Source organism: Magnolia sinica, chromosome 8, assembly GCF_029962835.1.
Source record: "Magnolia sinica isolate HGM2019 chromosome 8, MsV1, whole genome shotgun sequence".
NCBI classification, from domain to species: Eukaryota; Viridiplantae; Streptophyta; class Magnoliopsida; order Magnoliales; family Magnoliaceae; genus Magnolia; species Magnolia sinica.
This window is the reverse complement of record NC_080580.1, coordinates 31,887,050-31,959,138: the sequence shown is the minus strand read 5'-3', so window position 1 is coordinate 31,959,138 and position 72,089 is coordinate 31,887,050. Positions and strand designations below refer to the sequence as shown.

General features: G+C 39.2%; 2 protein-coding genes, 2 long non-coding RNA genes and 1 other non-coding gene across 7 annotated transcripts in view; 1 reads left to right on the top strand and 4 right to left on the bottom strand.

Moving 5' to 3' along the window:
* Positions 1–2,223, bottom strand: part of LOC131253189 (uncharacterized) — a 16,581-nt gene extending 14,358 nt beyond the window's left edge. For 2 of the 3 annotated variants that reach the window (XM_058254069.1, XM_058254068.1), the window contains exons 1-2: positions 2,049–2,223; positions 1,857–1,904 (exon numbers count right to left, since the gene is read on the bottom strand). The gene's annotated coding sequence lies outside the window, so the exon portion shown is untranslated. The remainder of the gene's footprint in view (positions 1–1,856; positions 1,905–2,048) is intronic. The other variant, XM_058254070.1, reaches the window with a different exon arrangement.
* A 28,858-nt stretch (positions 2,224–31,081) lies between these two features.
* LOC131254552 (small nucleolar RNA R71) lies at positions 31,082–31,188 on the top strand. The gene has a single exon (XR_009175670.1). It is a non-coding gene; the product is annotated as a small nucleolar RNA R71 (small nucleolar RNA).
* Positions 31,189–33,242: 2,054 nt separating this feature from the next.
* LOC131253944 (uncharacterized) lies at positions 33,243–46,107 on the bottom strand. Its single transcript, XR_009175374.1, has 4 exons — positions 46,042–46,107; positions 45,312–45,405; positions 45,116–45,204; positions 33,243–33,556 (listed from the first exon to the last, which is right to left on the bottom strand). It is a non-coding gene; the product is annotated as an uncharacterized LOC131253944 (long non-coding RNA).
* A 2,125-nt stretch (positions 46,108–48,232) lies between these two features.
* On the bottom strand, positions 48,233–48,612 carry LOC131253188 (uncharacterized). Its single transcript, XR_009175002.1, has 2 exons — positions 48,454–48,612; positions 48,233–48,346 (listed from the first exon to the last, which is right to left on the bottom strand). It is a non-coding gene; the product is annotated as an uncharacterized LOC131253188 (long non-coding RNA).
* A 358-nt stretch (positions 48,613–48,970) lies between these two features.
* On the bottom strand, positions 48,971–50,589 carry LOC131253187 (BTB/POZ domain-containing protein At1g30440-like). Its single transcript, XM_058254067.1, has 2 exons — positions 50,272–50,589; positions 48,971–50,167 (listed from the first exon to the last, which is right to left on the bottom strand). The coding sequence occupies exons 1-2, from the start codon at positions 50,436–50,438 to the stop codon at positions 49,945–49,947; spliced, it is 390 nt and encodes a 129-aa protein (XP_058110050.1). The 5' UTR covers positions 50,439–50,589; the 3' UTR covers positions 48,971–49,944.
* Between the last annotated feature and the right edge of the window lie 21,500 nt (positions 50,590–72,089).

The following is a 72,089-nucleotide window of genomic DNA, read 5'->3' as shown; positions in this document are numbered from 1 at the left end:
TCCTTCATGTTGGACCCCTTTGTGGATGTAAATGAGGAAGAGTCATGGATACAAAGAGGCATGAGTTACCTTGCCAATCCACATATCTTCCCAAATCCTCAATCAACCCAACTCATAAAACAATCCTGCTCCTCAAAAAGCTACACCTTGCTTAACAAAAAACAGCTTGGATAAACATATTCCATCTGTCCATTAGATTCCTGAAATTCATATTCAATGAAACCTTCACCTTGACTCCTTCATGGATGTAAATGGACTAGAGACATGGAAACAAAGAGGAAAGAGTTGCCCTGCCAATCCAAGAACTTCCCAAAGCCACACATCATCCAACCTTACCTTGAAAAGGATCCACTGGAATATAAAAATTGTCCATCGACTAGGTCTGACTGTCAAGACCTGAACCTAGCAATAACCTATGCTGGTTGACTAAGTCCAGGTACAGGTACTAGGAACCAACCCGAACCCATTCCATTAGCCCTATGCCCCTATCAACAAAGTTCTCTAAGAGGATTGTTAGGCACACGCGTGGATGAGGCATGTCATCTATAAGGCATTGCATGTGTAGAGCAAGATATGGAAGTTGTCCATCAAGGTCAGACTGTCAACATATTCTCACCAAAAGATCAGGCTGATGGGCTCACCAGGTGGGCCCAATTCAATCCTTTGTTCAAGTAGTCAACTGACCTGCAAACCCAAAACAAGACTACTCCTAAAAGTCCAGTCTCGTCAAATATTGACAAGAGATCATTATTATGTGGGTTTTTCGCATTTTAGCTTTCTTTGTTTTTCATTGGGCTATGTTTTTTTTGATTTCCCTTTTCTTTTCTTTTTTGATCTCCTTTAATCCATTTGGTTCATCATCATCTAAGCCTTATATTTGGGTTCAGCTACATGAATCTTGTTCTATTCATGGTCAGCTACCAGAATCCTATTCCGCCATTCCACTCTATCGAGGACCATATCCTTAGTTAAACCCTCATCGACATACTCTTACTGCCTTCCCCCACGTCATTTTGGGCCTTCCCCTTGTCCTTTTATAACCTTCATTTTGAATCAACATTGCCAAACTATCCAAGTGTACTTCCTTTTGCCAGCCAAGTTTGCCCTGTTGGGATTTTGAGCAACCATGATCACTTGGATAAGCATTGTAGCTGATGCGAATGTAGCAGTGAAGAGCAAGATCCTGAGGAAGGGTAAGAAAGAGACGAAAGGGAAAACCAATGATGATGGATATTGGCCATCAATCAATGAAGTCGGGAGACTACATCCAGAAATGGACTTTCCTTGGCCATCCATTTGAAAAATGAATTTCGTGTACCCATTGCATCCATTGGTTAAGTTCTGCATTGCAATTTCATGGGCACATTCATGCACATGCACACACGCAAACATACACAGACCCGCACAGACCCATAGTTGCACCTGCACGACTGAGCGCACGTCCTGATGCACTACAACACGATTATGTGGGGCCCACTGTGATGTTTGCATGACAATCAATCAGTCCGTGTCAGACCCCTCATGTTCTCATTGGAGCCGAAAAATCCAGCAAATCTAGAACTACGGTGGGCCAAAAAGGTAAAATCATTCCTAGAAACACTAAAATAACGTGGTGTGTCACATCTGAATTTTGGTCATCCTGATTTTTGGGCACCAAGGAGAACATGAGTCGCATGTGATGGAGGATTTGCATCTTGGGAGAGGCCGCGCTTGGAGTAGGCAGGGATGATGGCGTTTCATGAGCGCCGTGCGTGTTGAATGCTGCCACAGATATCATACATTGAATGCTGTCAAACTACGAGAAGAAAGGGGAGAGAGAGAGAGAGAGAGAGAGAGAGAGAGAGAGAGAGTCTTACCAAAACACTCTGATTACACAACACCAAACCCTAGAAAAACCAAAATTCCTGCCAAAAGAAATCAAATCACTCGTAAACCCCTATATGTCGAACCGAAACCCTACGCAAATACAAATTTCCACAAATAACTCCAATTCCACCAAAATCAAACCCTATCACATATTTTCTAGAAACCAGAGGCGAATTGCATACCTTCCGATGCGAAATCTGAGAAACAAAAAACCTCTCAAACGAGCAGCCGATAGAAACGGAATCTCGCCGGAGATGGAGATGTGGTTTTCCGAAAATGGAAGCGAGAGAGTGGGAAATGGAATTCGAAAAAGGGTTTTAGAAATGGAAACGGATTGCGTAGTGAGTAACTCAGTGCCGCAAGGGCCTGTTTGGCCGGACCGATCCCACGGTATTAGGTGGGATGGGAATCAAGAAATATCATTATTACCCGTGGCAGGGACTGTTTCCTGTTACCATAGGGCAAGCTTAATACCTTTTTTGTTTGTAACACGGTGGTACATTGAAAGGATATACTCACCATCATTTGAAACTATTGAAAATAACACATGTGTTATATCTAAACCATTCATTTGTTTTGTAACCTCATTTTATGGCATGGGCCTAAAACTGAGGCAGATCCAAAACTTAGGTGGCCCCAAAGAATTTTTTCAACGGTAAGTATTCAATCCCCACTACTTTCTATGGTGGAGTCCACTTGAGCTTTAGATCTACCTGATTTTTTGGACCATGCTCTAAAATGATCTCGAAAAATGGGTGGACGGTGTGGATATAGCCCACACATCATGGTGAGACCTACACAACTTGCTAACATTGAGTGATATTAGCACGGACCAAAACAATTCTATCCAGCATACTTCCAAGCTTTTCCGCTCTTCCCAAGCGGAGTGGAATTGGCACAGGACCGGATGCAATTCTATCCCACCTAAGCCCATCTAATCCAGCCGGCCAAACCGGCCCTAAGCGTAACGAGGGGTCCACTGATATTTTTATATTTTATCTATTCCTCTCATTTATTTTACCGGATACGGTAAGCCTGAGTAAAAAAACGAAGCATGTCCCAAGCTCAAAATGGGCCACACCACGGAAACAGTGTCAATTGAACATTTACCGTTGAAAATTTCTTAGGGCCTGTTTGGGCGGTAGGATTAGAAGGGATTAGGTGGGATGGGATTAAAAAAACATAATTATTACCCATGGCAGGAATTGTCCCATGTTGCCATGGTATAAGGTTAATGCCATGCTTTGTTGATAATACGGTGGAACATTGAATGGATATACCCACCAGCATTTGAAATTATTGATAATAACACACGTGTTATATCTAAACCGTTCATTTGTTTTGTAACCTCATTTTATAGCATGGACCTAAAAATGAGGTAGATCCAAAACTTATGTGGCCCCGAAGAAGTTTTCAACGGTAAGTATTCAATCCCCGTTGTTTCTATGGTGGGGTCCACTTGAGCTTTAGATTTACCTGATTTTTTGGCCCATGCTCTAAAATAATCTCAATAAATGGGTGGACGGTGTGGATATAGCACACACATATCATAGTGGGACCTACACAACTTGCTAACATTGAGTAAAATTGGCACGGGACCAATGCAACTCCATTTAATGTAAATCCCAGCTTTTCCATTCTTCCTAAACAAGGAGTGGAATTGGCACAGAACCAGATGAATCCCATCCCACCTAATCCCTTCTAATCCCACCACCCAAACGCGCCCTTAAGGTCCATAGAAGTTTTGGATCAATGGAATATTTGTGTTTTCCCTTTCGTGCATGTTTTTGTGATTTTATGAACATGTTTAATGAAAAATAAACATAATTGTGGGGCTAAAAAGGTTTCAATGGTGGAAATCATTATTCCCACTATTTCCCCGTGGTATGATGCACTCTAGATTTAGATATGCCTAAATTTTGGAATCAACCCCCTTACATGAGCAGGGAAAACATTCACGGTGAGCTAAACTGAGTTTACTTGATACGGTAAGAGCATACTAAGTAACTGAGTATACAGAAATCCCTCTTTCATGGGAGGGTTTGGTATAGTGAGTAACTCACTATACTTAGGGCCCGTTTGGCCGGGTGGATTGGAAGGGATTGAATGGTATTAGGGTGGATGGCATGGATTTCTAGGTAATAATGGTGTTGTCAGTGGATTGTCTAGAGATCCATGGGATTGATATATCCCTGGATTGCTACATCCAGTCTGTTTGGCGAGCCCGGCCAATCCCGGTATTAAACCTTCTCATCCCTTCTAATCCCTCACACCAAACACGTCCCAGGCAAATTTGAAGGATTAGGGTGGATTTGATGGGATTTAAATGTAATGATGGTGCTGTCAACGGATTGTCTTGAGATACATGGGATTGGGATCAGATCACCGACTCTGTTTGGCACGCCAGGCCAATCCAGGGATTTGACTTCCAATCCCTTGCAATACCATCCAATCCCTTCCAATCCGACCGGCCAAACGGGCCCTTAGGGTACTGAGTAAACTCCATGAGGTCCATTTATGTGTCTAATCCGCCTGAGCCCAAAAAACGAAGCATATATAATGTTCAAATGGACCACACCACATGAAACCGTTGAATTGATTGTCTACTGTTGAAAAATTCTTAGACGCCATGGAAGTTTTGGATTAATCTTATATTTGTTTTTTCCCTTCCTCCATGTCCAAATGATCTTACGAACAAGTTGGATGATAGATAAACATCACCGTGGGGCCTAGAAAGGTTTCAATGGTGGCAATCATTATCCCCACTGTTTCCTATGGTATGATCCACTTGATCCTTGGATATGTTTCAATTTTGGGCTCAATCCCTTAAATTAGATGGAAAAATAGATGGACGGCGTAGATAGACCACGTACATTCAAGGTGTGCCCAACTGAGTTTACTCATTACGTTAAGAACATGTAATAAGTAACTCAGTACGCAATTCGATTTCCTCTTCCAAAATGACATTTGCATTCAAATATGCACGATATGCGTTTTAAATCATTTAAATAATACCATATGTTATCAGCCGTATGTTTAAGGCCCACCTAATAGACTTTTAAGATTGTCTTAAATAGTAAAAGTATAAATATTAACAATCTACGAGTGGACCCACTATTTGAATGGTTTGGATAACTCTACATCAATACCACAAGTGATATTAACAAATCATCACCATCTTACATTATATCCATAGATAACAACTAACACTTTAGTTTCTACTGCGGACAAGTTTCGCTAGTAACACTGGTCAGTGATCTGTGTACCCCACCATGTGTATTTGTTTTATCCACACCGTCCATTAATTTTTACATATTATTGTATGGATTTATCCCAAAAATGAGGCAGAACTAAATCTCAGGTGGACCACACCATGGGGAAATAATAGTGATTGAATGTCCACCATTAAAAAAAACCTCCCAAAGCCCACTGTAATGTTTATTTGACATCCAGCTTGTTCATGAGATCAGACAAACCTGATGAAGGGGAAAAATAAATACTTGCTCGCTCCACAATTCTATGGCCTCGGTAGGTTTTCAACTGTATGAGTTCCATCCCCACTACTTCTCATGTATGGTCCACTCAATGCTTAAATCTACCTAACCTTTGGGCTCATGCTTTAAAAATATCGGTCAAACTGGATGGTCTGCGTAGATAAAATACAAACATCAATGTGAGCTACACCAACCTCATACAATAGCTAGGTCCCACTGGGTTAGCTTTTATGTCTCAATAAGACTTTTACATTTTCAATTTACTAATAAATATCACCAATCCTATTTCTAGCTAATTGCATGAGTGTAATTTTATATTTTCGACCTCTAATAATTGTATAATATATAACTAGTGAGTTATGAGCATTTTCGTTGGATCAAACAATTTCGAAAAATTAACGATCGAAGTTAACAAATGACTGTTAAAGGCTTCTAACATGCGTTTGGGATGTTGAACGGTTTCCTAATCAACTAATTCTTGTTTCGTTTTAAAACTCGTCAAGTTACCTTTCTAACGAGATAAAATTTGTCAAAATCCAATCTCTGACGAAATAGTTATTAGGGTTTTCGAGGGAACAAATGAAGTGGAAAAAAAAAATCAACATCGACGAATTCAACCCCATTATTGGATGCCGGAATTGTCATGCCCCGAAATTTGAGGTCAGATTGTGCACCATCATACCCGAATTTTGAATCATAACTCATACATCGTGCACTTACCTTATTTTATTATACGATTATTCAGATACAAAAGTAATATTCATTTTACATTTCAATTAGGTCCATTTACAATCATTCACATAAAATGATTTATAGATCAATATCCGTCTATTCTAAACATCCATAAACATTTAATCAACATAAATTAGACATAATTCATCAGCTAATATAACTTACTAATGAGTATTTGCTACAGACCTAGATCAATTTAATTAAATAAAAATAATCAAATTCTTAAAATCCTACAACTAATACCATCATTCATTATATATGAATCATACTATCCTAACAAATAAAATTCTAATTAAATAATTTGGAACAGTCCAAATGCAGTCAGTTTTGGCCACGTCTCATGTGGGTCATGCACCATTTTAGCCACACCTTCTTGTTCATGCATCAACTCATCCATCAATAAAAATGTAAACTAGCCGGGCTTGGTGAGAAAACTCAGCATCGTTCATGCTTATTAAAATTACGATATAATAGAAAAGGAGGATGCACAATTATGTGAATACAAATGGTGTATAAATGCATCAGATCGGTTGATCATTCATCTGCTAAGATTGGAGATCGTCAACCTGCATTCACCTATTGGGTAGGCTTACAGCTTTCAATAGGCTTGGTCATATCCCGCATTTGCTAACGATCTAATAAGATCAACGTTTCTTTCAAGTGAGGCCCCCATGATCGACAATGCAATGTATTGTATAATGGATGATGTATAAATGCATTATTTTCATAATTGTCATAATTACTTGTCTTAATCAGAACATTCATATGTAAATTTAATATACAATTATCATAATTCATGCAATTTGGCACATATTAACATGTGATTTACGGTAACATACATTCACGATAGTTAAATCAACAACATCATAACAAAACACTCCATTCAGTATATCAATCAATCAAACTACCACAAACAATTTATTTTAATTCCAATGAACATGAAATACGATAGAATTACTCACGTGAGTCTACTATTGAAGAATCAACAAGATAATCAGATTAATTTCATTTCAAAAATCCTATCAATTATTTTGAGAATATTGTTATTCATCCGTTTATATTACACTATGGAGCCCGCCTTTGATCATCATCCTAGGTGGCCAAACCTTAAATAACCAAATAATTGAAATAATATGTTCATTAAATTCAATTATCAAAATTTAGATTTTTGAAAATTCTATTCAAACAACTATCAATTGATGCCGTCGAATTGAGAAAATACATTTTAAGGTACACAGATTGTTGAACGAAATTTAACCAATTTAAACAGATCTACACCCATCATTGCCCACTCCTTAGCCAAACACTAGAGAAGACCCATGGATTTACTAATATGAACTATTCATATGCTTATTTACATCTAGATTCTGAAATTGAATGACAAATTATTGATCGGGGTGGCCTATCGGATAATTGGATTATTCAGATTATTGATATCTTAACATATTTTGCCTTTACACATTGGATAAATGGTGTAGATCTAACCACACATACACCGATATCCAATCTCGACTTTTTATACCAAGTGATACAAACACTTGCACAGAAATCTGAGATTTCCTTATTAAACATTTGCAGATCTGACTAGTGTGGCTCATCCAATGGTTAGATTAATTTAAAAGTTAGGGCCCTTGTATAATTTGGCCTTAGGGATCGTATGATCCGTACAAATCTAATCTGATTCAATCAGATGCACACAAGTCGATTCTGCAACAAGAAACTTCATATGGAATTTTCGTTTTCCATCGTTTCTACATCGTATCTACCCATATATCAATGCAATGAACGTGTGGCCGATCCATACGGTTCATTGCATATATCGAGTCAAATTACATTAAATATACAAATAATGAAAGAATGACAATGAACTTACTGGATCTAAGCTCTCCAAAATCCTCTCTTTCTTCCTTTCTTAGTTGTACATACGGTGTCATTTTGTTAGTATATGGGTTATAGTAGAACTCTTACAATGCCTTTCATAAAAGGAAAGGCTCAGGAGAAAGTTAGACATGTATAAAAGGTATGATGATTAGGGATGAAGATAAGATAGGACAAAAGATAAAAGATAAGGATTAGGTTTAGATAAAAGATAGAGATGAACCCTAAACCCCAAACCCTAACTCCTAACCCCTAACCCCCTAAACCAAAAAACCCCGAACACGAACCCGAAACCCAAAACCTCAAACACCCCAAAACCCAAAAACCCCAAACCCCAAACCCTAAAACAATAAACCATATAACCCTAAACCCTAAACGAATTGGGTGTCATTTTCTGAGATGAATTGAATTATTTGAATTGTGAGGTCGCGTATATCTGCCCGGAAGTCCCAGCCGATGGGAGAATTGTAGATATCGAAATTGAAGGGGATGGTGGTTTTTATCTAGGTCCCTAACTTAGCCTTGTCAAGCACTTGCTGAATGTTTTGCAAGGTCGACATCGCGACATTCAAGGTGTCGTTGTAGGTATTTAGGAAAGTCTCATTGCCAACAACAACATATTTGCAAAATGGTTTGTTTAGCTATTGATTTGATTTTCACCATGATTTCAAAATGTCAAGACCTCATAACCCAAAGTCGGCAAGTTGGTTCATGCAACTTGCCAATTCAGGCACTGTCCCTTGAGTTATGAAATCAACAAGCTCAGATAAAAAATTTAAAAAGAAAATATAAAACTATGGACTCCACTTCAACTACGCAGACTCGGTCAAGACTCAATGAGTTGGCAATTGACTCTGTCGAGCTGGAATTGAGTCACAATGAGCTTGACATCAGTTACATAAGCTGAACCAACTTAGATGAGATTTTCACCTTCTAAATCAATATCAGATAGCCAAGGCCTGTGAATAAATAGTTATAATTAGGAAAGATGAAAGAGAATGAAAAAGAGAACCTCTAAAACATTAACTTGAATTTCTGCCATCTGAAAGAAGCATGCAGCCAAGCATTGTCTAAGAAGGCTAACAATGACCAAATAAAGGAAGAAATTTCAACAAAATTAGAAGGAAAACAGAGTGTAAATTATTTTTTTAAAAAAAATCCATAAAAAAAAAGAGAGAGAGAAAACCCTTTCAACACTAAGGAAAATGAAATGTGAGAAAACAAAAATGAAACAAACCTCATTTGAAAGAAAAACAATCAACATAAAATTCAATTTCAAAGGTGTAAAAAATATATTCAAGGGATCAACAAAAGCTCAATTCAAGTAAGAAGAAGAACACGAACAATTCAAACAAAAGAAACCATCAAACACATTAAGGGCTTGTTTGGATGCTTGTAAATTTTTTAAGTTGTAAGTGACTTACAGTTAAGTTACTTACACCTAAAAGTCACTTACAAGTTATCATGTTTGGATATAAGTTGTAAGTCACTTACAGGTAAGTAGGTTTTTGTGTTTGGGTAACTTGTAAGTTAATTAAGAGTAAGAAGTTGTATATTCACACCAAACAGAACTTGGAGCAAGAAATCGTTCCAAAACTTTATGATCAGAAAAGAAATCTTGACACCAAATATGTCATTTTATTAATTCCATCTATATGAATATTTAAGCCAATTATCAGGCTAAACCAATCATCAAGTAGGTCATAAAAATGGGCTAATGAATTCAAAATACCTAAAATAGCGCTAGATTACATAATCAGTTTCATGGCTCCCTAATCTAGACTATTGATCTGGTGGGCCCCACTCAACTAGGATCATGTAAAAGGTATGTAAAATGAGACAAGATCAATTGCTTGAAGAACAAAAGATTGCATAGGGACACATGGACAGTCCAAATCAATTAATTTGAACCTTTCCATCAAGTTTAGCCCACAATTCATGAACCATTAGGCAAAAATCATGCCAGTCAAATGATTGTAACCATCTAGTCAATAGCAAAAAAACTGCCAGAAAATGGAAAGTAAAAAAATTAGTTATGGAAATAATAGGTCCAATCAAGAATTCCAAACATCCATTTTGAGGGACCATAGTTGATTGCTTATAGTTGTAAACAACTCCTTTAACTATGTGCTCCTAACCACAAGAAACAACGATGATTGAATGCGCACCAGTAAAACTTCTTGTGGGATACAAAAGTTTTGGATCAAGCTGATATTCATGTTTACCCTTTGTCCAGGTATGTGTGACCTCATCAACAAGTTGGACAATAAATAAACATTATGGTGGGCCTAGGAAGTTCTTAATGGTTGACATTCAATCACCATTATTTCCTGTGATGTGGCCCACCTAAGATTTGGATCTGCTTCATGTATGGGCCCAAGTGTTGAAATGAGCTAGCAAAACTGATGCCTGGTGTGGATATACCAAAAATACATTAAGGTGTGGGTCCCACTTTCACAACCTCACTGAATTAGGCCCACTTTAAATAAAAGTTAAAAAAGGAAAAGAAAAAAGTCATAACCTTAACTGCAAAGAGGGAGAGAGGGGAAGACAGAGGCGTACGGCAACCCTAATTACAAAGAGAGAGAGAGAGAGAGAGAGAGAGATTATTGGAGCATTGTTGTCATGGAAATGCGTGTCCCTCCTCTTTCCCTCTTTTTAAAAATCAGACCATTGGCATGTAAGTCACTTACAGGGAAGTGACTTCTCACCCCCAGCCCCTGAAAGTTTCATGGAAGTTTTTCCTGTAAGTAACTTACAGGTGAATTTCCTCCCCAAACACCACCTATAAGTGACTTCCCTGTAAGTCACCTCCCACTTACCCAACTTACAAGCATCCAAATAGGCCCTAAAGATTAAGCCCAATCTAGAATGGGGAGAACAAGAACCAAATCTCAATTCAAGAAGGACCAACAAAAAATAAAAACAACATAAGACCTTAATCTGAGACAGAAGATCACAACCGATAGAATAAAAGAGGGAACATTGAAAAAGCAACCTGGTTCACAATAACAAACAAAACTAAATCTCAATTCAAGAAAGACCGAAAAACAAGAATAAGAAAAGAAATCCTCAAATCTAGGAAAGAACAAGATCCCAAGAATCAAAACAAAAAAACCCATAAAAATCATTATCAACAACCAGAAAAAAATTAATTCAAGAAAGAATAAGAACACAACCATCTGCTCTATACCGCTTGTTAGTGGGCTACTAAAACTGTGGCTATAAAAATACGTTCATCTTAGTAGGCTTGACGTCCATCGTGGGACATCAAGCCAAGATTGCGTCTCGAATCGTTCAACTTAGACTTGCAAGGTGAGTGCTTGAGTTGTGCAAATACCTCATATGAAAATCTGGAACTTAAGTAAAACTAGTCCCTTTTCTTTCACAAACTTGTAACTTTCAAATTGTCAATTCACGACCAAAGTTGGGGTGCCAATTAAAGACATTTTCCCACACATATTAGTAAAGCCACGACTCCGATTGTTCATTAGTGACCGTCGATCTAAGTTAGGGACTTTCTAGTTAATCGGCACGTCCGATCATCAAATGGTTGTGTCCAAATATAGATTGCCAATTTGGACAGTTATCCCATGTCTTAGATTGACCCATGTAGCTCCAAGCAGGTCCAATTGGTTAGAAACAACCCCCTCTAGGGTTAGTATAATGAATAAAGGGCCACTTGGGCCATTTGTGCAACATCTGACACTATAAATACCATTTCATTTCATAGCCCCTTTCCTCATTCAAATTTATAATATAAAGAAAGAGAGAAAGAGAGAGACATAAAGAGAAGAGAGAGAGAGAAAGAGGAGGGATATCTTGGATATTCTTGATGAGTTCCCTTTGATCAAGCCTTACCCTCGATCGTTCCCCTCTGTCGAATCCATCCCACTCGTGATCGATAGGTAAGAAACGAATCTAACTTTCCAACATAAATTTTTCTAGATTAAATTGTATGAATCTTACATAATTGCTTCTAAATTGGTATATAAATTAATTTCCCCAAATTCCTAATCGTATGAGCATTTTGAGTTGGGCGAATCATTATAAAGATGCGGACCATTATATCTAAGTTATCATTTATCGACCCTAGATGGTCTCAATTAATGATTGGATGCTTGTAGATGAATTTGTGTATGCTAATATGTTGACTTTTGATTTTTCTATAATATATGCTATTGGTTGGATATAGATGCTCACATGTTTGATAAAATGTCTAGGTGATTAAATGTATTGTTTTATGGATGCTCATATGTTTGATTGAATGCTCAATTGAACATGTTATTTTGTTAATGCCCATATGTTTGATAAAATGCTTAAGTAGATATATTGTTTTATTGATGCTTACATGTTTAATAAAATGCCTAAGTAGGTGTGTTGCTGTTATTGATGCTCACATATTTGATGAAATGCTTAAGTGATTGTGTAGTAGAACATATATTATAATTACGTGATATAGTGCTTAGTTCATAGCGATACTTATGATTACTATGATGTTGGGTCAGTTGGCTAACCGCTCAAATTATAGGGGTAGCCCAAGTTGGGGCAACCTCCTTAGGCTTGTTAGATTAACCCGGGTTGAACACTGACGACCGACAGTAGTTGGACTATACCGGATGTTTGTGCCCAATGCCGGTTGCGCCGAGGTTCTTTCAGGTCAATTAAATTAGTCTACTAGTTGACTGATCATGTATGTTCAAAATGTGTGACACGACTAAATAGAATATATGATACCATGTTCCTAATGGATGAGTCCATTCATAACTGTTAGTGCAATACGATCTTATTAAGACTCATAAGCCGGGCATGGTAGTATGGGACACCATGTCCGAGCTGTCGGCCTATGTTGGGGTGATAAGCTTCTCCGTAATGACCAGTGAGCACTAATGGAGGTAATAGATCATTGTTCGAATGACCCCCATCAAATTATCCAACCGATGGTTCCACGTTAAAGTACCGTTCAAATGACCTGGGCATGAATGAAATTGGGTGACAAGCCCTTTTCTTTTGTTATAATTTTATTTTATGTGATAAGTGCACACCTTAGAACTGAGTGATCATACTTGGTGTTAGGGTGACGACCTATACCGAGTTGATCATCATACCTTTGGATATCATGTCATACCTTTGGAATTGTTGATTTGTGATATAAATGAGTGATACCTAAATTTAGATTAAGGGACACTGGTGAGGAGCCGCTACGTGTTGCAACAAGCCATGTGATCCGAATAAGGACTTATGATATAACGTCGATATCCTAGATTCGCTAATATGCTTGATGAATGGAACTTAATAATTACTCGGCTAACATACGCATTCGCTGCATTGCATTGGATTCACTTGTAAGGGAGTGTTGGCATTTGTAAAATAGGCGTTGAAGTTGCTTGTGAGGGAGTGTTGGATTGTAAGGCGCATGCATCATTCCATAATCTCATTCGTGCATTTAACAATAGTATTTAAAAAATGCTTGATTTCTTGTTTATTATTAACCGCGTTGATCGAGTCGATAACATGTGTAACTTATAACTAATGGAACCACTGAGTTAGCTACTCGCTCCCACTTGGGACGGTGTTTTAAAACACCAACCATGCATTATTGTTGATGTAGGTTCTATCGAGGCCTCCGATGGGTAAGCTTGCATTGGTTTGCACTTTCGTCGTGATGCCTTAAGAGTGTCGGGTAAAACTATAGACTTTATTTTTATTCTTATTATGTGCATGTATATGTTAAAGTCTCCGATCGGGCATGCTTTATATGTAAATTTTATTTTATGTTCACTATGACTTGTATAATCTCCATTTTTGGCGATTACCACTATTGGAATTGTATTTTTGTCTCTTAGCCTTATATTTATGGATATTTGTTATCTCTACCTCGCTTTGGATCTGCTAAGTTAAATTGTGCTTGTTGAGGGTCAAATATTGCATATTATCCCCCATTTATATCTTGGTTTTATGAACATGATAATGCTTAATGTTCTATTTTACTTGTGTTTGTGTTGCAAAGTGAATTTAAGAGCTTGGATTGAAAAGGGTGCTAAAAGCATGGATTTGATGCTCATGAATTACCATGGCAATGGATGGATCTTAGGAGACCAAGATTGAAGAATTCACATGCTAAAGATCCAAGAAAACCAAGTGAGGAATGAAGATAATCAAATATTTGAAGTGAAGAAATGGAATCCTGAAATTGTTCTGAAAATAAACATATTCCTGAAATTGTTCTGACGAAGCATATTCTAAAACTCTAGGTCATTCTGTGAAATTACACAGAGTGAAGTCTATTGTAGAAAACTGCGTAAATTTGGGGTGGTTTCTAGAGTTTTCCAACTAGGTGCGAAAGTTGGAGTTCCACAATTATAAATAGGACTCCCTAGGATGTTCCTAGGTATCTTCTGGGGTTTAAGGAGTGGAGCAAAAGGGTGGAGAAGCGGTTGCCAAGAGTTTTTCTTCTTCTTCCTTAGTTGTTTTCATGCTTTCTTTTAGGGTTTTAGATCCAATCATGTCTATGGTTGGCTAAACCTCTTAGCTAGGGGTAAGAGGTGAAGCTTGTAGCATGATAGAATGTTTTTATTTCTTTGATTCATGTTTTTGTTGAATTTCATGGATTCTAATTTGATATTTAAGGAATACTTTCAGTTTTTAATGGTTTATTGTGACTTAAATTACAATAGATCTGCAATAGTTTTGAGTATATTCTTTTCATGATTTCAGATTGTGAAATTAGTAAGTCTTGTTGTTCACCATCGTCCCTTGGGCATGATAGGGTGATAGAATCCTTCCTAATCTTCACGATTTTCCTGCTTTGAGATTATGAGATTGGTAAATCCTATTGTTTGTCATCGTCTCTTGGGCATGGTTTGGTGATGGAATCTCTGCCAATTATTATAGTTCTCCTTCACTGAGAATTAAGTCAATGAAAGTTCAAATTTGGTTTTATTGATATATTTTCCAATTGGATATATAGGATATTACTCCAATTCTTATTGTGTTACTTGAATCAAGTAAGAGGACTCCCTGATTGTGAAATTAGTAAGTCTTGTTGTTCACTATCGTCCCTTGGGCATGGTTTGGTGATAGAATCCCTACCAATTATCATAATTCTCCTATTTTGAGAATTAGGTTAAAGGAAGTTCATATTTGATCTTAATTGTTATTTCATAACTCCGAGTATATGGTCGCGATGTAGTAATAATCTCGGTAAGACCGAGGTTGAATCCACGAGGACTAACCTTGTGCGTTTTTGAAATTAACTAGAAAAAGATGTGAAACTAATTTTGAAGTATTTGAGAAAGTAATTGTGAATAAAGTAACTAAAACTAAGAATTTAAAGGTGGGAACTAAGGTGCCAAGGATCCACTTCTAGTGATCAAGGAGCCCTCTTGCTTGATTCAAGCAACACAATTAGAATTGAAGTCCTATCTTATCCAATAGGAAAATATATCAATAAAACTAAATTTAAACTTCCATTGACCTAATTCTCAATGAAGGAGAACTATGATAATTGGCAGAGATTCTATCACCAAACCATGCCCAAGAGACAATGACAAACAATAGGATTTACCAAGCCCATAATCTCAAAGCAGAAGAATTGTGAAGATTAGGAAAGATTCCATCACTCTACCATGCCCAAGGGACGATGGTGAACAACAGAACTTATTAATTTCACAATCTCAAATCATGAAAAGAATATACTCAAAGTTATTGCAGATCTACTGTAATTTGAGTCACAATAAACCATTAAAAACTGAAAGTATTCCTTAAATATCAAATTAGAATCCATGAAGTTTAATATAAACATGAATTAAAATAATAAAAACATTCCATCATGCTACAAGCTTCACCTCTTCGCCCTAGTTAAGAGGTTTACCTAACCATAGACATGATTGGATCTAAAACCCTAAAAGAAAGCATGAAAACAATTAATTAAGAAGAAGAAAAACTCTTGGCGACCGCTTCTCTACCATTTTGCTCCACTCCTTAAACCTCAGAAGATGCCTAGGAACATCCTAGGGAGTCCTATTTATAATTGTGGAACTCCAACTTTCGCACCTAGTTGGAAAACTTTAGAAATCGCCTCAAATTTACACAGTTTTCCAAAATAGACTTCACTCTGCGCAATTTCACAGAATGACTCGAGTTTCAGAATATGCTTATTCAGGACAATTTCAAGAATATGTTTGTTTTCAGGATAATTTCAAGATTCCTTTTATTCACTTCAAATATTTGATTATCTTCATTCCTGACTTGGTTTTCTTAGATTTTTAGCATGTAAATTCTTCAATATTGGTCTCCTAAGATCCATGCCTTGCCTTGGTGATACTTGAGCATCAAATCCATATTTTTAGCACCCTTTTTAATCCAAGCTCTTAAATTCACCTTACAACACAAACACGAGTGAAATAGAACATTAAGCATTATCATATTCATAAAACCAAGATATAAATGAGGGATAATATGCAATATTTAACCCTCAACACAATCCCTAAACAGCATTTTGCTAGTCCCAAGCAAAGTATGCGGGAAATAAATCTCTTAATGTTAAAAACCTCTTTAGGAAAACAATCTTTTGTACACTCAAGTATGAATGGGTAGAATTAAGATACGAAAGCAGGGTTTTGAAAACTTAGAACTGAACCACATAAGCAATCAATCAAGTAAATTCTTTATCCATTAAATCGAGCATAATTTACATATCAAGTTTTTCAATGTACTCAATGAAAATCAACTTACTTCTTGTACGAAGACTATTAGTTCATCATGTTAGCCATACTCATCACTTTAAGATCAATTTGAAACTCAAGTACTAATTCCAAACTCATCCCATTTTCATTCTTTTTTCAGTCTTTGATTTTATATTGACAATCAATTTTTTATTTATTCTTTTTATTTTTGCATTCTTTTTATTCTTTTTCATGACCTCTTTATTGATCTCCTTCATTGGTAAGGATTCCATCACCAAACCATGCCCAAGGGACGATGGTGAACAACAGGACTTACTAATTTCACAATTAGGGAGCCCTCTTGCTTGATTCAAGTAACACAATAAGAATTGAAGTCATATCCTATCCAATTAGAAAATATATCAATAAAATCAAATTTGAACTTCCATTGACCTAATTCTTAATGAAGGAGAACTATAATAATTGGCAGAGATTCCATCACCAAACCATGCCTAGGTGACAAAGGCAAACAATAGGATTTACCAATCTCATAATATCAAAGTAGGAGAATTGTGAAGATTAGAAAGGATTCCATCACCCTACCATGCCCAAGGGACGATTGTGAACAACAAGACTTACTAATTTCACAATCTCAAATCATGAAAAGAAGATACTCAAAACTATTTCAGATCGACTGTAATTTGAGTCACAATAAACCATTAAAAACTGAAAGTATTCCTTAAATATCAAATTAGAGTCAATGAAGTTCAACAAAAATATGAATCAAAGTAATAGAAACAATTCCATTATCCTACAAACTTCACCTCTTAGACCTAACTAAGAGGTTTAGCCAACCATAAACATGATTGGATCTAAAACTCTAGAAGAAAGGATGAAAAAAACTAAGAAAGAAGAAGAAAAACTCTTGGTGACCGCTTCTCCACCCTTTTTCTCTACTCTTTAAACCCCATAAGATGCCTAGGAACATCATAGGGAGTCCTATTTATAGTTATGGAACTCCAACTTTCGCACCTAGTTGGAAAACTCTAGAATCCACCTCAAATTTATGCAGTTTTTCAAAATAGACTTCACTCTGCGCAATTTCACAGAATGACTCAGAGTTTCAGAATATGCTTCTTCAGGACAATTTCAGGAATATGTTTGTTTTCAAGATAATTTCAGGATTCTTTTTCTTTACTTCAAATATTTGATTATCTTTATTCCTCACTTAGTTTTCTTAGATTTTTAGTATGTGAATTCTTAAATCTTGGTCTCCTAAGATCCATCCCTTACCTTAGTGATTCTTGAGCATCAAATGCATGCTTTTGGCACCCTTTTCATTCCAAGCTCTTAAATTCACCTTGCAACACAAACATGAGTAAAATAGAACATTAAGCATTATCATGTTTATAAAATCAAGATATAAATGGGGCATAACATACAATATTTGACCCTCAACAACGCTACTCTGATTATTATGTGTGGAATAAATATCAATTTGAATGAGGACACATGTGCATTTTATTAAGTTCACACTCGGAAACTCAAAATTAGAGTCTATATACTCGGGTGCCGATTTTCTAGGCATTACAACATCGAAGGGTCCCCTTTACTATAGCTAGGGTCTCCTTTGTCTTCTTCGTGTGTAGGTATTAGGAGGTTTAATGAGGGTTAACTAGAGAATTGCATCAACAAAAATGATATGAAAAAAATTTATAAAAAGAAATGGAATTTATCATGGTGGGCTGCACAAGGCTCTGGTGCGTGTTACAGATGATTCTAGTACTACCTTTGATCAAGGCATTCCATGGAGCATGCAGAGAATGATCCATTCATTTAGTTGTTACAGTGATTACCATTCTATATCCAAGCCGTCCATCCATTTTTTTCAGATTATTTTAGGGCACAAACCCAAAAATGAAGCACGTCCAAATCTCAATTGGACCATAACAAAGGAAACAGTGGTGATTGAGCAGTAATGGGCCATAAAAGTTTCAGATCGAGCTAATATTTATTTTTTCCCTTCATCTAGGTTTATGTGACATTATTTTAATTGTAGGGTGTTCAATCACAACTATTTCCTGTAATATAGCCCATCTGAGATTGGATCTTCTTCATATTTGGGCTTATGCTGTAAAATGATATTTTTTTAAAAAAAATGGATGGACAACATAGATATAGAATACATACATTAAAGTGGCCCCCTCAGTGAGGGCCACACCTAACATGCTCCCTTGAAAGGTAACGAAGTCTAATTTCCAGCTTCACGTACACGTCGTGAAGAATTAACTGCATTTTTTTCTTTTACTAATCCTCTAGGCTTATCCAATCGCTTGTGGTACAGGCCCCCATATGCTCGCATGCATGAATCTAGAGATGTTTGGAAACTGATTGCTTACTATCCAATTTATGTGGGTGTTGCCCGGAATGTGGGACCTACCTTGATGCACACCATCCATTGGTTTTTTCATCTCATTTCATGGCATGGTCTCTAAAATGAAGGGAATCAATATCTCAAGTGGACCACACCACAAGAAATAGTGGTCATTAAACCTCTACAGTTAAAAACTTTATAGGGTCTACCGTAATGTTTATTTGCCATCCAACTTGTTGACAAGGTCCCACAGACCTAGATGAACGGAAAACACAAATATAAGCTTGTTCTGAAACTTTCGTGGCCCTCAAGAAGTTTTAATGATGGGCATTCAATCCCTATTGTGTTTTGGATGATGTATCCCCATGATTGGTGAGCGCATGCACATAAAAATGGCAGTCGATATGTCTTTTAGTATTTGTAAGCTTGATCTTAGATGGATATGGAGGGGACTCAGAATAATGTGTTTGAAAGACTTGGTGTCGCCATTAGTCAATGAAGACCTATAATCTATGGTCTACTTAAATTCATATAATTGCCATGAATTGGGGAATTGTTGACTTGTGATAAGATGACTCTGATATAATATTTGCTATCAAGGATTCTAGTTAAGGACCTCAGTGACAGTGGGGGAAGGGGATAGGCACTCTCTAGCACTCACGCTTGCATGCAGTCTTTACTTTACAATATTTAAGATTTTTTAAAGATTTTTAGAGTTTCAGAATGTTATATTATAGATATTTTTTACGGGTTTATTATTTAAATTTAGGTGGCTAACATTGATTTTCTTCAACCTTATGATAGTTATGTTTTATTTCAGAATTTTTGTATTTTTATATTTATTTCAGGCATATTCTAAATGATCATCTTTCATGAATTTTAGCTTATAGACTTGATCTTTTACTGATATGACTTTTTGAGATAATTTAGTAACCGTAGACCTTGCAATCCATCAATTCATATCATATAGTGGGACAACTTATCATGGTAAACCAACACTTGGAGCATTGTATCAATCCATATACTTAATCTCACTTTACTTCTTAACTTTGCATAAACTTTTCTTCCCATTAAAATCCCAATCCAACGACTATGTCATGAGATATTCCTCACTTTAGTAACTGTAAACACCCCACCTTAAGCTGATTAGCTGATAGAGTTTGAACAAATAGATGGACAATCGAACCCCAGTCCTAATCCCTAACCCTAGGAACCCTAGTACTAAACTCTAAACTCGACACATTCAACCTAGTCAACCTATTCAACCTAACCCTAAACCCTAAGAACCTAAAACCCTAGAGCCCTAAGTAAACTAGGCAAGTCAACTCACCTAGTCAACTCACTGAATCAACTTACCTGGTCAGCTTACCCAGCCTCACAACCTAGTCAACTCACCTAATTAAGCCTGAATCAAAGCCCAAAACCAAGCCCAATTGGAGAAATAACTAAAACCTTAAAGCAGCAACCCGCACAGCAGAGCCTCCATAAGCTTGAAGGATGTTACCTGCCAAAGCAGGGAGTCTAAGTAAGGACCGGCGGCAGCCAGGTTGTTGCCGGCCAAGTGGCACTCCCCCTCTTTTGGGTAGCATCCCTCGAGCATGTAGAACTCTCATTTTTTTAATCTTAAGTGTGAGGTTGAGATGCATTTACTTTGATGCCCATCTCCTTACCCAAAAGTACCATTTTACCACCTCATCTAACCCATGAGATGATGCCATGTGACAATCTCTAATCTCAGTCCTTTAAACACCTTTTACCCCTAGGTAACTAGGAATTATTAAAAAAAAAAAAATAGGTTGGGAGACTATAAATAGCCTCCTCCCCTTCTCATTTCAACCATCCCTTCCATCCTTAAGCATGCCCTTCCATCCTTAAGGATCCAATCCCATCTAGAAGCATTAGGAGGGAATCCTCTCACATCCACAAAATGACGACTCCACTAGGGAGGAACTAGCTACACTATTCACAACTTGACTTGAAAAACAAGATCTTATGGATTCCTGAGGAATACCAGTTCTCGTATATCTACATTTACATATGCATCCATATCTGCATTAACATTCATATTAAAAGAAACAAAAAATTACGCATTCATGAGTTTGGCGTCCTAAAAACAGTCTCCCTTATCTCAATATAATCCACACCAGATTTCAAGCAGAAATGGATCACCATGAGGAAGATGTTCATCCCTTCCATGCTCTCGATCTCGATCTTGTAGAAGCACAACCTGCTCAGCCACTACAGGGAAAAGTCATGCCAATGACCTGCATCCAGGAATTGGCACAAGGCCTGAAGTAATGCAAGACATGTTCTGGCAAGTCATACAAACCCAAGTTGCTGCAACCAATAATCAAGTTTGTCCAGTTTAACGACAACAACAAGCAGCTCACAGGATCTTCCTAGCCTCCGATTCAAATTAAGCATAACCGTTAGACTATACACAAGACCATCGACACTAGCTAATGCAGTCCTTTACCATGGGGCACTTCTTTCAATACCCTCCCATAGTTGAGAATCAATGTAAGAACAATCCCACAACCAGGATTCCCAGTCAGTTTTAAAACAGCCTCACCGCCGAGGCCTCCAATTAGTTTCAGCACATCCTGCAATCAGAGTTTCTAATTAATTTCAAATTGATCCTGCAAACAGGATCCCCAGTCATGTAACGCCTCAAAAATCGCACTCGAGTATAAAGACTCCAGTCCTGAGTTTCTAGGAGTTAACTTAATAAAATGCACGTGTCCTCATTCAGATTCAAGTTCATTTCACACACAAATAATTAGAGTTGACCAATTCAACTTAGCGGAACCAAAGCGAGGTAGAGATAACAAAAGATTCAGAAATATAGGGCTAAGAGTAAAAAATACAATTTCAATAGTGATAGTCGCCCAAAATGGGATTATATAAGCCACAATGAACATACAATAAAACTTACACATAAAGCATGACATTAACCTATACATATATAAAATTAAGTAAACGAAAGGACTTCTAGCTTCGTCCGACACTTCCACGGTATCATGACGAAAGTGTAAGCTGATCCAAGCCTATCCGCCAGAGGCCTTGCTAGTATCTGCATCAATAATATCGTCTAGTTGGTGTTTTAAAACACCGTCTCAGGTGAAAGTGAGTAGCTAACTCAATGGTTCTATTAGTTCTAAGTTATACATGTTATCGACTCAATCAGCACAGTTAATGACAAAAAAGACATCAAGCATTTCCTAAATACACTTGTTAAGTATATGAATGAGATTATGAAATGATGCATGCACCTTTCAATTCAACACTCCCTCACACGTGACTTGAATGCCTATTTCGCAAATGCCAACATTCCCTCATCACGCGTCTCCAACGCCAAATCACCATATCCTATCTAATGCAATACGATTGATGCGTATGTTAACTGAGTAATTATTAAGTTCCATTCATACAACATATTAGTGAAACTTGGATATTGATGTTATATCATGAGTCTTTATCCGAATTACATGGCTCGTTGCTTCACGTAGCGGTTCCTTACTAGTGTCCCTTGATCCAACTTTAGGAATCTTTTGTTTATCTCACCAATTAATAATTTCAAAGGTATGACATCACACCCAAAGGTATAAGGATTAACCCGGTATGGGTTGTCACCCAAATACCGAGTATAATCACTCAGTTCTGAGGGGTGGGCTTGTCACATAAAACCAAAAACACATAAAGGAAAGGTCTCGTCACCTAATTCCATTCATGCCCCTGTTGTTCGAATGGTACTCCGACACGGAACCATCGGCTGGGTAATTTGACAGGGGTCGTTTAAACAATGATTTATCATCTCTATTAGTGAATATACATGAGTCTTAATGGGATCGTTTCGCACTAACAGTTATGAATGGACTCATCCATTAGGAACGAGGTATCCTAGATTCGATTTGGTCAGTTGTACATTATGAACATACATGATCAGTCGGCTAGTGAACAATTCAATTAACATGGGAGAATCCCGGCACAACCAGCACTGGATGTAAGCATCCCGTTTAGTCCAGCTATTGTTGGTCATCTGTGTTAAGCTAGGTCGATCGAACAAGCCTAGGGTGGCCACCCTAACTTGGGCCATCCCTTTAGTTTGGGCGGTTAGCCAACTGACTCAAAATCGTAGTAATCTTAAGTATCGCTATGTACTAAACAATTCGTTATGCCTTCGACATAGATTCAATGACATAACCACCTAGGCATTTCATCAAACAAATGATCATTAATAGATCAACACACCTACTTAGGCATTTTATAAAACATGAGATCATCCAAAGAACACTCATCTAATCACCTAGGCATTTTATCAAGCATGTGATCCTCTATAGAATAATACATTCGCTAGAGCATTTAATCAAACATGCATGCATCAACAAATCAACACATTCAATCTAGTATTCAACCAAACATGTGAGCATCATTAGAATAACACATTCATTCACTTACGCATTTTATCAAACATATGTGCATCCATAACCAAGAAATAACACATGTTGTATTTAAATTGAAATTTAAACTTGTTAGCATACACCAACCTATCTATAAACAACAAAATCATTAACTGAGACCCTTAAGGGTCGATAATTGGAAACCTAGGCATAATGGTCCACATCTTGTGACAATCCGCTCGACTCATTGCGCTCGTAGGGTTAGGGATTTGGAAAAAATTATAAATTACTATACAGACACTAAGAAATACGTGAGATCCATGCAATTCATCCTAGAAAAACCTAGGTTGAGAAGTAGGTTTGTTTCTTACCTCTCAATCGTGAATGAGGTGGATTCGACGGAGAAAAATATCGAGGCTAGGGCTTTAATTGGAGGAAACCGATGAAGGGAAGCACTGAAGCCTCCCTGCTCCTACTCTCACTCTTCCTCTCTTCTTCTTTCTCTTTCTTTTTCTCTCTTTCTCTCCTTTGGCAAATGCAAATTCGTATGGGGAGAGGGGGTGCCTAAATGAGGGTTTTATATAATGCCAGATGTTGCACAAATGGCCCAAATGGCCCTTTATTCATTATACTAACCCTATAGGGGGTTATCTCCAACCAATGGGACCCGCTGGGAGGTGTAAGAGTCATTCTAAGACATAGGATAAGTGTCCCAATAGGCGATCTATATTTAGACACAACCATTTGATGATCGAACTTGTTGATTAACCAGGAAGGCCCTAACTTAGATCGACGATCACCGATAATTAATCAGGGACGTGGCTATACAGATATGTGTGGAGAAATATCTTTAGTCGGTATCCCGAATTTGGCCATTAACCGACGGTCTGAAAGTTACAACTTTGTAAAAAAGCAATAGACTTATTTCACTTAAATTTCAGATTTTTATCTAAGGTATTCGCACAACTCAAGCACTCCCCTTGCGAGTCCAAGTTGAAGAATTTGAGACATGATCTCGACTCGATGTCTTACGATGGACGTTAAGCTCACTAAGACGAATATATTTCTATAACATCAGGTTTAGTGGCTCACTAATGAGCAGTCTAGAGTTTATTTAGATAATCAAAGTATTTATTGAATGAATTGGGTATTGAGATTTCTTATGTGCAATAACTAGGCTTTGTGTTCACACCCCAAGTATAGGGTTGTGATGTAGGAATAATCTCGGTAAGACCAAAGTTGAATCCACAGGGATTGAACCTTGTACGTAATCTAAAAGTAATATGAACTAGAACTAGGCGAAGATGTAATCTAACTCAGGAAAATTTAAGGGAATAATGGTTAAATCTTAAACTAAAACTTGTAAAATTCAAAAGTAGGAAACTAGGGTGCCAAGGATACACTTGTAGAAATCAGGGAGATCTATGCTTGATTCATGAACGCAACTGGATTTAGAGTCTCATCTTCATCCAGTTGGAGGATATAACTATAAACATCAAATCTGAACTTCTTTTGATTCAGTTTTCAAAAGATGAGAGGTATGAGGATTAGAATTGATTTCATCACAAAACCATGCCCATAAGACAAAGTAAACAACAAAATTTAACCAATCCATAGCCAATCTGAGAGAGTTATGAATATTAGGAAGGGAGCCCATGAGACGATGGTGAACAACAGGGCTTCCTAACTTCATAATCATAATAATCAAAAGAACATGCTCAAAGCTATCGTAGATCTATTGTAATTTAAGTCACAACAAACCATTGAAAACTAAAAGGCATTCCTTATAATCAAACTAGAATTAAAATCAGTTCAGTTTAAACATGAATAAAAAGGCATAAAGAAAAATTCTCTCATCACACTACAAGCTTCACCTCTTAGCCCTAGTTAAGAGGCTTAGCCAATCATAGACATGATCAAGCTAAAATCTTTAAATAAAACGTTAAAGGAAAAACTAAAGAAGGAAGAAAAAAACTCCTTGAGCCGGCCGTCCTCTCTCTTTCCTATCCTTGCTCGTTCACGGTCTGATGAGATATCCCTGGCTGTCTCTCGTGCATCCTCCTTTATAGGGATTTCCAGTTGGTGGCTGGGCATGTGCAGCAACTTACACAGCAAGAGGTGATTGGTTGCGAGAAAACTGTGGATGTGGAACATGTTCGTTTTCCGATCTTCATTGCTTGGGTTGATTTTGGATGGCCGACCACATGAACGGTTTGGATCTTCATGCAGCTCCCTTGTGGTGGCCTACTACATCCCTCTGCGTAAGCTTGTTTACGTAGCCTGGAACGGAAACTACGCATCCTCTGCTTTTGCATAAACTTGTTTCGTAACCGCGGCAGTTGGGAGTTTCCTTATCAGCCTCTGCTTGTGCAGATGCAGGCACAGATGTTTGAGGATTGTTCGGATCTGGACAGTTTACCATCTGGATATTCAACAATGACCAGTCTTTCACGGTCTGGCCGTTCATCTTGAACAGAGGAGATGGTCCTGTTGATGAGGGACCGGTAACGGCTTCGATGGTGGGCCTATTCCTTCCGAAAGCTACGTAGAGACCGGCAGAATTACTGTGAAAACCGGTGAGAATTGTGGCCGATCTTCTTGGGTAGCTGCGTGCACAAAGACGCAAGTCTCTGTTGTGGCATCCGCACAGCCTGGAATGTTGCCGAATTCATCTTGTGGCCATGATCCCCTATTTGTGTGCATGACCCCCTCCTTGGTAAAAATTTGAAGGGCTAGATGATAGACAGTTTGGATCATCTTAGATGATCGTGACAGTGGCCCACTCCATCTCTCAAAGCGGACGCTATCCGCCCATTGCGGGTGGAAGATTTTCAAAACGGAAAGAGGTTTCCCTCTTCTTTTGTGATTTTCGGTCATAACTGGGTTAACTGTTCAAATGACCGGCTCAGATTGATCATGTAGATCCAAAAGGTGGTCCACAGAAGCCATCCGCAGGACATCGTGCGGTAAAAGAAACGGGAAGAAGGAGATCCTTCTCCGCTTCTTGCTTCCTACAGGTCAAACACGTTTGACCGTTTTTTGGTTTACACGCCATGTAGATATACACTTGTGTATAATTGCCACTTGGATTAGGGCCCACCTCACTTTCATTTGAGAAACGCACTCCGTCCATCCGCTTTCCATCTAATTTAAGGGGTTGAGCCTAAGTTTGAAGCATATCCAGACATCAGGTGGGCCCCAAATCATTCTTTTAGTGGCTGATCTGTCCATTGGGCTACTTCTACAAAGATTTAAGGGCTGAAGTTTTATGTGTACGGTTAATTTAGGGTCATCAGGCCAGATATAAAGTTTCGAGTCAAACGGATGGTGAGAACCCTGTGATCTTGCATTTTGGACGATTTTTAGGCTTCTTCATCATTGATCACGTGATTTTCTCGGATCTTTGGCATATAAATTCTTCAATCTCGGTGTCCTAGGATCCGTCCCTTGACTTGGTGATTTCTGAGCATTAAATCCATGCCTTTATTACCCTTTTTCAATCCAGGCTCCTAAATTCACCTTGCAACACAAACATGATTAAAATAGGGTATTAAACAATATCATGTCCATAAAATCAGGTAATAATTGGGGTCTAATATGCAATATTTAACCCTCAACATAATCTCCAACCAGCATTTTGCTAGTCCCCAAGCAAATTATGCGAAAAATATTTTAAGAATTATGGGACAAATTCTATAAACTCGAATGATTTTTGAAAAGCAACTCAGATATTAGAATTCTAAGATTTATGAATGTCGGGCATTACTTTCTCCAAGACTCAAGCGCACTGTAAATTTCTTAGTCAAGTTCAAAGTATTAATCCATCAATTGGAACAATTCTAAGCATTGAGTTCCATGGGTGTTTAGTGCAACCTCGGCTTATCATCATTAAGAGTCCAATCATCAATTTTCATGATAACATTGATAATCCAACAGACCATTCTGGATAGCTAAACCTAAACCGAAACTTGCCTTACAGTTCAACTTTTTTACTCTTCCCGCTTTTGATTTTTCCATAGATGGCTTCATGCTGTGTCAACCTTTTTAAAGATCTTTAACAGGTAGTCGTTTTCGAACACAACTATTTTTTTTGCTGGATATTCTTTTCTTTTCTTTTTTTTTTTTCAATGAACATGATGGACAAATTCCCTAGATTGGTTCCTTCAATGCTTAGTGATTACCAGGTTAATAAGTCAATATCGAACTGAAACCTTAATGTGTAAGCTAGATGTGACATGTGAAATCATAACTCAATCAATGTTTAAAGCTTCTAATCATGGATTAATAATTCGAACTTAACTATGAAATCTAATAGGTAGCAGAATTCAAGAGTCAAAATTACCAACATTATATATCTTATACTTCTAAATCAAAGACGACCTTTAAAATCACTTCGACTTCATAAGATTTTTTTTAAAAAAAATTAAAAAATTTCACAATTTTTACTTAAGACCGGGAAAACACTTATTGGTAACCTAATCTTCCATCCCCAACCTAAAATATACATTGTCCTTAATGTAAAAGATATAAGCATGCAATGCACATGAGACAATGAAATTGAAGGAGAAGTGATGGAAAGATAGTACCTGATGACGGAGTCGTACGACTTTTTCCTAAAGAGATTACAGCGCGAAGGCGGCTCGACACGAGAGTTAACCAACAAAAGCATACTATCCTAAAACACTAGAAAGCAAACTATCCTAACAGCATAAAGCTGATTATCCTAGAACGACAAAAAGTAAACTACCCTAGTCCTATGAAAGCAATAAACCTACCTATACCTCCATCAGACTAGGAGATCAAGGGAAAAGCTACTTGGTCATATTGCAAGGTTCCTCCTCTGGCCAATATCATGATAAATTTCTCAGTAGGTTTCCCAACAAGATCATCCAAAAGCCCTTTTTACAATAGGCTTGGATGCCTTGGAGCATGAATTTCAAGAGAAATTGATGAACCTCAACAAAAAATTGTCGTTTAATCGCTTGAGGTATCCAAAGTACATATGATTCACCTGTGATAGAAAAAGTTTCAAAGTTAGTATCCCATGTTGAATCAGAGACTACAAGTAGATAGAATTCAGAAAAATTCTCAGAAAGTGATGTAGTCTCTACACATTCTAAAGTTTCAGACTCCGGTTCAATTTTTAGCTCCTCCTCATTTAATGATAAACATTCAAGATCTGGGGAAGGAGGGGCTTCAGAATAGGGGTTCTCTCAGTCAGTGACAACTACTGATGTATTGTCTTGCGGGGCATCTACTATTTCTATTATCATAGGATCATTTAAATCTGCGCAGTGTGCCAAGCAATCATCCAAAAATTTAGAAAATTCAGTTGAGAGTGACTCATTTTCCTCATTGAAACTTGTGATGATCTGCCCAAGGAGTCCATCATATCTGAAAGTGTATGGATGCATACTCTCTTGCTCTTGCCCTAGAAGAGACTCTTCCTTCACATTTAAATTGGTAATGTTAGACAGGTGGAGTAAATTACTATGGACGACAACTTCCTGGACCTCTTGATCATTAATATGGGCCAAACTTGAGATTGAATCCAATGAATCTTGAACTGTGCTCTCATGAATCTTATCCCAATACTTATCATCATCCATTTCAGTACAATACACACGTGGAATGGGATCACTTTCCTCACATTCTGTTTCTAGATTGGGTTGAGGTTCGAATAAACTAACCTCGTCCTCATCATTCGAACCAAGGGTGTCATGTGAGTGAAGTATGTTAGTATCATTACATTTGAAAGACACACACGTCTCTTGATCAAGGTGAGAAGAAATCACCACCGGATATGTCTCATCTTGACCTAAATAGACATATTTCAAATCAGAGATCAAATGTTTTAAGTCAAGCTTCGGTGCCTTGAGGTAAAATGGTAGAGGCACTACATCAGTTTGGGGCAATTCTTCGAATTGTGGCCTCTACCAGTTAACCTCAAGTACTAGCACAGTATCAAGTATGACACCCGTCTCCCTAATCATATCATCATCAAAATCATGGGAGTGGGCCATACACGTCTTTAGAGGGTTAGAGGATAAGGTCAGAGGCGTTCTATCTTCCATAAAAGAGTCAATCATGTAAATGTTGTGGAAATCGTCATCATCCTCTAACCGTCTACCCATATTGAAAAAGATGTTTAACTCCAATGTCATATTCCCAAAGGACATGCTCATGACACCATTACTGCAATTGATGATTGCGTTTGAAGTGACAAGGAATGGGCGACCAAGAATGACAAGAATCTGAGTGCTCATGTTACTGATGGGTTCGGTATCTAGGACGATAAAATCTATAGGGTAGTAGAATCTGTCAACCTGGACCAACACATCCTCAATTATCCCTCTATATACACGAACAGAACGATTAGTAAGTTGTAATGTGGTTAGGGTGGGTTTTAATTCACCCAAACCTAAATGTTTGTACACCAAGTAGGGAATCAGATTTACGCTTGCTCCTAAGTCAAGAAGTACGTGCTCAATTTTGTAGTTCCCGATAACACAAGTATGGTTAAGTTACCGGGATCTTTGAATTTTTACGACACATCTTACTTTAGGATGACACTCACTTCTTAGTCAGGAAGATTTTCTTTTGAATATTTTACCGTCTTTTGGTCGTACATAAGTCTTTTAGGAATTTGGCATATGAAGGTATTTGTTTTACAACATCAAGTAGATGAATATTGACCTTCATTTATTTCAACACCTCTAGAATGTCCTAAGAGTTAGAGAGAGGTTTTAATGCAACCAACCGTTGGGGAAATGGAGCAACTGACTTCCCTTGAGGTTCTGGTTCTAATTCTTGTGGAGCATGGCTAGATCCATCATCTTTGTCCTCTTCTGTTTCTTTAGGCTTTTCAGCCATAACCGGAATAATTTTGTCAATGGTCTTCCCACTCCTAAGAGTGACGATGGATTTAGCTTGTTCCATCTTATTTGAAGAGCTTGGATCACTTATCTCATATTGCGGTTTAGGATTGGGGAGAGGTTAGCAGGAAGCATCTCCTTTTCTATAACTGTCATACGTAAATCCATCTTTTGCATAAATTTTGTAAGTTCTCGTACTGCTTGAGTCAATTCTTATGTGGAATTTTGAACTGGTTCTTCTTAAGGTTTCCCTTGATTTGGATTTTGATTGAAGAAACCTTGAGGGGTAGTAGTTTGTCCATTCCTTAAACTGAAATTTGGATGATTTCTCCAACCAGGATTGTATGTATTAGAAGTGCACCCACTGAAAGGTCTTTGGTAATTACTTACGGCATTAGATTGCTCATTTAGTACTTCTTGAAAAGCAGATATTGTTGGGTAAGTTTCGATTGTGTGAGTGTTGCAACCACAAATACCGCAAACAATTTCCTTACCTTTGTCCTTTGATTCCATGGTCTCGAATTTCCTTATGAGATTAACCACTTTAGAATTGAGATCATTATCCTCTTTCAGAAGGTATACTCCGCCCCTTTCCTTTGATTGAGTGGGCCTAGAAGTAGTACTTGATTTTGGGTATGTGTCTCATGATTGTGTGTTTTTAGCACGTCTATCCAAGTAGTCCCACACATCATCGACATTTTTATTCATGAATTCTCCATTGCATATTGTCTCAACCAATTGGCACATGGAAGATGTCAGACCATCATAGAAGAAGTGTGTAATGCGCCACATTTCAAAACCGTGTTGTGGGCATGAATTGATAAGATCCTTGAACCGCTCCCAACATTGGAAGAATGTTTCATCTTCCTTTTGGGTGAAGTTCATGATCGACTTCCTAATGGTGTTCGTCTTATGGTATGGAAAGAATTTTTTTATGAACTCCTTCATCATGTCATTCCATGTGCCAATAGATCTGAGACGTAGTGAATGCTATCATATCTTATCCTTCTCTTTCAGAGAAAAGGGAAAGAGTTTCAGTCTGACTGTGTCCTCAGACATGTTAGGAAAGTATAAAGTGGCTATGATCTCATCAAACTCTTTTAAGTATAAATATGAATTTTCTGACTGAGCCCATGAAATTTAGGAAGGAGTTGGATCACCCCTGGCTTAATATTCATGTGTCCCGTATTTTCTGGAAAAACCATGCATGAGGGCGTGCTCACCCCCACCGGTTGTAAATAATCTTATAAAGTACGATGCGGGGGTGCTTGATGCACCTCATTCTCATCCTGGATATCCTCCACCCTAGGTTGGGGTAAAAGAAGTTGGTTTGCAGCCATCACTTCAATTAACTCTGGGAATTTCGAGTGGTGTCTAGTACTGCGATGGATAGTCAACCCCTCAACCAATCCTCCTTCAGTCAAGAGACGTTGAGTGTTGTCACGGACCCACTTGGGCATGAAACACTCGCAACCCTCAATTCAGATTCTAAACCTAAATGTAAGAGAAAGAAATGAATACAAATCTAGAAAGAAAGAAGAGAGAGGGTTGGAAAGAAGTTACCAAATTAGAAGATCCTAAAACCTGCAAAATAAAATAAGTCAGTTTCTAAAAACAAAAATTCTGAAATTAGAAAGGTTCTAAAAATAGAAAATAAAACCTTAATCTTAAAAATAGAAAAAGTAGAAAAATTAGAAAGAGATTACCAATTTAGAAAGTCTATATCAGGGACCTACAAAATAAGAAAGTTAGCTTAGTTTTTAGAAATCAAATAGAAAAACCTAAACTTAGAATTAAAAACTAGAAAAACCCTAATCTTAACCTAATTCTAAAACTAGTTAATCTCAAAAAAACATAACTGTCAATCCCCGGCAATGGCGCCAAAAACTTGTTCACACCCCAAGTATAGGGTTGTGATGTAGTAATAATCTCAGTAAGACCGAGGTCGAATCCATAGGGACTGAACCTTGTACGTAATCTGAAAGTAACTTGAACTATAACTAGGCGAAGATGTAATCTAACTCAAGAAAATTTAAGGGAATAACGGTGACATCTTAAACTAAAACTTATAAAATTCAAAGGTAGGTAACTAGGGTGTAAGACCCGTATCTTAGTTCGTACCGTTCCATATACCTCCGCGGTCGAATTCCGGTGACCCACGATCTGTTATCGGTATTTACGCGCGATTTTGAGTCATGTCCTATATTCCAGAGTCGGCTCAACCCAAGACTTATACCCTTGCGATTGCGTCGTCGCCGCGGTTCCAACGCCACCTCTCGTGTATCAATGCGACGCTTAGATCGTAAGTAGTAGTCTGTGCATTGTAATGACTGTAGACTGCACGTTGTGGGACCCACCTATTGTAATCACTATAAGAAAAACGGGTAAAGGCTATGGACAAAAACCATAGCAAAAGCCCTTTTGCTACAGATATGATCTGTAGCACGTCCGCCGCTATTGGTGGGGTAGCTAAAGATCTAGCTACGGACTAAATCCGTAGTAATAGATACCAATTGTTACGGCCTATATCTGTAGCAATAGATACCAATAGCTACAGATATAGTCCGTAACAATAGATACCAATAGCTACGGATTATATCCGTAGCAATAGCTTTAGCTACCCCATCAATAGCGACGGACCTACTACGGATCATATCTGTAGCAAAAGAGATTTTATCCGTAGCAGTAGATACCTATAGCACCAATTATATCCGTAGCAATAGATACCAATAGCTATAGACAAAAGCCGTAGCTATAGCTGCGGATTATATTTCTAGCTATTTTTTTAAAAATTGTAATAATACGACCTGTTTCCATTGCAAGAACCTGCTGTGATTGATAACTCATCTAAGCTTAATGCTGATAGAAATAGTACATAAAATGCAATCAGAAAAAATAAAACTATGCGTTTATTACAAATAACAATCAAATCATACAATGCATCCTACATTCACATTTATAAATAAATAATACTTCACTTTGCTCAACCTATCATAAGAATTACAACTAAGGCGTGCCCTTATGTACAAGAAACAAATACACTCCAATACAATAAACACCCTCAATATGCATTCAATAATGCTCTCATTTTTACAGAATTTTCTTCCTTCAGACGGTCAATTTCGGCAAATGCAGAAGCTAGAGCTTCTTCTTTCTTTGAAACTGCAGATGTAACTTCTATGAACTTCGACACAAGATCACTTTCAAGTTCTGAAACTCTTCCCTTGAGAAAATGAATTTCATCCTCCACTGACTTCTTTAGTTTGTCAGCCTGTATAAAACAACATTTGTAGACACAATCAAATAAGCATGCCTTTGTACACATCTCAAAAGGAAGAAAGATAAAAAAAACACATATATGAAGAAATATAAAATGTACCTACAAATCTTCTAAACTATGGCAAAATCCAACATGAGTAATGTGTTCAAACCTAGGATGAACTTTTAAATTCAAAACCTAGGTTTAGGTTAAGGTTATAGATTTAGGTTTAGGTTTAGGTTAAGATTAAGGTTATAGGTTTAGGTTTAGGTTTTAGGTTTAGGTTAAGGTTATAGGTTTAGGTTAGGTTTATGTTATGGGTTATAAGTTATAGCTTTAGGGAATTGAGAATAGATTAAGGTTTAGGTTTAGGAAATCAGATTCGGGTTCGAGATCGGGTTTAAGTTTGGGTTTTCAAGTTTAGGTTTAGGTTTAGGTTAGAGAGTTAAGATTAGGATTAGGTGTAGGTTTAGGTTTAGGGATTTGAGAATACATTTAGGTTTTAAGTTTAGGTTTAGGTTTTAAGTCATAGGTTTAGGTTTAGGTTTAGGTTTTAGGATTAGGTTAAGGTTAGGTTATAGGTTATAGGTTAAGGTTTAGGTTATAGGTTTTGGTTTAGGTTTAGGTTAAGGTTAAGGTTTAGGTTATAGGTTTAGGTTTAGGTTAAAGCTTTAGGGAATTGAGAATAGGTTAAAGTTTAGGTTTATGAAATCGGGTTCAGGTTTGAGATCGGGTTTAGTTTGGGTTTTCAAGTTTAGGTTTAGGTTAAGGAGTTGAGATTAGGATTAGTTGTAGGTTTAGGTTTAAGGATTTGAGAATACATTTAGGTTTTAGGTTTAGGTTTAGGTTATAGGTTATAGGTTATAGCTTTAGGGAATTGAGAATAGGTTAAGGTTTAGGTTTAGGAAATCGGTTTCGGGTTTGAGATCGGGTTTAGTTTGGGTTTTCAAGTTTAGGTTTAGGTTTAGATTGGGGAGTTGAGATTAGGATTAGGTGTAGGTTTAGGTTTAGGGATTTGAGAATACATTTAGGTTTTAGGTTTAGGTTTAGGTTTTAGGTTATAGGTTTAGGTTAAGGTTAGGTTATAGGTTATAGGTTAAGGTTTAGGTTATAGGTTTTAGTTTAGGTTAAGGTTATAGGTTTAGGTTTAGGTTAAGGTTAAGGTTTAGATTTATGTTATAGGTTATAGGTTAAAGCTTTAGGGAATTGAGAATAGGTTAAGGTTTAGGTTTAGGATATCGGGTTCAGGTTTGAGATTGGGTTTAGTTTGGGTTTTCAAGTTTTAGGTTTAGGTTAAGGAGTTGAGATTAGGATTAAGTGTAGGTTTAGGTTTAAGGATTTGAGAATATATGTAGATTTTAGGTTTATGTTTATGTTTAGGTTATAGGTTTAGGTTAAGGTTTAGGTTTAGGTTATATGTTATAGGTTATAGGTTATAGCTTTAAGGAATTGAGAATAGGTTAAGGTTTAGGTTTAGGAAATCGGGTTCGGGTTCGGGATCGGGTTTAGGTTTGGGTTTTCAAGTTTAGGTTTAAGTTTAGGTTAGAGAGTTGAGATGAGGATTAGGTATAGGTTTAGGTTTAGGGATTTGAGAATACATTTAGGTTTTAGGTTTAGGTTTAGGTTATAGGTTATAGGTTTAGGTTTAGGTTTTAGGTTTAGGTTAAGGTTAGGTTATATGTTATAGGTTATATGTTAAGGTTTAGGTTATAGGTTTTAGTTTAGGTTAAGGTTATAGGTTTAGGTTTAGGTTAAGGTTTAGGTTTAGGTTATAGGTTATAGGTTATAGGTTAAAGCTTTAGGGAATTGAGAATAGGTTAAGGTTTAGGTTTAGGAAATCGGGTTCGGGTTTGAGATCGGGTTTAGTTTGGGTTTTTAAGTTTAGGTTTACGTTAAGGAGTTGAGATTAGGATTAGGTGTAGGTTTAGGTTTAAGGATTTGAGAATACATTTAGGTTTTAGGTTTAGGTTTAGGTTATAGGTTTAGGTTTAGGTTATAGGTTATAGCTTTAGGGAATTGAGAATAGGTTTAGGTTTAGGTTTAGGAAATCGAGATCGGGTTTAGGTTTGGGTTTTCAAGTTTAGGTTTAGGCTAAGGAGTTGAGATTAAGATTAGGTGTATGTTTAGGTTTAAGGATTTGAGAATAAATTTAGGTTTTAGGTTTAGGTTTAGGTTTAGGATTTGAGAATAGGTTTAGGTTATAAGTATAGGTTTAGGTTAGGTTATAGGTTAAGGTTTAGGGAATTGAGTTTAGGCTATAGGTTCAGGTTATAGGTTATAAGTTATAGGTTTAGGTTAAGGTTTAGGTTATAGGTTTTGGGATTTGAGAATAGGTTTAGGTTATAAGTATAGGTTTAGGTTAGGTTGTAGGTTAAAGTTTAGGGAATTGAGTTTAGGTTATAGGTTTAGGTTATAGGTTTAGGTTAAGGTTTATGTTTAGGTTATATGTTATAGGTTATAGGTTATAGCTTTAAGGAATTGAGAATAGGTTAAAGTTTAGGTTTAGAAAATTGGGTTCGGGTTCGGGATCGGGTTTAGGTTTGGGTTTTCAAGTTTAGGTTTAGGTTTAGGTTAGGGAGTTGAGATTAGGATTAGGTGTAGGGATTTGTGAATACATTTAGATTTTAGGTTTAGGTTTAGGTTTTAGTTTATAGGTTTAGGTTATAGGTTAAGGTTAGGTTATAGGTTAAGGTTTAGGTTTAAGTTATAGGTTTTGGGATTTGAGAATAGGTTTAGGTTAAGCTTATAAGTTTAAGTTTAGGAAATCGTGTTCGGGTTCGGGATCGGGTTTAGGTTTGGGTTTTCAAGTTTAGGTTTAGGTTTAGGTTAGGGAGTTGGGATTAGGATTAGGTGTAGGTTTAAGTTTAGGAATTTGAGAATACGTTAAGGTTTAGGTACAAGAAATCAGGTTCGGGTTCAAGATCGGGTTTACGTTTGGGTTTTAGGTTTAGGCTAAGGATTTAGGGATTCAGATTCGGGTTCGGGTTTAGGTTTAGGTTTAGGTTTTACGTTTAGGTTAAGGTTACAGGTTTAGGTTTAGGTTATAAGTGTAGGTTATAGGTTTAGGTTTAGGTTAGGTTATAGGTTATTGTTTAGGGAATTGACAATAGGTTAAGGTTTAGGTTTAGGAAATCAGGTTCGGGTTCAGGTTTGAATTCGGGTTTAGGTTTGGGTTTTCAAGTTTAGGTTTAGGTTAAGGAGTTAAGATTAGGATTAAGTATAGGTTTAGGTTTAGGGATTTGAGAATACATTTAGGTTTTAGGTTTAGGTTTAGGTTATAGGTTTAGGTTTAGGTTATATGCTATAGCTTTAGGGAATTGAGAATAGGTTTAGGTTTAGGTTTAGGAAATTGGGATCGAGTTTAAGTTTGGGTTTTCAAGTTTAGGTTTAGGTTAAGGAGTTGAGATTAAGATTAGGTGTAGGTTTAGGTTTAAGGATTTGAGAATACATTTAGGTTTTAGGTTTAGGTTTAGGTTTTAGGTTATAGGTTTAGGTTTAGGTTATAAGTGTAGGTTATAGGTTTTGTTATAGGTTTAGGTTTAGGTTTAGGATTTGAGAATAGGTTTAGGTTATAAGTATAGGTTTAGGTTAGGTTATAGGTTAAGGTTTAGGGAATTGAGTTTAGGTTATAGGTTCAGGTTATAGGTTATAGGTTATAGGTTTAGGTTAAGGTTTTGGTTATAGGTTTTCGGATTTGAGAATAGGTTTAGGTTATAAGTATAGGTTTAGGTTAGGTTGTAGGTTAAAGTTTAGGGAATTGAGTTTAGGTTATAGGTTTAGGTTATAGTTCATAGGTTTAGGTTATAGGTTTTGGTTATAGTTATAGGTTTTGGGATTTGAGAATTGAAAAGGCCAAGCTATATGTCCTAGAGGGGGGGTGAATAGGACAATGCTAAATAAAAAATAATAACAGCGGAAATAAAAAGAAAATGATAGCCAAAGTAAATCACAATGCAGTAAATTAAAATAACCTTAAAATTCAGATCTTGAGAGGTTGATACAAACGTTGTTCTAAGGACAACCTTACACAAAAAACAGAGTTTATGGTAGGACAACCTTATTTCTAGAAAGATCTTTGTATCAAGTCTCAAACCGAAGAGGAAAACAATAATAAATATAAACTGAATTGAAATAACTTGTAATTAAAAATGTATTGTTCTAGGGACAGCCATACACCATAAAAATGGCAAGGCAACCTTGCTGGAACAACTTTCAAATGAAATTGAAAATCAAGCGATAAAGGAATAACAGAAAATAAATTCTAAGCTATTACAACATTCTCACAAAGCTTGAATTAAATAATTACAACATTCACCACCATACATACATCCCACAAAAGAATAATTAAAAATTAGAAGAATAAATCAATCAAACACAAGGGTTTATAGTGGTTCGCCTGTGTTCACCAACTGTTAAACAACAGCCACATAAAAAGCTACTCCACTCCTAATATCCTCACATAGGGGATATTAGCGTTCACTAAAAATAGGTTTTCCCAGGTTCACCCAAAACCCTTACAATTGTGTCTTTGTCTGTGGGCTTACACAATTAAAAAACCCCACTTCTGAGTTTTCCTGGCTCTCCTCAGAAAACCAATACAACAAGATTTTTCTGGCAAATCTTGAAAGAAACCAAAACAAAAAGGAATTTACAATTAAATGTAAAATACCTGAATATCTCCTTCGTTGTAGCAGCCCGGTAGAACCAAATCAGAGTAGATGATTGAATGTCCAAGTTCAATGTCCAGTACTCGATTACAATGGTTCTAATTCTAATAGATTTTAAATTAAACCAAATAGGGCTTGCCTTAATTGATTTTGATTCCAAAGAAAGGGAATAACAATTCCTCTTATCAAATCAGATTGGAATAGCAGAAACAAAATCAATTAAAATAAAGCTAAGGAAAGAGAATATTAAATAAGCACACTTAGCTTAGATGGAGCACAGAATTATCTCTCAGAAGTTCGACGAAGATTGGCTTGAATACTTTAATTAATTCGATGATTTCTTCTGAGATTCGTGCACTATTTATAAGTGAGAAGATCGGGTCTTCGACTGGTCTAGAGTGCTCTTCGACTAGTCGAAGCACTAACAGATATTTGAAAAATCCGGTGGGATATGCTCTGACCGTTCTACGACTGGTCGAAGCTCTCCTACGACTGGTCGTAGGTTTCCTTCGACTGGTCGTAGGTCCTGAAAATCTTCGCTGGACTTCGAGTCGAAGATTGTACGACTGGTCGAAGAGCAGTCGACACTGTTCCTACGACTGGTCGAACAGATTCTTGGACTAGTCGAAGGCTAACAGATTTTATCCGGAATTTGTAACAAACTCACGACTGGTCGAGGAATTTCTTAGACTGGTCGAAGCAAGTCTAGGACTAGTTGAAGAAGGGCTAGGACTAGTCGAAGAACAGACCAATCACATGTAAAATAAACATTCGGTTTATGTATCCGAAATGACCTACTTCTAAGGTCAACCTATGGTCAATCAAACCTCAACCATGAAGTATGGACATTGAAACATTAGGAACAAGAGACCTTGAAGTATGAGCCTTGAAGTCTTGATGTAGATCAAACCTTGATGTAGCTCAATCTTGAAAGTGTACAAACTGCCTTGAACTCTTCTTGAAGTCTTGCAGCTTGAGTCTTGTCTTGTGAGCAGTTCTTTCATTCAAGATTGATCCTTGTACTTGTGAGCTTTGCTTGTTGTGAGCTTAGCTTGTTCATGAATGTTGATCCTTGAAAGAGCTTCACTTAAGCAAGTTATATATAACATAACAGTGATTTTGTCATCACAAATTTGACAACAGACAGGGATATAAACTATATAACACTTACAATCTCCCCCTTTGTCAAATTAGTGACAAAACACATAATCAAGATAAACAAGAATAAAACAACTGGTTAATACCTGCAAATCAATATTCAATATTCAACATTCAACCAGTTTCAACCAGTTTGATTCAACAAGATCAAACATATACTCCCCACTCCCCCTGAGTAACATAACCAATGCTACTCCTCTCATAATCACATTAAGAATAAACCATTCTCCCCTTTTGGTCACAATATGACAAAGGAGAACTAAATAAAGGAAGTCATGAGAGGAAACATGAGGAAGTAAGAGAGTATAGCAAAAGAGTCATAGAGATACTCAAGATAGCATCACATATATCCAGCATAAATATTACATCAAGAACAAATATCCAGCATAAAATCCAACTCAAACTCAAGCAAACAAGTGCTAAGTAATAAAGTTATTACAGACCAGAAGTCTCATAAAAACTAGTCAGAACTAGAACTTGATGACGGAGCAGGAATAGAGGGATCAAGTTGGTGCATGCCTTTGTTCAAGCGCCTAAGATATTTGCGCATGTACTTGAATTGTAAATCATGAGCAACAGACATGTTTTCCAACTTAACATTAATATCCTCAACTTTACCCTCTAATGCACTCAGACGTGCATCAACATCAGATGGTACAAAATCTGGATCATTAGCTGAGTCAGAATCCAGTTCCTCAAAAATTCAAATATCTTGCAAATTATACAAAAATTAGAATTCAATCTAGCAAATATATACACTATAATACAAGAAGGCATAAATTATCAATTTAAAATGCACATGCCAAGATCAAATTTCATCTTTTTGAACCTGCTTTTATCAAGAGGTTTTGTGAAAATATCAGCACGTTGATCTTTAGTAGGAATATATTCTAGAGATATAACTTTTTCTTCTACTAATTCCCTTATATAATGAAATCTAATGTCAATGTACTTAGTACGAGAATGTTGAATAGGATTTTTTGAAATATTTATCGCACTGGAATTATCACAATGTAATAACATAGAATCCTGTTTAATTCCATAATCACATAGCATTCGTTGCATCCAAACAAGCTGTGTACATGCATTACCAGCTGCGATATCTCCAGTTGTTGAAAGTGATATAGAATTTTGTTTCTTACTAAACCAGGAAAGTAGACAATTTCCAATGTAAAAACAAAAACCACTTGTTGATTTTATTTCATCTAGATTACCTGCCCAGTCCGAGTACCCAGCTAATTGGACATTGGTTTCATGAGGATACCAGAGATCGAGATTTACAGTACTTGCGACATATCTAATAATTCGCTTGACAGCAATCAAGTGAGATTCTTTTGGATCAGATTGATATCTTGCGCAAATACCAACACTTACTGAAATATCAGGTCTACTAGTAGTTAAATATAACAAACTACCAATCATACTCCGATAAAGTTTTGAGTCAACATTTTTACCATTAGAGTCTTTTGATAGTTTCAGGATAGTACTCATAGGAGTATCGAAATTCTTGACCTTCTCAAATCCAAATCTCTTGATTAGATTCAAGGCATACTTAGATTGAGAAATGAATATTCCTTCAGGTTATTGCTTTACTTGCAATCCAAGGAAATAAGTCAATTCCCCAACCATGCTCATTTCGAACTGTGATTTCATCAAATCTGCAAACTCAGTAGTCAAGTCAGTATAAGTTGATCCATAAATGATATCATCAACATAAATCTGCACCATTAAGATATGATCATTATGTTTCTTAACAAACAGAGTTTTATCAACAGATCCCATTTGAAAATTATGACTTAAAAGAAATTTCGTTAGTTTCTCATACCATGCCCTAGGTGCTTGTTTTAATCCATAAAGTGCCTTTTTAAGCCGATATACATGATCAGTATTTTTGGAATCTTCAAAACCCATTGGTTGTTCAACATAGACTTCTTCATGTAAATCGCCATTTAGAAAAGCACTTTTCACATCCATCTGATAGATCTTTATCTTTCTAAAACATGTAATGGATATAAATAGTCTGATAGATTCAAGACGTGCTACTGGTGTAAAGGTTTCATCGAAATCAATCCCTTCAATTTAAGTATAACCTTGTACCACCAGTCTAGCCTTGTTTCTAATTATATTTCCACATTCGTCAGACTTATTTTTGAAAATCCATTTTGTTCCAATGATGTGTTTATTTTTAGGTCTTGGTACGAGATACCAAACATCATTTCTTACGAATTGGTTGAGTTCATCTTGCATCGCAACAATCCAGTTCTCATCAGTCAGAGCTTCTTTTACGTTAGATGGTTCAATTTGGGATGTAAAACATACATAATTACATATATCCTCAAGTTGTCTACGGGTGCGAACACCGGTGAGAGGGTTTCCAAGATTTATGTGGTTGGATGATCTTTAACAGTCCTCAACTCAGAATCAATCTGATTCGATGAAGTATCGGGTTTATCAATGATTAGTACTTCATCATTATCTGAATTAGAAATTGGTGTGTTTAAGTGATCATCAATGACAACATTAATGGATTCTTGAATCATACCAGTCCTTTTGTTCAGGACCCTATAAGCTCGACTGTTTAAAGAATATCCTAGAAAAATACCTTCATCACTCTTCGTATCGAACTTTCCCAAATTTTCACGATCACGTAAAATATAGCACTTGCTGCCAAAAACTCGAAAGTATTTAACAGTAGGATTTTTATTGAACCACAATTCGTAAGCCGTTTTATTATTATCTTTGCTAGTGTATACTCGGTTAATAATATAGCAAGCTGTGTTGACTGCTTCAGCCCAAAGATTTTTAGAGAGCTTCATACTATTCAACATGACATTAGTCATTTCTTGAAGCACCCTATTCTTTCTATCTACAATTCCATTTTGTTGTGGAGTTTTGGGAGCAGAGAATTCTTGTAATATTCCTTGGTCGGTACAGAACTTCTCAAAATTGCTTTTCTCAAATTCAGATCCATGATCACTACGAATTTTACTGATTTGAGAAGATTTTTCAGTTTGAATCCTTATGAGAACTTTACAGAACTTCTCAAAATTGCTTTGATACCACTTGAAAAGGCCAAGCTATATGTCCTAGAGGGGAGGTGAATAGGACAATGCCAAATAAAAACTAATAACAATGGAAATAAAAAGAAAATGATAGCCAAAGTAAATCACAATGCAGTAAATTAAAATAACCTCAAAATTCAGATCTTGATAGGTTGATACAAACGTTGTTCTAAGGACAACCTTACACCAAAAACAGAGTTTATGGTAGGACAACCTTATTTCTAGAAAGATCTTTGTATCAAGTCTCAAACCGAAGAGGAAAACAATAATAAATATAAACTGAATTGAAATAACTTGTAATTAAAAATGTATTGTTCTAGGGACAGCCATACACCATAAAAATGGCAAGGCAACCTTGCTGGAACAACTTTCAAATGAAATTGAAAATCAAGCGATAAAGGAATAGCAGAAAATAAATTCTAAGCTATTACAATATTCTCACAAAGCTTGAATTAAATAATTACAACATTCACCACCATACATACATTCCACAAAAGAATAATTAAAAATTAGAAACATAAATCAATCAAACACAAGGGTTTATAGTGGTTCGCCTGTGTGTTCACCAATTGTTAAACAACAGCCACACAAAAAGCTACTCCACTCCTAATATCCTCACACAGGGGATATTAGCGTTCACTAAAAATAGGTTTTCCCAGGTTCACCCAAAACCCTTACAATTGTGTCTTTGTCTGTGGGCTTACACAATTAAAAAACCCCACTTCTGAGTTTTCCTGGCTCTCCTCAGATAACCAATACAACAAGATTTTTCTGGCAAATCTTGAAAGAAACCAAAACAAAAAGGAATTTACAATTAAATGTAAAATACCTAAATATCTCCTTCGTTGTAGCAGCCCGGTAGAACCAAATCAGAGTAGATGATTGAATGTCCAAGTTCAATGTCCAGTACTCGATTACAATGGTTCTAATTCTAATAGATTTTAAATTAAACCAAATAGGGCTTGCCTTAATTGATTTTGATTCCAAAGAAAGGGAATAACAATTCCTCTTATCAAATCAGATTGGAATAACAGAAACAAAATCAATTAAAATAAAGCTAAGGAAAGAGAATATTAAATAAGCACACTTAGCTTAGATGGAGCACAGAATTATCTCTCAGAAGTTCGACGAAGATTGACTTAAATGAATTAATTAAATCGATGATTTTTTCTGAGATTCGTGCACTATTTATAGGTGAGCAGATCGGGTCTTCGACTGGTCTAGGGAGCTCTTCGACTAGTCGAAGCACTAACAGATATTTGAAAAATCCGGTGGGATATGCTCTGACCGTTCTACGACTGGTCGAAGCTCTCCTATGACTGGTCGTAGGTCACCTACGACTGGTCGTAGGTTTCCTTCGACTGGTCGTAAGTCCTAAAAATCTTTGCTGGACTTCGAGTCGAAGATTGTACGACTGGTCGAAGAGCAGTCGACACTGTTCCTACGACTGGTCGAACAGATTCCTGGACTAGTCGAAGGCTAACAGATTTTATCCGGAATTTGTAACAAACTCACGACTGGTCGAGGAATTTCTTAGACTGGTCGAAGCAAGTCTAGGACTAGTTGAAGAAGGGCTTGGACTAGTCGAAGAACAGACCAATCACATGTAAAATAAACATTCGGTTTATGTATCCGAAATGACCTACTTCTAAGGTCAACCTATGGTCAATCAAACCTCAACCATGAAGTATGGACATTGAAACATTAGGAACAAGAGACCTTGAAGTATGAGCCTTGAAGTCTTGATGTAGATCAAACCTTGATGTAGCTCAATCTTGAAAGTGTACAAACTGCCTTGAACTCTTCTTGAAGTCTTGCAGCTTGAGTCTTGTCTTGTGAGCAGTTCTTTCATTCAAGATCTTGCATCTTGTCTTGTGAGCAGTTCTTTCATTCAAGATTGATCCTTGTACTTGTGAGCTTTGCTTGTTGTGAGCTTAGCTTATTCATGAATGTTGATCCTTGAAAGAGCTTCACTTAAGCAAGTTATATATAACATAATAGTGATTTTGTCATCACAAATTTGACAACAGACAGGGATATAAACTATATCACTTACAAGAATAGGTTTAGGTTATAGGTTAAGGGTGTGGTCCCTGCAAATACAAATATAAACACGGCCTGCTCCAATTGGCCAGGCCCTTCTAATGCTGTCCATAGGAAATGGACAGCTTTATCATGGTCATAACAGCGGTTCCCATCTTCCAGGGACCCCCGCTTAACATTCGGATAGCTCCGACGCACATCTGGGTCTGCTCCATCAATTTCGAGTAAATACATAAACATGGCCTGTCCAAATGACTAGGCCCCTCCAATGCTGTCCATAGAAAATGGACAGCTTCATCATGGTCATAATAGCGGTTCCCACTTTTCAGGGACCCTCGCTCATCCGGATAGCTCCGACGTACATCCGGGTTTGCTCCATTAATTTCGAACAAATACATAAACACGGCTTGTCCTCGGGATCCACTGAATTCGTCTGATCCAGAGATCCAAGGAAGCCGGATACTATAATTTGGACCATAGTTTCAACCATTTGAAACGCTGAAATCACGCACACTAACGTAATCCAAAAAGAAAATTTCTTTCGCTAAAATATACCAACAAAAGTAAATGGCATTCTTGATTTTCAACTAGAAAGCACAAAATATGAACTGAAATATGAGAGCAGAGAAGTGTTGACTCACTTGTTCACTTTAACCTAAGTAACTTTTAGTGTTTCCTTCTTCTTTTCATCAAGCTCTTCAATCACCTTCTTGATTTTTGACTCATCATTCTAAGCAAGAGAATACAGTAAACAAACAACTTCAGACATAAACAAATTCAATTTATTTTGTTTTAAAAGATGAGATCCTTTACAGGCTGAGAAATACAGCAATATACCTCAATGATGTTTTTCTTGGATAATAAGTCATTGTATTCATCTTCAGCTTTCTCGAACATTGCCATAACTTTTTTGTTGACCCTCTTCTCAAGGCTGAAAGCAATCAATCAGATTAACTGAGATGCATGTCCATTAACATTCTTCTTTTTAAAAAAATGCGAAACCAAACATCAATTAGGTGTTGAATCATACTATTTCATTGTCATGGAAAAGAAAACATACACAATTTCATAGATCAAGCAAGTTAAATAAAATAGGAACAGAATAACCACTACAAGTACCTCATTGACAACTTTATGTTGAAGCTTTCGTTGCTCCTTGACAATGGCACTGATCTCAGCGTCACATTCTTTCATCTTTGAATGACTCAAATCGAGCTTAGATTGGGCTTGATCATATTCCTTCTTTATGGAACTAACCTGCAATAGGAAAGGCAATAAAGATGCGTGCATTTTGTGTTCAGCAAAAAGGGTTAGAATGTAAGTTTAAGCACCTTGCTTGTAAGGTTATCTACTTCTGCAGCGAGGCTGTTTATCTGTATCTGTAAAGAAACCAATTGATTTTCCAGGGATGCATGCTCTTAAATGACTGCGTCCTTCTCCATAATGAGCCTCTCTCTCTTTCATTTTCAAAGTCATAAATCCTTTCACAATTGAATGTGTCAAAATTTAAAAATAAACATGTGTAAGAATGCACCAATTACAATAAGAAGTGTGTGCAAGAATGCACCTTGTTGTCTATTGAAGATGGAATTGAATCAGTCTTGTTTTTGTTGGGATTTGTTTTGCCTACGTTGATGCTCAAATGCGAGACACATCCCATGGATATATCTGCAGTTCCAGGTCAAACCTATAAATCAACAGCAAAACAGAAGTGCAGTTTGGGTACGTAGTATCACACAAGTGAGCAATGTACATACCAGCTGATTTATCTATGAATTCAGGCTCCACTGTAGAAAAACGAGATAAAACCAAAAAGCTACCAACTGATCAATGTACATACCGGCTGATTTATCTAGTTATTCGATGTTTTAAGTGGAAATGAACTAACCTTGAAAGCTTTTTTCCTCATTAGTATACTGAAATACCGACATAGAGAAAATGCCTCCACTGAAAATGTAGTCCTCAACCAGAGCTTGCATCCTATGAGAAAACGCCATAATGAAATAGATAAATTAAACTTTGAGAATAAAAACATTGGTATAAAGTAAAAGGAATAAGAACAAAGAAATCACTACTAGGAAAACATCCTACATTTGAGAAACTCACTGATATTGAATTCAATGGGAAAAAACTGCATGCACAAAGAAATCAAAACATCCAAATGCAGACTTTAGGGGCTGAGGACAATAATATCTATGACTACTAGAAGTGCCACCTTTTTTTCTTTTCCATTTTCTTTTTTGTCAAAAGAATGAGGTGGGTTGGTGATCTTGGTAACATTGGAATGGACAACTGGTTCCACACATAGGCGACATCAAACATATCCATGTCAAGTCCATGAGCTTGATATGCTGACGCATTTGCAGGGCTGAGATTGCATGGGTAGTTTTTGGTGCATTAAAATCATAAGCATATATGATGATTCAAATGCGTGGATTGCAAAAACTCATAGAGTATCTATACACATGTAAATCATAATATAAAGGAAAGAAAGCATATCTGAATCACGTGTAGCCAGGCTGCAAGCCCCAGCCTCATCCGCATCCTCAGGCTCAGCAACAATTTCAGCAATTTCATTTTATTTAACAGAAAATGTATGGTCTACATGATAGTTAACCAACCTGAAATGAAATATACTCACTACCAGAAAAAAATAATCTGATGACTCAATATCTGAAAACAGGGGAGCATAAAACCTACACCAAACTGAGGCTTGCATTCCTGAACCTGATGACTCAACCCAAAATCTCATCGGGTCAACTGAGATAGAATGCTATCTTCAATACCTTGTTTACCTTTCTTCTTCTGTGTTGCATTCCGGGAACCCTTATCCCATAGATGTAACATCCAACATATAACTTCCAACCTATTAAGTGAATGTAACATCCAAAACTTTCAATACGTTGGCCCACTATGAGGATCACCTAGTGTAAAAATCATCCCATTTATTCATCATATATATGGGTTACACCTAGAAAACAATGCCTTAACCATTGGTAAATAGGAGCCCAATTGGCATATTGGTGGAAGTCTAATGGATGGAAAAAGAAAAAGTAGCAAGCAGATGAAATTGAACAAATTTTCTAATCAGAGGTCTAAATTGTTCAAGAATCTATTTATTGGACATGACCAATCTACAGTGGGTTCCACTATTTAGATAGTTTGGAATTGAGCATACCATGTGTACAAATCAGGGGAGCCCTCAGCACCTTAGATGTGATGAAAAGCATAGCACCCTATCATTCCACAAAGTAGAGGATGAGGTACTGCAGCATCTATATTACCATTGCAACCTCTTCATAATCAGTGATGTAGGTGCAGCAACCAAAGCACGTTTAAAGACATTGAGTGTTGATTGGTACAAACCAATGCAACACATTTGAAAGTAATGAGGAACAATGCAACCCCTAGGCAATGAGCAATTACTTGACCATCCATTCCCTTTATGCGCCGCTCCATCTCTTCAATCATAGGGCATGTGACAAACCCAAAGCCCTTTAAATATCCTGATGCTCGGTCAGTTACCACCCTAGTTGAAACACAAGGACTACTAATTACATTGGAATAATTACCCTAATGTCAATTAACCCATCAATATCTCATGACTGGTGGCTGTGTCCAACTCACAAGTGAGATAAGAATAGGACCTTCTTGTTCTTATCTCAGTTGTGATTTGTAGCATCAAAAGTGGGAAATGGCAGCCTGCATAAAGGCAGGTTATGTTTTCCACTCTGCCCCAAATAGAAAATGGGTCAAACCTTAGCCTATGCTTGGCCCACTTTACATTCGTGGAATGGTCCAACTGCCTTGTGTAGACAGGTCCATTTTGTTGAGATCCTAAGATTGACCAGAATTGTATTCTTATGATGCACCTAGAGAGTTTGAGTAAAAAATTGGCATTAATGTCGTAAGAAATGAGCATGAAAGAAAATGGAAATTGGGAGAATATCAGGTAAGAGAGTTGGTATAAATGATTTACCATTGCAACCTCTTCATAGTCATCAGTTAATAAAGATAGCTTCTTTAATCCACCACCTGAAGTCAAAGCAACTTCCCTTGCTACACCTTGAAACACATTGCACTAGACCTGCAATAAGCTACCAACTGCTTTCCCCAAGTGATTGTCAATAGTAGGCATTCAATCATATATATATATATATATATATATAGTAAATAGCTATTTCTGATGGTTTCTGTGGTAAAAAGACATGCACATTTATATGTAGTAAAAAAAGGAAAACATGAGTATATCATTCGTATTTTGTGGCATATATTTGATGGGGCATTAATGGTTTCTATTACCCTGACCTGTCTGACCTTAAACAACAAAAACAAAAGAAAAAAGTGAAAAAAAATCAGCAAATTTTTAAAAAGACAATAAATACATGCTTATATATAAACAAGTTACATACATGTCGTCATAAAAAACATGCTTATAATAATTTCAAGCATGAGCACAAGCAACCTAATCAGGATAAAGAGTAAACCACAATAAATTAAAAAAAAGGCACAAAATGCCCAAAAATGTCCAAAGATGGCCAAATCAACTTTTGTTTCCTTACTCCTTCAAGCATGAGCACAAGCAACCTAATCATGTATCGTTTACAATAAAAATAAAAAAGATAAGAAAAAATTGATTAAAAAAGTCAGTGGAAAAAAGGAGTTAAAACACGAATAATAGGAAAATCATCCACATGGGCCCTAATAGAACACACATCAAATATGATTGGGTTAATTGGGGCCCATTACAATGAAAATACAAAAAAGAAGAAGAAACCCAAAAAACAAAAAATGATTATTTATCTGCCTTGCATGTTTTTCCCAATTCCCAAAGTGATTATTTATCTGCCTTGCAAAACCATCTCTAATTTACTCTCCTACAATATCAGCAAAAGGTATAGTCAGATGGCAGGTTCCCTTGCTTCAATGTCATTGACAACCCCACGACATCTTGGGAATCTGTAATAGCAAGCAAGTTGTTCATCTATCGAAAAAATCTGTAGGTGAAATACAAAAGAAACCAGCTTAAATACTACAGAAAATGGAAACAGAATGCACATCATATTAAGACCATAAAGGAATCTGTAATCATATGTCAATTCTTCCCACTACTTGATATCTCTTTTTATAGATATGATTATGCTCATAATCGTGAGCTTTGTCAGCCACAAAACAGCAAAAATACAAAAAAGTCAGCCATAAAGCCGTGCCAATCTTGAGTTTTCCTGGTTAGTAGTGAGTTTTCCTATGCATTTCGTCAAATACCTTTCTAGCCAAGTCCAAATCATCGGACTTGGCGTAAAATGTAACCAGCACAATGGCAACAAATAGATCATAATTAGAGCCATGCCAAAGTACAAAAGCATAAATCACCTTACCCAACATCGGATGCGGAAGCGGCATCGACGACGAGCTTTCAAGAGGGAGGAGATGGTGAAATTGTCAAATTTAAGGGCGAGTTTGAATGATGTCAGAGACAAGAAGAGCCTAAGGGATTCAGAGTGATGGTTGTGTGAAGAATAGGCAATGAGCATGGTGTTGAAAGAGAAGATATTTTTATGGAGAATTTCATCGAACACCTTTCGAGCGTGATAGATATGGCCAAATTTGGAGCAAATAGAGACAAGTTTTGAGGTGAGGAAGTTGTCAAGAATGACTGACACGAGAATGTGGTGGGCATGGATCTGCTTTCCCTGGAAAAAGAGATGGTCAGCACAGTAAAGAAACAAATAAAAACTACAATAACAAGGGATTGGATGCTGAATCCTATCTCAAGCACAATGATCCTGAATCCTACCGCCATAGGTGGGCCTTCAAGTATATGTCAATCGCACGATAAAGGCCATCATCCAACAGTCTAGCATCGTCAGGAACGACCCCAGCCAGTGATCGGAACTTCAGCAACTTCAGATGAACATCTGGCGCAACTTCTGAAAGGTACCCATCGATGAGCTTGGCCACCATTCTGAAAGGTACCCATCGAGAGAGAGAAGAGGGCGTTCACGGCTGATGCATTGGAGGGAGAGAGGGAGGAGAATGAGAGAGAGGGAGCAAGGATCGGGAGGGAGAGAGAGGATTAGGGAAAGAAGAGCTTTCCCAAAGCTCTGATTAGAGAGAGAGAGAGAGAGAGAGAGAGAGAGAGAGAGAGAGAGAGAGACTGAGAGACCGAAAGACGTGTTTGGGCGCGGCTCTTTTTGAGCGCACGCCCACGGACGCAGAAGCTACGATCAGGGGATCCGTGCGGCTCACTATGATGTATTTCGTTAATCCATTCCGCTCCATAATTTTAATAAATTATTTTACTTTATAACAAAAAATTTCAAGTATATTGAAAGCCAAAGTAGACCACACCATAAGAAGCAAAAGTAATTTAATATCAATTTTTCCTACTGTGTGGTCCACTTGAGCCTTAGATCTAGCTGATTTTTTTTTTCATCCTCTAAAGTAATATTTAAAAATATATAGACGGCTCAGATAGAACATATAGTTTTTCTTAGGCTTCATAGAGCCCCTTACAACACTATTAATTATTAATGTTGCATCAACTTTTTAGCTACGGATTAAAACCGTAACAATCATAACTAAGGTTTATGTCCGTAGAAAAAAAGTAACGTGGTCTGAATCCTTTGCCCATTTTTTTGGTAGTGAATGACACAATTTTCTTAGCCATCATGGGGTGATGTGCTAGGTAATCATTTCCTCTCCTTTTCTCAAAAGTCAACACCTCCCCTTACCTAAGCATTTATGATGGCCTTATATCATTATGACAAGACATAACTCCTCTCTCTCTCTCTCTCTCTCTCCCTCTCTCTCCCTCTTTCTTCCTCATTCTCCAAGCAACCATGAGAGGTGGACGTCCAAGCTCTCCATGAGAAAGCTAGGTGTGGCCTACCTTCCTACCATCCAATCCCACCCTCTAAAATCAATCTCAACCGTTGAAGTCCATCCATTGGAGCTCTAGCATGCTTTGGCGAAAGAAGGAGGAGAAGATCTTAGGTGGGTGCTTCTCTCCCTCCCCTTCCTTTATTTTGTGGCACATTCAATGAGTGTATGTGGCGTTAAAACCGTTCATCAAATGGACCCCATTGCTGTTCAAACATGGGGACCAACCTACTTTGCTACCCCTCTTGGAGGGTCTGGATGATGGAAAAACACACATATCATGTTGATCTAATCAGGTGGGCCATGTCCATGTGGGACCCACCTAGAATGAGTTATATTCACACCGTCCAGCGTGTAGTGAAGTATGAACAGATAGTGGGATGCACGTCTGGACGTGCCATGGGAAAACAAAAATATCAACTCGGTTTAAAGCTTTTGGGTGGGTTGCTCATGCAGGCCCCACCTTGATGTATAAATCCAATCCACACTGTCCATCTCATTCCCTAGCTCATTTTAGCGTTGAGCCGAAATATGAAGCCAATCTGATTATCTGGCGGGCCATATCATTGAAAATAGTGGTTTTATCGTTAAAATTCACTCTGATGTTTCTGTACACCGAAACATACCGAATATTGAACTCGTTTGGACTGTCTTGAGCCATGGAATCCAATGGGTGGAGTGGATCCACCTGATGCGAGCCCTACCACGAAAAAACTATTTTTCAAACAAAATATATATAAGTAGCAACGCCTGCTACTGGGGACCGTTAGAGGAAGTGCAGTGCAGGACGCTGCTGTGTCTGGACGGTGGCCAGGGGCCGTGGGCCCCACTACAAGCCCCACCGTGATGTGTGTTGAACATCCACGCCATGCATTTGATGGCCCTTTAGGGCAGCGAGCCCCTCTCCAAAAATCAGCCGTAGGTGGAGCTAAGGTGGCCCTCGTCACAGGAAGCGGTAGGGATTGAACGTCTTCCATTGAAACACTTTTAGGCGTCCAGAAGTTTTTGACCATTATGAAATTTATTTTTCCTCTACATCCAGGGCCGTGTGACCCTATCAACAGATTGGACGGCAGATAAACATTATGGTGGGCCCCACGTGGACCCACTGATGTATGTATGTATACCCACACCGTCATCCATTTGGTGGGAACCACCAATGATGTATGTGCTCTATCCGCACCATCCACAACATTGGACGATGGGACCCTCCCACGTGTGGGGCCTCCCTTGATGTATGTGCATGTCCAGGCCGTCCAGGGCTGGACGTTGCATGTTTATTTAATATGATATTAATATATTATCTTATATTAATATATGATATAATATATTATATATTATATTATAATATATAATAACATATATTAATTGAGAAGGAGCCACCTCTGCCCCCTTTTAATGCATAAAAGCTGCAGTAGCAGCAGCTATATTATATATATATATTATATATTTTTTTATATACAGGAAGGTGGGCCCTACGTGGGACCCACCTCTGATTTCCTTTAATGCAGCAATAGCTGCATGTACGATAGCTATATAGCTGCCTATTGACGTCTACAAATTGTGGGTCCCACCAGGTATGTGTTATATCTAACCATCCATCCATTCATCTAGCGAGCTGTCTTAGGTGGGCCACTGTGGGTAGACCCCACCCCTGATGTATTTTCCATCCATGCCGTCTATTCATGGGACCCACCATGATGCACGTGTTGTATTCAAACCGTCCAACCACTTGAGATATCATTTTACGGCATGAGCAAAGGAATGGGTCAGATCTAAAGTTCAAGCGGACCCCCACCATCAAAATTTAATGGGGACAGTGACATCCACCATTCAAACCGCTATGGGCCATGGTAGTTTCCAATTAAGCTGATGTTGTTTCACTTCATCTATCGCTATGTTAACTTATGAATTGGTTGGATCTCGAATACATTACGGCAGGCCACACCATGATGTGATCATCCATTGATCAGGTGGACCACACCACAGAAATAGTGGAGGATGAACGTCTATCATTGAAACCCATTTGGGTCACGAAAGTTTTGGGTCAATGGGGAATTGTTCTCCCTCTTAATGCAGGACTTTATGACCTTATGATTAGATTGGTTGGAAGATGAACTTTTTGGTGGGCCTTATGATTTATTTAACAGTACAAGTTTATTATCTCCACTGCTATTTGTGGTATAGTCCAAATGATCCTTCCATATGATTCTTTTTTTTTTTGGGATGTATGAGGCCCACCTTGATATATACATGAGGCCCATTAGTGCGGCCCATGAATGCAACTCACTTGATGTGTATGAGGCCCATTAGTGTGGCCCATTGATGCAACTCACTTAATGTGTATGAGGCCCATTAGTGCGGCCCATTGATGTAACTCACTTGATGTGTATGAGGCCCATTAGTGCGGCTCATGGATGCAACTCACTTGATGTGTATGAGGCTCATTAGTACGGCCCATTGATGCAACTTGTGAGGCCCGTATCCTAGATTGTACTGTTCCGGAGGCTTACGCGGTCCTCCCGGTCGAATTTCGGTGACTCACGATCTGTAATTGGCAGTTGCGCGCAACCCTGAGTTGTATCTCATTTTCTAGAGTTAGCTCGACCCGAGACCTTCACCATTGCGACCGCGCCATCAACGCGGTTCCGATGCCGCGTCTCGCGCGCTGAGGCTATACCCAAGCCAGGAGATGTGGGCCTGCGTTTAGTTTGAGAAAAACACCGCACGTTGCTAATCCCAAGAGAATGTCCCATCAATCACATCAATCCATCACCTCAAGTTAAGTACAAGCAACCCATACCCTACCCTTATCTCTCTCTTACATAAGTCCATAAAGTCAACAAGCACCTTAACACTCATGTCACTCCACCATCACTCCTCTCCCATCATCTCTCTCTCACTCTCTCTCTCATTCTCTCATCACTCAAGCAACTCCCAAGAGAAGGCAATGTCTAAGGCATTTCCTAGCTTCATGAGAGGCTTTGAGTGACCCACTTCCTATCACCCGATCCCACCATCCTAAATCCATCTCAACCGTTGAAATTGTCTCTTTGGGACTCTATCATGCTTTGGTGGAAGAAGGAGGAGAAGATCATAGGTGGGTGTATCTTTTTTTTTGGAGTTGATTTATGGATTTAGGGCCCACATGGTGGGACCCATCTTGATGTATGTATTGTATAGAGGGGCCCATAGTGGCGGGGCCCCTCCTCCATCCGTCCCTCTCTCTCTTTCTCTCTCTCTTCCTCCCTTTCTCTATTTTTCCTTTTTGTTGAACGGCCCACTTGATGCTTGTGATATATCCACACCATCCATCACCTTGGGCTCACTTTGATGAGTGTGGTGTGTCCACACTATCCAGCAACTTAGACGGTGAGACCCTCCATGGCCCATGCATCCATACCGTCCATTCACGGTGGAGCCCACTGTGATGTGGATTTCATCAATGCCGTGCATCTGTTTTGCTGCTGCAGCAGTAGTTGCTGCTGACGTCAGCAGCCCTTAGGGTTTGACCGTGAGGTATGTGTTATAATCCAGACCGTCCACTCATGTGGACTGCACCTTGATGTATGGACTTGATCCACACCGTCCATGTGTATGGGATGGTGGGCCCTGACGTATGTGGGCCACACTGTGATGTATATGTTTACATCCATCCACCCATTTGTGGCCCTCACTCATTGCACGTGTACAACCTCCAGACCGTCTGTCATGCGTTTCTGGATGCTAGACGATGGTATTAATAGTATATATATATATATATATAGATATATATATATATATATTATATTATTTAATATTATAATATTATATCATGTGGGCCCCACGTGGGACCCACCTGGATGCATTTTTCATCCACACCGTTGGGCAATACATGCCATCCGTCCACCTCAGGATGTAGGGCCCACCTTGCATGCGTTATCCAGGCCGTTCGCCATCTGGACGGTGTGTCCATCCAAACCGTCCGTCCCTCTTGTTGACGGTGGGGCCTACTTGAGGACGTGAGTCGTCCAGACGGTCCAGATCAGTGGGACTCACCTCTGATATGTGTTTCAACGCACCGTACACACCTGGATGGTGGTGCCCTATCATGATGTATTTGTTATAATCAAACCGTCCAGATGGTGGGACGCACTTGATGTTTGCGTTGTATCCAAGACCGTCCAGACCTGCTGGACGTGGGTTGGACGTTGGTGGGCCACACCACATGGCACCACCCTGATGTATATGTTTTATCTACACTGTCTATGGTGTATGGGTTTGATACTGACCGTCCAGCTGTGTGGACCCCACTTGAGGTATGGATTTCATCCATGCCGTTCGTCCATCGGTGGCAGTAGCATTGGCTGCTATGTTGGACATCAGCAACTCCAGTAGGTCCGTTCATGAGGTATTGTTATATCCAAACCATCCATAAACGTGGGACCCACATGACCTATGTTTATTGGCTAGACCGTCTAGACCTGCTGAACGATGGGGTCCACCTTGATTTATGTATTCTGTCCCCACACCGTCCGTTTGGACGGTGCTGCTGTGGGACGCACGGTGATGTATGGATTTAATCCACACTGTCAGTAGGTTATGTGGGACCTACCTTGATTGCATGTATCGTATGCACACCGTCCATCAAGGACGGTGGACCACCCTGATGCAGGTGCTGTCCAGCACGTGGGCCACCTTGATGCATGTATTGTATTCACTCTATCCATCTATGCTGGACAATGTCTGGACAGTGCTGATAATGTTTGGACAGTGTTGGACAATGTTTGGATGGCGCTGATTCACCTAGACAAAGGTTGGACAATGCTGATCATCATTAGTGGGCCAGGTGCCCCAAGGAACGATAGTATACAGTGAAACACATTTTACACCTACCACCATTGAAATGGTTTTTGGTGTGGTCCAAGTCCACTTGAGGCCCATTGGTGCGGCCCATCAGGATGTATTTTTGACCCATGTGTAGGGCCCACCTATTGTGTATTTAAAGCCCATAGGCAAGGCCCAATGTGATGTATTCGAGGCCATGAGTGAGGCCCAATGTGATGTATTTAAAGCCCATGGGCGTGGCCCATTGTGGTACACTTGAGGCCCTTATATGAAGCCCAATGTGATGTATGTGAGGCCCAATGTGATGTATGTGTAGCCGCTGCATTGCGTATAAATCCCTTATGTGGGCCACTCCTTGGGAGCAATGTTGGTTAGATGTCCACATTAAGGGGCAATGATGGTTAGACATCCTCATTGTGACCTTTCCTTAGGCCTTGTTAGGCCCATTCTCTTCGTGAGGTAACCCAAATAAGTGGGCCCCATTCACCGTAAACGGATGACTCCGTGCTATCGGATTTGATATAACCACGGCTGAGTGCCAATCTTTATACTATGGTTGATTGGTTGATCGTCTATGGACCCCACTTTGTTTATCTACTAATTAACGGTACCGATTATCGAGGCCGACGCCGATTATCGTCCCTGATTATCGGTGCCGATTGTCGTGACTGATTTGCCGATTCTGATTATCGATCGATTCTAATTGTCGTGACCGATTTGCCGATTTCGATTGTCGTAACCGATTGCTGATTTTGATTGACTTGACCGATTGTCGATTAGCGATCGAGGTCGTTTATCATGACCGATTGCCGATTAGTGATCGAGGCCGTTTATCATGACCGATTGCTAATTCTGATTGACGTGACTGATTTATCGATTCCGATTAATGACCGATTCCGATTGTCGTGGTCGATTGCCGATTAGCGATCGACGTCGATTATCGTGACCGATTATCGATTTCCGATTGACGTGACCGATTTGACGATTCCGATTATCAATCAATTCCGATTGACTTGACCGATTGCCGATTAGCGATCGAGGCCGTTTATCATGACCGATTGCTGATTTTGATTGACGTGATCGATTTGCCGATTCCGATTATTGACCGATTTCGATTGTCGTGGCCGATTGTCGATTAACAATCAAGGCTGATTATCGTGAACGATTGCGTTTTTCCAATTGACGTGACCGATTCACCGATTCTGATTATCGATTGATTCCGATTGTCATGACCGATTTTGATTGTCGTGACTGATTGCTGATTCTGATTATCAAGGCCGATGGTATAGGGCGATTCCGATTGTCGAGGCCGATTTCGAGTGTCAATTCCAATTGTTGAGGCCGATTCTGATTGTCGAGGCCCATTGTGATGTATTCGAGGCCCATGGGACGTGGCCATTGTGATATATTTTCAGCCCATATGGTGAGGCCCGACTTGATGTATATTAGGCCCGTGGGAGCAGCCCATTACGATGTATATTAGACCCGTGAGATGCGACCCACTTGATGTATATGTGGCCCATGAGTGAGGCACATCGTGATGTGTATTAAGCTCTTGAGTGAGGCCCATGGTGTTGTATATTTGGCCTGGTGTGAGGCCATGAGTCCACTATATGTTAGGCTCTATATGGGCCTTTCCTTGAGGACAATGTTGGTTAAATGTCCACATTGTCGAGGTTGAATGTCGATGCTAGTTATTAATACCGATTATGAGTATGTGACTATATAGCATCATGATATATGCCCATACACATCATCTCCATGTTTGTTATGAGATGTGGTTGACCAATGCATATGTCATTGGGCAGGTTGTTATGAGATTCCCTGATAGGCGGAAGTTATCTCACATGAGCGCACGATATGCGTAGGATTGGTGCATGACTGGATTGTATAACTCATGCATCTTGCATTGTGTGTTGTGATTACTGTACGCCCTAGCGACATCAGGGCCGTAGGCTCCACAGGTATATCATAGATGGCCAGATGGGACACCAAAAATGTTTGGTTCGAGCATCAGGCTGGCATAGATGACCTTAAGTGAAAATTCTTAAAACCCTCTTGGTACCAGAGGACGCCCCAACGTCGAGACCGAGTGGATGTACATGAGCGCCCGAGTGCCGAATACCAGGAGGCCGCGTCTCCCACTGTGTTGTGGTCGGTTGGGAGGGGGTGTGGCCTTACCTGCCCGAGGGAGTAGGCATAGCTAGGCTGAGTTTGACTAGCTCGAGGAATGGGTCCGCTATCGACGAGTCGGGTAGGTATTGGCAGACTACTGGCCAGGCGGATAGTGAGGTCTCTTCCACTTACCCAGTTGTGCGCTTGATGGGGCGGCAGGTGGTGTGGAGTGTACTAGACCCCGGTGATGATCCCAAAGAGGAACCGTACTGATATGTAGACTTATTGAGCAGGAATTGCATATTCATCCATTCATTCATTCATTATCCACTCGAGCTGGTGGTGCGCAACTATTTGTTACGTGTATCTTCGTATGGCCAGGATTTCAGTTAGGCGCGCGACTAACCTGAGACTAGGAGTTTACCACATTGAGTCTGACTATCCAAATTTAGGTATGGGACTAATTTGGATAGAAGTCTCTTGTGATAGACCCCATAGCCTACGATACTATGTACTATCATCCCGACCTCACACTCTAGCTTGGTCATTTCATTCGCATCGCATATTGCATCCGTATGCATATGACATTTTGGGTCATTATGTTTTCTATACTTATATGGCTTAGATGGACTAGCAGGATTTACATATTGCATTGTACGCTCAGCATCTGATATTTGGCTCTCTATGACTCCTCATTTGTATAGCCGATCTGCATTGCATACTCTGATATTATATGACTCATGGACTTACCAGTATATGTCCGCTTACTCTGATATTGTATGATTCATGATCTTATCAGTATTTCCGCTTATCTCGATGATGTATGATTTATGAGCTTTATTGTATACTTGGCACTTACCTTACACACACTTTTACCACCCTCTAAGCTTTCTATAAGCTTATACACGATAGATGCGTGCAGGTGGCGTTAGGTTGCAGGAGCGTTGAGCTTGGAGCGTGCAGCTGTCTTCTGGAGCTTTGATTTCGATATATGTATTTCCCTTTCAGCATTGTATTCAAATGATTATATTAGTGGATATGTGATGATGATATTACCTTTATGAATTGGGTATACTTGTGGTTATGCTTCTTATAAGACAGATGTACGTTGGAAAATTCTCCTTGTAGGATCCCAGGATCAGAACTTGGCATATAGACGCTGGGAGCCGAGAATGAGGTACTATGGAGGCTGTCGACATCGGGTCTGGCAATCAAGATTCCTGTGAATCCAATTTCCGGGTTTGGGGCGTGACACAACTCACTTAATGTGTATGAGGCCCATTAGTGCGGCTCATTGATGCAGCCCACTTGTTGTGTATGAGACCCATATGTGAGGCCCATATGTGGTGTATATCAAACCCGTTGATGTGGCCCACTTGGTGTATGTGAGGCCCATGGGTCATGGCCCATTGAGATGTATTTTTGGCTCATATGTCGTAGCCCATTGTGATGTATTTCCTGCCCATTTGGTAAGGCCCATTGAGATGTATTTTCGTCCCATATGGTGTGGCCATTGTGATGTTTTTGTAACACATTTAATGAGGCCCATTATGATGTGCATTAGACCCATGGGTTATAGCCGTGTGATGTATCTGAGGCCCATGTGCAGGGCCCACCTGTTGTGCATATGAGGCCCATGAGCAAGGCCTATCGTGATGTATTCGATGCCCATGTGATGCGGCCCATAGTGATGTGTATATAATCCTTGTATGAGGTCCATGATATTGTATATTAGGCCCTTGTGTGAGGTCATGGGCCCACTATATGTTCGGCCCTATGTGGACCACTCCTTGGGAGCAATATTGGTTGAATGTCCACATTGATGGGCAATGATGGTTAAAGGTCCACATTAAGATCTTCCATTAGGCCTCGTTAGGCCAATTATCGATGCCGATTATGAGTATGTGACAGCATAGCATCATAATACATGCCCATAAGCATCATCTATATATTTGTTATGAGATGTGATTAACCATCATATGAGTCATTGTGCAAATGGTTTATGGGACTCCCTGATAGGTAGAGTTATCCCACATGAGTGCACGGTATGCGCAGGAGTGATGCATGTTTGGACTACATGACTCATGCATCTTGCATTGTATGATTGTGATTACTGTACGCCCAGGGACATTAGGGCTATGACCTCCACAGGCATGTCGTGGATGTCTAAATGAGATACCAAAAATGTTTGGTTCGAGCATCTGAGCACTTTGGATGTCCGTGGGTGAAAGTCCCTAAACCTCCGAGGCCAGGAGACGCCCCAACGTCGAGACCGAGTGGATACATGAGCGCCTGAGTGCTGAATACCAGGAGGCCGCGTCTCCCACTGTGTCGTGGTCAGTTGGGAGGGGGTGTGGCCTTTCCTGTCCGAGAGTAGGAGGCATAACTGATGTAGTAATAAACTCGGTGAGATCGAGGTCAAATCCCGAGGGACTAAAACCTGTATGTTATCTGAAACTAGGTAGAATTAGAACTAGACTAAGATGAAATCTAAATTGATTATAAATTGAGGAATAATGGTGAAGTATTAATGTAAAACTTAAACAATTCAGGGAAAGGAACTAGGGATTCAGAGGATCCACTTGTAGAGATCAGGGCAGTCTACGCTTGATTCACAAACTCAACTGGACTTCGAGTCCCATCTTCATCAACTTAAACAATTCAGGGAAAGGAACTAGGGATTCAGAGGATCCACTTGTAGAGATCAGGGCAGTCTACGCTTGATTCACGAACTCAACTGGACTTCGAGTCCCATCTTCATCCAGTTAGAAGATATATCACTAGAATCGAATCTGAATTGTTGTTGATCTAGTTTTCAAGAGACAAGACGGATGTAAATTAGAATGGATTCCATCACAAAACCATGCCCATGAGACAAAGAAAACAACAGAATTAAACCAATCCACAGCCAATCTGAGTGAGGTATGAATGTTAGGAAGGGTTCCGTCATCCAACCATGTCTAAGGGGCGATGATGAATAATAAGGTTTCCTAACTGTATAATCACAATAATGAAAAGGAAATACTCAAAGCCATCGCAGATCTATTGTAATTTTAGTCACAACAAACCATTAAAAACTAAAGGTATTCCTTAAAATCAAACCAATATCAGCATCAGTCTAGTAATGAATCAAATCCATAGAGTCTTCCCATCATGCCACAAGCTTCACCTCTTAGCCCTAGCTAAGAGGTTTAGCCAGCCATGAATAAGCTAGAACTTGAACAAAAACAAAACAATAAAATAAGAACAAACTCTAACTACTACTCCCTCTTGTGCTCACGTCCCCAAAGAATTGAATCCCCTTTCTCCCTTCTCTCTTCTCTCTTTATAGCTGTAAAGGACGGTGGATGGGAAGCTGGAAGAGAGTCGGTCTGATGCTTGGTGAAGCGATGGAGAATTCCACAAGAAGTTACGCAGCGACAGAGGATTGCGCAGGCCCTGATTTTCTTCACCCGATCAGACAGCCGTGAGAGATGGATCAGCTAAGAAACTTGAGTCTAACCCACCTCATCCATTAGCTAAACTTCTGGTCAGTTTTGGATCAGCATCTGATGGTCCTAACCCATGGATCTGCGGCCAGTATAATTCCGCAAGCACCCTTCTGCGCCCGAGATTTCTGCACTATACAAAACGGCAGGTGGTGGGATGATTTCGTGGAGCAAACTTTGGTGAGGAAGTTTCCTCATTTTAGACAACAAGGTGGCGACCGGATTTGCCTCTTTCTTGATTTGGAAGGTCTGGATTGAAAGAAATTCCCGGGTGTTGGTCATGCTACGAGCAGAAGCCGGCTTGTGTCCGTTTTTTCGCGGATCGCAGCAGGGACCGAATTACATCCGGTTTCCTCATCAGATCAGGAACTAAAAACACACATCTTAGATGTGTTTTATCCTGCAGACGCAATGAATGGTTCAGATCAAGATGAATACATGTGATGGTGGACCACCATCCTCTGAAATTAGAAGTTGTTCGTTGCGTCAAAACGCAGGAGGTCCTGCTTCACAGGATCCCTAGGTCACCTTCGGATCTCGTATTTATGCGAAAATGGTGCTGGATGGCCGAAATTTCATCTTGAAGATTATGGACGGTGTGGATCTGATGCTTGACTGATCCTGGTGGTCCCACTAACTTCCGTCCGCAGCTCTTCCGCAGTAGAGATGAACACGGAAGGTTCCGTTTTGAATGGGAGTCAGGCCGCGTATGCTAACCGACTCCTTCAGGTTCAGCGCACGTCAAGAGTACGTGCACGGTGTGCACGCAGCTCTCCAGATGGGACCCACTGAGATGAGTCTGAGAAATTCGCTCCGTCTATTCGTGTTCTCGTCTCATTTACGCTGATGAGAACAATTTTAAAGCATATCTAGATCTCGGGTGTGCCCCGAATAAGATATTCAAGGGCTGATATGTCCGTTGGGCCACACCTACACAGATCTGAGGGCTGAAATTTGACGTGTACGGTTAATTTATGGTCCTCAAGCCATGTATATAGTTTCAAGCAAATCAGACAGCAGAAAGCCTGTGATCTTGAATTCTAAACGACTTTTAAGCCACTTGAACTGCAGTTTCTCGATTTTCTTAGATCTTTGACATGTAGCTTCCTCGATCTTGGTCCCTTGGGGTCCGTCCCTTGCCTTGGTGACTTCTGAGCGTTAAATTCGTACTTTAAGCACCCTGTTTCAGTCTAAACTCGTAAATACACCTTGCATCACAAACATGATTAAATCAGGCCGTTAAACAGTACCATATTCATAAATTCAGATAATAACTAGGGTTTAATATGCAATATTTGACCCTCAACAATAGCTAGGCTGAGTTTGACCAACTCGTGAATGGGTTCGCTATCGACGTGCCGGGTAGATATTGGCTGACTACTGGCTAGGCGAATAGTGAGGTCTCTTCCACTTGCATGGTCGAGCGTCAGTGGGCGGCGATTTGCATGTACAGTGTACTAGACCCCGGTGATGATCCTAGAGATGTACAGTACTGATTTGTGGAGCAGGAGTTATATACTCATTCATTCATTCACTATCCACTCGGGTTGGTGGTGCGCAAATATTTGTTACGTGTACCTTCGTAATGGCTAGGATTTCGGTTGGGGCACGCAACCAACTTGAGATCAGGAGTTTACCATATTGAGTCTGACTATCCAAATTAGGTATGTGACTGGTTTGGATAGAAGTCCCTTATGATGGACCCCATAGCTTGCGATACTATGTACTATCATCCCGACTTTACACTCCAGCATGGTCATTCCATTTGCACCACATATTACATTACATCCGTGGCATATGACATTTTAGGTTACTGTGTTTCTGCATTTATATGGTTTAGATATGCCTAACGGTATTCGTGAACTCATCAGGAATTATATATTGCATTGCATCCTCGGCATTTGATATTTGACTCTTTATGACTCTTCTCCTGTATAGTTGATCTGTATTGCGTACTCTGATTTCGTATGATTCATGATCTTACTAGTATTTTCGATATTGTATGATTATGGCATTGTATTGAATACTTGGCACTTACCTTGTGCACATACTTACACCACCCTTTAAGCTTTCTATAAGCTTATGCACGATAGATGCGTGTAAGTGACGTTAGGTTGTAGCAGCGTGGAGCTTGGAGCATGTAGCTGACTTCTGGAGCTTTGATTTTGACATATGTATTTCCCTTTCAGCATTGTATTCAAATGTTTATATTAGTAGATATGTGATGATGATGTTGCCTTCGTGATTTGGGTAAACTCATGGTTATGCTTCTTACAAGATAAATGTACGTTGGAAAATCCTCCTTGTAAGATCCCAGAATCGGAACCTGGCATATGGGCATTGGGTGCCGAGAATGGGGTACTACAGAGGCTGTTGGCACTGGATTCGGCGATTGAAAATTTTGTGAGCCCGGTTTCTAAGTTTCGGGCGTGACATAGGGTGCCAAGGATCCACTTGTAGAGATCAGGGAGATCTACGCTTGATTCACGAACACAATTGGATTTAGAGTCTCATCTTCATCCAGTTGGAGGATATAACTATAAACATCAAATCTAAACTTCCATTAATCCAATTTTTAAGAGATGAGAGGTATGAGGATTAGAATTAATTTCATCACAAAACTATGCCCATGAGACAGTACACTATAGAATTTAACCAATCCACAGCCAATCTAAGAAAGTTATGAATGTTAGGTAGGGTTTCATCACCCAACCATGCCCATGAGACGATGGTGAACCACATGGCTTCCTAACTTCATAATCATGATAATGAAAAGAACATGCTCAAAGCTATCGCAGATCTATTGTAATTTAAGTCACAACAAACCATTAAAAACTAAAAGGCATTCCTTGTAATCAAACTAAAATCAAAATCAGTTCAATTTAAACATGAATAAAAAGGCATAAAGAAAAAGTCTCCCATCACACCACAAGCTTCACCTCACAAGCTTCACCTCTTATCCCTAGCTAAGGGGCTCAGCCAATCATAGACATAATCAATCTAAAATCTCTAAAATAAAATGTTAGAGGAAAAACTAAACAAGGAAGAAAAAGAACTCCTTGAGCCGGCCGTCCTCTCTCTTTCTTATCCTTGCTCGTTCAGGGTCTGATGAGATATCCCTGGCTGCCCCTCGTGCATCCTCCTTTATAGGGATTTGCAGTCAGTGGCTGGGCGTGTGCAGCAACTTACACAGCAAGAGGTGATTGGTTGCGAGAAAACCATGGATGTGGAACATGTTCGGCGTCCGATCTTTGTTGCTTGGGTTGATTTTGGATGGCCGACCACATGAACGGTTTGGATCTTCATGCAGCTCCCTTGTTGTGGCCTACTGCATCACTCTGCGTAAGCTTGTTTATGCAGCCCGGAACGGAAACTACGCATCCTTTGCTTTTGCGTAAACTTGTTGCGTAACCGCGCAGTTGGGAGTTTCCTTATCAGCCTCTGCTTGTGCAGATGCAGGCACGGATGTTTGAGGATCGTTCGGATCTGGACAGTTTACCATCTGGATATTCAACAATGACCAGTCTTTCACGGTCTGGCTGTTCATCTTGAACAGAGGAGATGGTCCTGTTGATGAGGGACCGGTTACGGCTTCGATGGTGGGCCTATTCCTTCCGCAAGCTACGTAGAGACCGACGGAATTACTCTGAAAACCGGTGAGAATTGTGGCCGATCTTCTTGGTTAGCTGCGTGCACAAAGATGCAAGTCTCTGTTGTGGCGTCCGCACAACCTAGAATGTTGCCGAATTCATCGTGTAGCCATGATCCCCTATTTGTGTGCATGACCCCCTTCTTGGTCGGAATTTGAAGGGCTAGATGATAGACGGTTTGGATCATCTTAGATGATCATGATAGTGGCCCATTCCATCTCTTAAAGAGGACGCTATCCGCCCATTGCAGGTGGAAGATTTTCAAAACGGAAAGTGGTTTCCCTCTTCTTTTGTGATTTTCGGTCGTACCTCGGTTAACTGTTCAAATGACCGGCTCAGATTGATCATGTAAATCGAAAAGGTGGTCCACGGAAGCCATCCGCAAGACATCGTGTGGCAAAAGAAATGGGAAAAGGAGATCCTTCTCCGCTTCTTGCTTCTTGCAGGTCAAACATGTTTGACCGTTTCCTACTTTAGACGTAATACAAATGTACACTTGTTGTGTACACTTGCCGCTTGGATTAGGGCCCACCTCACTTTCTTTTGAGAAATCCACTCCGTCCATCCGCTTTCCATCTAATTTAAAGGGTTGAGCCTAAGTTTGAAGCATATCCCAACATCAAGTGGGCCCCAAATCAGTGTCTGTCCGTTGGGCCAATTTCACAAAGATTCAAAGGTTGAATTTTTATGTGTACGGTTAATTTTGGGTCCTCAGGCCAGATATAAAGTTTCGAGTCAAGCGAATGGTGGGAACCCTATGATCTTGCATTCTGGATGATTTTCAAGCTTATAATTTTTTGGGATCTTTGGCATATAAATTTTTCGATATCAGTCTCCTGGGATCTGTCCCTTGCCTTGGTAATTTCTGAGCATTAAATCCATGCCTTTAGTACCCTTTTTCAGTGCAGGCTCATAAATTCATCTTGCAGCACAAACATGATTAAAATAGGGCGTTAAACAGTATCATGTTCATAAAATCAGGTAATAATTAGGGTCTAGTATGCAATATTTGACCCACAACAGTTTGGATCAGATAAGTTCATAGTGTGGCCTATTCACAATTAGCAGAAATGACGATTCAGTTATACTCATCCTAAGCCATTGGTTCTTAGGCTAAAAGGATAAGTGGGTCAGTTTGGTTTGTTAATTAAGATCTGACCCCTAATTATCTCGACTTTTGGTAGGTCTTTATTTAGTTATGATTGTCTCGATTAGTCAGTGATAGATCGGCTAAATTTGAGCCCCATGTGACCAAATTATGTGGCTAAATTCAGTGTTTAAGTAATCCGCAAGATTCGTTTGCTTCTTACAGTTGATTAATCGGATTTGTGCAGTTCTTTATTGATACCACCCGTGTATAGGCCCACTTCGAACTTCAAGGGCCAATAAGTGGCAATGTAGGCTAGTCATGTCGAAAGTTTTCAGGAGTTTTTAAATTTTCAAAATATCGAAAAACTAGGATGTTACAAGTCAATTTCAGAATAGGTACGTAGCCGAAGCGTCCCATCAATTTCCAACACAGTTTCAAACCAATCCCGCAATCGGGAGTTCCAGTTAATTTCCAGCATAGTTTCAAACCGATCATGCAAATAAGATCTCTAGTTAATTTCAGGACAACCTTGTAGACGAGGACTCCAATCATTTTTCAATTCAGTTTGAAATCGATCTTGCAAACAGGGTCTCTAATCAATTTCCAGCGCATCCCGCAACAGGGATTTCAAATCAATTTTGAGCTACAATTTTCCCTAAATCAACACTGGAAAATGCCCACAATGGGGGTTAGTGTCAAGTCCAGTTAGAATAATAAAACGTGGTGAATACCCTACAAGGGAGTTACTTCCCAGCATCTCAGCCTCCCCCGACCGGGAGTGCTTTTCAATTTTAATTCTCCACACACGGGAACACAGTTATATTCTAACAAGCTCCCCCTAATGGGAGCCATAGGATTAAAGAAATCGATCACTATGCCGAAGAAGTGGAACGAGCCTTGCCGCAAGAGATGTCAGTCCCTCAAACGAGCCGTGCAGAAATAGAGGAGTTGCAGGAGCAGCTCTAAATCATGCAAAATTAGGTTCAGAGACAACAAGGGGTCAATTTCCCCTCAACGAAATTCAAAGACTTATATCTTTTTTCCAAATGAGCAAATGCCTCAGAACTTCGAGGTACCAAAATTCAAAAGGTATGATGGTAGCGGATGTCCTACAACACACCTTAATGCATTTTATGAAGAATTGAATGCAGTGGTAGGAAATGAAAGAGCGCTCATTCACTTATTCCAAAAATCTCTAAAAGGTGATGCTTTGGATTGGTACACTTCTTTGGATTGCCATCGAATTAAGACCTAGGAACAATTATTGCAGGCATTATTGACGAATTCGCCTACAATCTCAACATGGCTCCTAAAACGACAGATTTGGCAGTCTTAAGATAGAAGGGCAACGAAACACTATCCGTATATGTAGGGCGATAACGAACGATGGCCGCCAGGTTGAGCACTATAATCGACGATGAGGATTAAATCTTCATGATTGTCCATTTGACAAATCTGGGCATCTCTGGGTATCTGATCTCGCATCCCCATGCAAACTTCGCTCAACTCACCAGTGCTAGAGAGCAAGTGGAAGCAGGAATACACACATGAACCATCTCCCCATGGCCTCATTAGACCGCTCCATCCAAACGGAATAAGGTCGAATGAAGACCCATAGGAAACGGGAATAGAAACGACAATGGCACTGCCTAAGCCAACATCATCGCTATAGCTCAAGTCACTCAGCACGCACCTCAATAAGGGCGACAACAGTACCAGCAATATTGTCCTCAACATCTACAATAGAGATGGTCCACTTATAGGCCACTTTCTTAAAAATGAGGCAGATCCGAGTGTAGACACCCCACCTGTAATGCCCCGACTTTTCAGGACCCGAGTACACAACCCGTTTCCTAAAAAATTTGAGTGTTAACCTTAAAGGATGGTCAAATTTGAGTACATATTTTTTTTTTTCTTTCATCAGAGTAAGCAAATGAGCGTAGTGTGGACAAATCGACATAAAGAAAAATTTCATTATCATTCAAATATGCCCATAATGACTTATACAAACCAATGTCTCCAAAATTTAAAAATACAAGAATTACATGATCTAATATATGAGAAAATAATAGAAAGCATATAAATATAAGCCGCAAAATCACACAGCTCCTCCAAGCATATAGTCAAGCATTCCTGGTGATCGTACCCTGCTCCTTATCAAGTTTGAACATGCATATCACTTAAGCCACCTGTACTACCTGTACGGTTTTATATTTGATGGATGAGTGGCCAACTCAGTGTGAATTCCGCCCAAGATTACACACCGCCGCATTAGGTAAGAAATAGTATAAAACATACAGATAACCAAAACAGAGTAAATGTAGTCTTGTTAGATGCATGGATGCATGAATGTAATGATCGACCCGGGTAAAACATCCAGACGGTCTGTGCCCTGGGTAAAACATCCAGACGGGCAATGTCCCGGGAAAAACATCCGGACGGACATTGGGGTCGTCACCCAGGGATAAGACTGTTCATCAACGCAATATTTAGCGTAATCGCAGGGCATATAATCCGAGTCAATATCATCATCGAATGACTGGTCATAAGCGCAATATTCAGCGTAATCGCAGGGCAGAGTGATCCAAGTCATCGAAATATGCCATGTATGCATGATTAGCCAAGTCATTATTAGTCCATTTACAACCAGCCAATTTAGATAAGCTCAAAGGTCACTACGGGGAGCACATGGCCCAGCGTAGGCCAACAGCTCGGGCATAGGTTCCATTACCACCATTCCCGGCTCATGAGACTACCACCTTAGGATGTTTAATGGAAACCCATCGACTAGTGGCCAATCACATTACGGTATATGGGGCTTACCATCGCATGGTTGCACAGAATAAAACATCGAACCCATATAAGAAAAATACTAGAACAAAGCCACATAGGGCGATATCAAAGTAGGCCACATAGGGCGAGTATCAGAACTGTGCGATAAAAGACCATCCTTGAAAGCCATTGGACACAACAACCCTAGATGGTAGGCCCACATCAATGATCCATCTAGACCATCACTTAATAACCACTAAGTCGAAGGTCCATTTTAATCACAACCAGTCGGGTTACATCCCAAGTATGGGTGTACATTTATAGGTGAGCGTTTCCCACTAGTGTACCAGTTTAAAGTCCATAAGTAACACACAAATAATCCAAAAGCATGAACAAATATACAGGATGAACATTAAGCAGGTAATATAACAATTCAATTTTCACCAGCTAACACATGTGATTATAAAGAGAGATATCAATTACGAATTTAAATAACAACTATAACTTAAGCTAATGAGAAGATGGAAAGCTCAAGGGGAAGAATCATCACCTTACAGTTGGATCGCCTACCAGCATGGCTAGGGGACGTGTGGTCCCTTATAATCGAGTCCTATCATGAATTAGGAAATTACATGGTTAGATCGAGTTTTACGGACTATTCATGGTTGAGATTATAACCTAGGGTTTGGATTATTTATCTTAGGGGCTTAATGTAGGATTAGGGTTTTCATCTTAAGGTTTAGTCTTAAACTTAGATTTTAGGATTTGAGCTCTAGTTGGCGTGCCATTAATTACAATATAAACTTAATAATTTCAAGATCACTTTTAGTGTTAGTGTTATAATTTATATTATCTAACACCCTAATACTAATCATTATGATGATAATTGGCATTATAACCCACTATTTATAATAATATTCAAGAGTGTCAAAACAAAGCACCAGTGTCTAGTAATGATATTATTTTATTATATTTTATTTTTGTCTAATGTAACTAACTTTAGTATAGATAATTTGCTAATGGCTATTCTTAGCTAATATTCATAGTAGAAGTATTAGTTAGTCAATACCAATAATGATAATTCACAACATAAGAGGGTGGAGGGTTTATACCTCAGTAGGAGTTAAGTGTGGCCCAACTCCTATTCTAGTGAGTTAACTTGGCAGTGAGTCAGGGTTCAACTCCCTTCTTTCTCTTTTCCTCTTTCTCCTCTCTCATTCCTTCTGCTTTTCCCTTTGCTGGACATCCAGCAACAACCACCAGGTGCAACCCAACTCGGTCCAGTGACTCGACTCGACTCAAGGAGAAAATCGAGTCAGCAATGCAACGAGTTAACTCTCCTTCTTCTAACTCCAACTCTCTCCTTCATCTCCTTCTACATGTCTTCCACCTCTTGGAAGCCCAGCAAGAAGTCCGGGCTAGACCAGACCGGTATGGCTGGACTCATTCCAGCAGTTCTGTCGAGCCAGAACCCAGTTACTGAGTCGGCCCGACTCAGTGCGGTACCAACCATGGCCACATAGTTGATGTGAGTGCAGCGACAACCTACTCTCCCTATCTCTTCATGGCTGAGTGAGTCTGACTCAACTTAGTCATGGCCCAACACAGCAGGCCCTGTCTAACTCGAACCAGACTCGGTGAACTCGCTGAGTTAACATGGCCATGGCCAGCCAGCAGCACAGCTGCACTGTTTTTCCTCACCTCTGCTTCCTCTCTCAGACGTGATTCCCATCATTTGTATTGTGATGATATGGGCCACACATTTACATATTTAAATCCATGACCAGCCTCACCACAAACAGCAGTGACGGTGCAAGCTTACCGTGGAAGATGACCGAGCGTTAATGGCGTCTTCCCACCCACTACTCCTTCCTTCATTCTGACGGCATGGGACAACTCCTAAGGGTACATTAGAGCTTAGTGAAAGGATGGAATAGAGCTTGGATGCCGTTTGGTTGGTGGGTTCAGAAGGACAAGGAAGAGGATGGTTTTTCCTCGGGCGGCTGTGATTCTCTTTGGGTTTTCGTAGGAGCTGGGAGAGAGTCATTTTCACTCCTTACTTATGGCCAAAACCTAGGTCTCAGAGCCGTTGGATGAAAATCGGATGGTAGGGATTTGGCATGCTCGAAACCGTCTTCAAATACGGTGGGCAAAACTGAAACCGTCCACGGTTTTGTTTGAAACGCCCTAAGCAAATGGACGGTAAAGATCCCTCTAGGATGGAGGGTTGAGATGGCGTAGGAGCAACTCACGCGGATCGCTGAGCTGGCTGGGAGAGCAGATTCCTCTATTGGAAATGGTGTGTTTGCAGGACCGGATTGCAGCTAGGATTGTGTGTCCGCACGTGCATGGAAATTAGCTTTGATAGTTGGGTTTTGGTCAGAGATGAAGGGCGTACACGATGGACGGCTTGGATTCTCAAGATGAGCCATGCAGGTGGGCCACTGATCAAGGGAAATGGGTGCCCGACCGTCCGCTGACAAGAGCAGAAGAAGGGAGAGAAAATCTCTCTTTTTGGAGAGATTTCGGGCCAGCGCCAACTGACCGAGCAGACACGCCTGGTGCACGGCGGGTGCTCCTGCACTGTGTACACGTGCAAGGAAACGTGGGTACACAAGTGGATTTGATGAAATCCACACCGTCCATTAGGTTCTAAGGGTCCAGTTAGGGACCTAGACCAAATATGAGGCAGATCCAAGGTCTAGGTGGGGCCCACAACTCGATTTGGGTCGAATTGGTGGATTCTCATCAATCTAATTGTCGGATTGTTCCGAAATTGAACGTCAACGGC

Bases quoted from the DNA above. Each gene is read 5' to 3' on its own strand.
- LOC131253187 (XM_058254067.1), bottom strand. From the start codon at position 50,438: ATGGTGGCCAAGCTCATCGATGGGTACCTTTCAGAAGTTGCGCCAGAT. The intron at 50,168-50,271 runs GTAGGATTCAGG...CTCTTTTTCCAG, and splicing joins TTGAAGGCCCACCTATGGCG to GGAAAGCAGATCCATGCCCA.